The sequence below is a fragment of the Theobroma cacao genome, chromosome 2 (assembly GCF_053813885.1).
Source record: "Theobroma cacao isolate CCN51 chromosome 2, ASM5381388v1, whole genome shotgun sequence".
NCBI lineage: Eukaryota > Viridiplantae > Streptophyta > Magnoliopsida > Malvales > Malvaceae > Theobroma > Theobroma cacao.
This window is the reverse complement of record NC_142640.1, coordinates 17,901,581-17,973,669: the sequence shown is the minus strand read 5'-3', so window position 1 is coordinate 17,973,669 and position 72,089 is coordinate 17,901,581. Positions and strand designations below refer to the sequence as shown.

The following is a 72,089-nucleotide window of genomic DNA, read 5'->3' as shown; positions in this document are numbered from 1 at the left end:
GCAAGATAGCATAATGGACAGAAAGTTTCTCGCTGTAGCGAGATTCTCTCTCACTGCAGCAAAATTCAAGTGGCCAAAACAAAATGTTTCTCGTTGCAACAAGAAGCTCCAAAAATTTTCTCGCCGCAGCGAGAACTAGGTCAGGCAGACCCCTCAAACCCGAGAGTTTCTCACTGCAGCGAGAAACAAGGCACCAAAAAAAAGTTTCTATTCTCTCAAGAAAAAGGTCATCTTGCTGAAATGACAAAATCAACATGAAACACTTAAAAATTCCCAAGGTTCAGCATTCCAAATTTTCATATGCATTACAATCATAATCCATATTCATGAACTTTTATTTCATAAACATATATATACATATATACATAGAAAACACCAATACCACCATTGTCTCACCTAGCTCATGTGCATCCCCCCACATCGTGCACATAGCCAGGGTCATCGTGTGCATCCCCCCACATCGTGCTCAATTAGTGCCATCGTGCGCATCCCTCCACATCGTGCTCAATTAGTGTCATCGTGCGCATCCCCCCATATCGTGCTCATGGGCACTTTCATCATCCAACTCCCTCACCACTGTCATCACCAGCATGTGCATCCCCCCACATCGTGCACACGTACGATTATCATTATCACACAATATCAACCATCCATGCACAACATATATATATATATATATATATATATATATATATATATATATATATATATACTAATATACACCAACACAATGTAATAGTGCATGAATCCATAACAGCCACAAGTCACAACATAGAGACAATTTATCAAAGGCTTGTTCCCAAGGCACCCGTTTTTAAGAAAAGTTGGATAAAATCATTCAAAGGTTTTGTGCAAATACATTCACATTCCCAAAACAATTTTGAAATGCAAGTTCACTCACCGGTATTTTGTTGAACCTTTAGTTGACTCTAACTTCCCTAATGGTCCAAACGGGATGACGGGGCTTCGTTGGAACCTATCATCACGTTAACATCACAATTTAATCAATTCCAATACTCATAAATTCTAAAAGCTATCTCTTAACTAGCTTTCAATTGCCATTTAAATGGCTATCTATTTTCACTATCCTAATCACTCCAAAGTGAATGAACAACCTCAACAATAAAACAACTCACAATTCCAATTGTTAGCCATTATCAACCACTAAAGAAATTTAACCTTATCTTATACTCACCTTGGTAGCTTGAAATTGAAATTCTTTCCAATAATTTTCAAGCTATTGTAGAAGCTCCTTATTTCTCTCTTTAAAATCTTAGCTAGTGAGAGAAAGTATTAGTTTAAGACTTTGGAGGGTTTTTAAAGTGAGAGGGTGAAAAAGCACAAGGGTTCTATGCAAAAGTGCACAAAAGCTTGAAAATTAGAGCTATTTTGAGAGAGGTTATGGAGGTTTCATATCAAGCTTCCATGGAGGATGAAAGCAACGTGAGATGATAAGGAAAAAGAAGAAGAAGAAGCTGCTAGAGAAAGAAGAAGTTGCTGGAGAATGAAGAAGCTGCTGGAAGAAAAAGATATTTATAGCTCAAGCTTATCCACTCCACTTAAATTACCAAAATGTCCTCAACAAGTTAGCTTATTCTCCTCCAATCCTTTATGCAATCTTTTTACTCTTTTCACATTGAAACAAAGTCCATAATGGTTTAGAAATGCTCGGGTTCGCAAAAACTTAAAAATTTTAACCCGAGGTAAAAAATGACTATTTTGCCCCTACCTCGAGAATCATCATTATTTTTTATTTCTTTCGCCATTTTACCCGTATTTCATCATTCATTTATGCCTTAGGCCTACTTAGGCCTTAATATTGTTTAAAACTTACTTTTAGGGGTTTACTAAAAAAATGACGAAACTACCCCTAGCTCGTGTTGTTGCGTCTATGCCTAGTTACGAGCCTATAGAGGTCGAGGTCTCACAATTGAATCTCCGTAGCTTGAGTTATGCCCAAATTACCATAATGTGTTCATTGAAAATTTGCACTTTGTGTCTAGTGCATAGTTCATCACCATTTAACTTTATGTATTTGGAAACCTACAAACACAAGGACTAAATAAGTATTGGTTTAAAATAGGTCTTTCAACATGAAAATGATCTAGAATTACTTGAACTAAACAAAGTTAACATGCTTTAAACTAATAAAATAAAAACATAAAAACTGTCTAAAAACTACTTCAAACACAAGGACTTGGCTACATTAACATCTCAAAATGTGGCTAAATAACTCTATATAATATAGTTATCACACCCCAAACTTAAAATTTTGGTAGTCCTCGAGGAAAAACTAAAATAAAATTGAGATGGCATAATTGAAAACGTCAACCAAGAAGATTGTACTAATCCATTAATCACTTTTAATTTTCTCATAAATTGTCTTGTTTTCCCAACTCACAACAAAGCATCAATATTGTTTTAGTTTACATTTCATTTCAATGCAAGCTTATGTTTGGATGAATTTTTTGAGTGTGTGAAATCCTTTACAAAGAGTACCATGCACTTCGAATAAGATTATGCTCATACAGATTTCAAATTAGTTAGAATTTCATAAGTTTACTTTTCACCTATCTCTCCACTAATGTAGGCTAACACTTAATTATGGATCGTTAGGACTTTATTCAGCTTGTAATATAAGGCTAGGTAAGGGTGGGATATAGGATATAATGAAGCTCAAATCACCTTATAATTATTCTAGGACCTGTATAGCTTTACTTCTCTTCACCAAGTATACCTTTCTCTTTCCCTTCACTTTTCATTCATCAAACATTTATTTTTTTTTTAAATTTTTCTCAAATCAACACCCTAAACTTGTTTCTTTCAATGATAGTGGGATGAATGCGTTACATTGAATTTCGAATTTTTCTCCACTTCATCTTTTCCATTTTTTCATCAAATAATTCAACATATATTTCCTAAAACAATGTACATGCTTAGGAGTGAGGGTTGTAGAGTTGAAAAATTATTTACAAGCCAAGCTACTTATATGGATGACAAAGAAAAAAGAAACAATTTTTGGCTCAAAAGGGGTATATTAGGGATAAAATATAATTAGGTTAGCTTGAAAGGGTCAATCAATCCAAAGGTGGCCTAAGTCATTTCCTTAATTAATTGTAGCCGAGGATTTTGCCTCAAGACAGTCAAACAAATTCTAAAACTCCAAACATAGTCTAAAAATTTGTGTTCACATAATCATTCTCTAAATGTACACAATGACTAAATATAAGAGATACGATGCTCAACTGTGGAATTTTCACCTTTCCAGAATGCAATACATCAAAATTCAACATACTACTTCAACTATATGGATAGTTTACTAAAAGTGACAAGAATAACAAGACAACTAAGTTTCAACATTGGATAGGTAAATTAATTTCATGGTGCATTGGCTTTAACTTCAATTCTTCAAAACATGCTGAAAATCTAACTAAGATTGAAATTTAAAAGCAAAAATGCAAAAAAAAATGTTTAAAAACTTAAACTCTTCCCCAAACTCAAGATTAACATTGTCTTCAATGTTATATAAAAAAAAGAAGAAAAGTAAAGCATACTCCCCTAGATAGCGGAGAACTTCTAGCCTTCCCTTCTTCTTCATCATTATAGTAATATTTGTTAGGAGAGTGAGGCCAACGAACAAGAACAGATGAAAAACAAATTAATAGAGAAAATATAAATAATAACAAAAATAAATAACATTAAATTTAAGGAAAAAGATTAAGAGTTTTGAAACTTGGGTTACCTCCCAAAAAGCGCTTCTTTATAGTCACTAGCTTGACTAATTCACCCCTTTCTTCAGTTTTTTACCCACAAAGTAAGGTTTGAAGTTTTGCCCATTGATCATGCCTACTTTAGTATCCTGACTAAAAATATCCATTATATCACACGATAGGCATTAATCACTATGAAAGGACCGGACCATTTTGATTTCTATTTCCTTGGAAAAAGATTGAGGAGTGATTTACGAAGAAAAGGTAGTAGAATATGCTCCCCATGCCATTGCTCAATTGTAAGATGTGGAGGTGGTAGCTATGACTTCAAAGTTGACTCTTGTTTCATTAGAGGTAATGGAGTAAGTTTTCCTTCTTCCACATCAATTGCTTTCGCTCTATAGTGAGTTTTGTAAAGGAAGAATATTTGGTTGAATTGAGCATATTAGACACTCCTTCTTCTTTTTCCTCAACTTCATTAACTTGAGCTTGCACTTTAGCTTTTTCTACCACTATTTCCAACTGAAAAAAAGGTAGTGATAGTGGGTTTTCCTTTGTCTCAATCTCTTGAGTTTGTTTATTAGGCTTCTCAACCACTGTTTTTTTCTCAACAAGCTTCACTTGAGTTTTAGCTTGTTTGCTACTACTTGTTACCTCAGTTCCACTAGTAAGGGTGACTGTTAAATAAGATTCCTTAGCTTATCTCTTATGATTAGCTTTAGTTTCAGTAAGAAAGGTACCTTGAGGCATATTGTTGATAGAATTTGCAAGTTGACCTAATTGAGTCTGAAGGTTTCTCAATGAAGCTACTTAATTATGAATGAGATAATCAAGCCTTGCCATGAATTGAATGGACATTTATTCCACATATGGTTTTATCTCAATCATGGGAGCTCTCTTTTGAGGTGGAAATCCAATTAGCATATTAGGCTTTGGAGCTGATAAAGATCTCTGATTGTTGTTCTAAGAAAAGTTTGGATGATTCCACCATCCAGAATTACAAGTGTTGGCATACAAGTTGTTTTGTTGCCAATTGAGATTCCTCATAAATTGAACTAATTTCCAATAATGGTTACTTGAATGCCCTTTTCTACAAAACTCACATGTCACAAATGGTCACTAAATGGCCTGAACTTCCAGAGTTTCAAACTTTTTGGACAAAGCAGCCACTTGAGCAGTCGGAGCATTATTATGTGGATGTATCAAAAAAACAAAAAAGAAAAAGATTGGTTTAAGATAATTTGTTTAATTTAATATTAGTAAAGATAAATAGGAAACAAATCCCTGACAACGGTACCAAAAGCTTATTGTCGGTTTAATACACGTAAATGCATGTGGCCATACAAGTAATATAAAGGTAAGTCAAGTATTGTTTCCCATAGAAATTTCTACCTATTTTTCACTAAGTATCAAATTTAGAACAAAGTAGTGTTATCCAAGCACTCGATTTCAAATGATTAATTAAGCTAAAACTAATTAATTAACTAAATGATTAAAGAATAACAAAATATCACTAAGAGAAATATTTACTCAAAACTTTGGATTATGGTGTTTTTCAAAACTTTGGATTATGGTGTTTTTCAAAACTTTATCTAAATTAATCATTCTCCTTGACTTAGATTAATGGAATACATGGCTAACCTAGAATTCCACATTATGTACACGTCTCTGTCGAGATCATGAACACATATGTTTTCGAATTAATCCCATATGTCTATGCAAATTAATTAGAAAAAGTTCATTATGTTCGTTTTCTAATTTGGTTACCTAAGGTATTTAGGTATATGTCTATTACCTAACTTCGAAGTGAATGGAACAAAGGCTATCCAAAACAATGCTTTATTCTAAACTCCCTTTGTCAAGTTTCATTTAGCGACCTAATATATTTCAATTGGTGATCAAACAGTGAAAAACAATAAGTGCAGAATTGAATAAATAGTGCAATTTCCATTAATACCAAGAAAGGAAAAATCAAATATTTAAACTACATAACGAAATAACCCATTATTCTAGAAAACAAAATTAGTTCATCATTGTTTTTACAATAGACATGATTAAATCAAGAGAAAAGATCATTTCTACTGCAAAATAACAAGAAGGGAATGAAGAGTAAAAAGTATTAAAGCCTTTTTCTATTCTTAATCTTCAATTCTCTTTGATTTCTTCTTGTTTCTCTCGTTGGAGACCCTTTTCTTTTCTCTCAAAAACTACCATTCATTGCCTCACTAAGCCTCCTCTCTTAGTCCCTAGAAAAAACCTATTTATAGCCTCCAAAAAACCCTAAAAACTCATTTCCTGATTGGATACGAATTAGTAATCCATGTTAGAGTGGAGCGGTTTTGTTCCATGGCCGTCGTGGCACTCTTCCTTGGGGGTTGTACTGCCAGAATCTCAGGAAATTGTATGGATGATGCTTCTTCTCCTGGAAACTGCGACCTTGAGCTCTACAAGGCCATGGCATTACTCCTCCTTGTGCTACCTTGGTACAGATTACTGCAATGCATCATCTTGCAATGTGAGTTTCTCCTACCTTAAGGCTGATCTGGGTAAAATGGTAAACATGAAAGTTGTAGGTATACCTCTTTTCATTCCAATGGTTCAAGATTCACATTGATTGAGTCTTTGTATCTTTAGTTATGTCTAAATTACTACAACATGTTCAGTGAAAGTCTAAATTGTAACACCTCGTGACCTAAATCGGTGGTTAATACGACTTTAAGAACAAGATTAAGACCGATAGAGGTCACTTTAAGAGTTTAGAAGTGGTGAAAGAGGATGAAAAATTTGAGAATTTAATAATATTTTATTAGTAAAATATTATTAAAATAATATTGATATATTTCTATTGTGAGTGATGGACAAACTCACATAATTTAAGCATTGAACTTAAGTGGGGGAGTTATAACATAATTTTGATGATTTGATGAATAAAATATTATTTTATTGATTCTAGAATATTAGTTTAATGAGTGAAATTTTAGTGATATAAGTATTAATAATAATATATGTGAGTTTGGAAGGAATGGAGACATGGAGAATTAATTGAGATAATGAGGATATGTGGTATAATAAGATGTGCATGTGGATTCACTATTACATGCAAATTATTGCATGCAAAATGGAAAAAGTTAGTGGGGAATATGTAGGACCCCCACCATGTGAAGTAAAAAGAAGAATAAGAATAAATCCAATTGCATGTAATAAGATTGGTGCATTAGGTGGCCAAATGAGGAAAGAAAAATGTGGGATGCATGTGTCTTGAATTGTTTAATGAATGACCAAATAAAATATAAAGTAAAGGTTATGAATGAAATATGATTGGATGAATAAGGTGGTGCATGAAATAAAGAATGAAGAAAAAAAGAATGAGGTAGTGAAGGTGGCTGATGGAGAAGAAAAATGGAGATAGATATTAAAACAATACACTAAAAGGAAGATTAGTGCATGAAAAACTATTGGATAGTGAAGTGGTCCAATATGAAGCATGAATGAGTAAAAGGTGGGAAATAACTAAAACAAAAGAGAAAAGACAAGGAAAACTTTGAGAACATTGGCAAAACTACACCTTTGAGAGAAAAGAAAGAGAATCGGTTTTAAAAGCAAAAAAAAAAGGAAGAAAGAAGAAAACCCAGGAGAAGGTTCAATTTTGGAGAAGTTGGAGAAAAATTGAAAGGTTTTCTCTCGTACACCATTGTTGAAGCTTAAAGGAGAAATTGGTGGTTCGGCTTAGTGATTCCAAGGTAAGGAAGGTAAAAGCTATCATTTTGCCTGAATGCATGCCTTGTGAACTAGTTGTGATGTGGAATTATGCTTGTGGTAGCAAGGATCTTCAAGGATTCAAAAACGGGGTGCATGCATGTGGGTTAATCTTAGAAGTATGGTGATTTCAAGCAAGACAAATGATGGGTAAGTGTTTGTAACCTTGAGATCATAAGTGGAAAGGAAAAATAAAAATGTGTATTAATTATTTGTGCTTGTGGCAACAAGGGTGACCGAGGATGTGAGGAGTTAGTGAGTTGCATGTGGAATTCAAGGTAAAAATCAAAAGGTAAGTATGCAATGTGGGTATACTATGTTACATTGGAATTGGTTAGTTGAAAGTTTATAGACTTCATGTTAAATTATTGTGAATAATAAGGATGAAAAATGTGAAATTAGATTAAAGATTCATTGATTAAGGTGCTGCCTATATATGTGTACAATTAAGTATAAATACAAAAGTAGACATAATGAAAGAGGTCGATTATTGTGAAGGATTCTTGAAAATAAAGAGAACTAAGATTATGGTATATAGAGTAGCGAATATGAGCCGAATTGTAGTGACGTTCACAAAGTACATTAAGTTTAAATTGCTGCTATGAAGTGTATAAGTGAGGAAGGATTGCTGTGGTGGTGTATCAGAGGAGGTGACGGATGACTGGCAAGTAAAATTAGCGAGAGACGCACCCGAATCAATGGCTAAATAACATCCCGCTATTGTGAGGTGAGTAGAGGGTGTTTATTTCAAAAGTTCCATAAACTATATAATGACATACATAGAATAAACATTGCTAGTTTTTTTAAATGCAATTGTGGATAGCATGAGTTGTTAACTTCGGTAGGTGATTTTTAAATGGATTTACAATCTGATTATATTGTTATTATGGAAAGCATAAGTTGGTAGAATGCTAGGCTCTTGTGAATGCCATGTTTTTAGAAACATTTTATATATATATATATAAAAGCTATATATGTAAAGGGTTTTGGAAACTGGGAAACAAGCTCTTTACCACGATTTATGTCAAAACGTGCCTTATTTGTTTTTGTGATGTGCATTCATGAATAAACTTTATGTTCACCATGCTTTGATTTAATATTTAAACCTCATGCAAAGGTTTTACATTATGAAGTCTTACAAATGGATTTATCACGTCACCATGATTGGTATTTTGGAAATAGATTTAAAATAAGCTTTTGAGAACCCAACTTGGCTATAAAAGGTTTTGTCAAACTGAGAGATTTGAGAGTAGGCTGAATGTCACATCAGGATAGTATGACCCTTGCGAACAAGTGAGCTCTAGCTAGAGAACCTTTGGGTCATTGAAGGGCTGTTAGACGTGGCTAGGCCACAGTCTGTGATATATACGTGGCAAGGCCACCAGTTGATATACGTGGCTAGGCCACGAGTTGATATATGTGATTGCAACCACATGATTTCTCCGATGTTGGCCAAATCATCGAGACTGCCATGGTTGTGGGAATTCAGTGGAGGGGGGCCTCCTGGATGTTATTACTTGGAAATGAGTCCACGAATTGATTATTATGATTACCTACTCGAGAGTGATATCTCTTTAGGTTTTCAAACACGAATTCTTTCACATGGTGAGAAATACAGGTTTTTCGCAACTCCTTTATTTATACGATGATTTTGTGCTTAATACCTCGAGGATGAGGTCATTTATAAGCTTGTGTATAAGCATTGATATTGCTTGATTTTATGGGAGCGTGCATACTTATGTTAGTTTGATTTTAAGTAAAAGACATTAAATGATTTCGACAGTAGAAATTTTTTACTTGCACTGGTTTTAATATATTACTTGAAATGGTTATTTTGCATCACAATCCCTAGGTTTATATGAAAGGCACAAATGTTCCATTTGAGTTTAAGTTGTTTATATATTCATACATTTTTAATATTCTAATTTTCTATTCCTGGCTTGTTTCCCATCTACGCCTTGCTCACAGAGCTGATGATCACTGAGTCTGTGAGACTCACCCTCTTATTTTCCCCTTTTTACGGATAAGTGATTAGCTCAAGTGTATTGCCTTAGAACATTTTGACTCGTTGTGACATAGGTAATGGCATCTCTTAAACTTCTACTCCGAGTCGCTCCACTGCATAGAAGTCATGTTTATGTAGAATGGTTAGATTTATAAAAATATATAAATATGTTTAGTTTATTAGTAATGTATCACCGAACAACTTTAATGTCATGTAATGGATTCTAAGTGTGATGTTTGAATGTACCTTGAAGCTTGCTAGAATTGGACATTGTTACCTAATTACTGAATTTTAATTAAAGCTCCTATTCAGTTTAAATAAATGATTGTATTTTGTATAATTTGATAGAATTTTAATGGTCACTACAAGGGGAAACGTTATGAGGAAATCCTAGTCTTTTTAACTTACGTATTAAAATGTTTGATTTGGTTAACAAGAATCTCAACTAAGGCTTGTTTGGGATTTTGGTGGGTTCTCCCGCAAGTCCAGAACACAGGTAATGAACGAGAACAGGGTCGTTACATGCACTTAGTCTCCATTGCATAGTTCATCATTATTTAACTTTATGCATTTGAAAACCTACAAACACAAAGACTAAATCATTATCGGCTTAAAATAGGACTTTTAACATGAAAATGAACTAGAATTACTAAAATTAAACTAAGTTAAAATGCTTTAAACTATTCAACTAAAAACATAAAAATATCTAAAGACTACTTAAAACACAAGGACTTAGCTACATTAACATCTCAAAATGTGGATAAATAACTCTATAAAATAGAGTTATCACTTGGAAGACAAATAAAGAATCATATCTGGGACTCCTATTTTTGATTTTTCTAAAGGGATTGTGACCTTCGCGACACGACCCCATTTATACAACCTCGACATTCCATGACATGACCAAAAGAAACCTAGAACTTACACAACCTAAAGCTTTGATACCAACTTTGTCATATCCCATTTTTTGGGAGGGATTGTGATCGGTGCATGAATCTATGTGGGTATGGCCCACTAGGCCTGATCAAGCCTTATCAACATGCATGGGCTTGACATCCATAGCATTCATGCAAAATCCTACATTATAATATTATTCATGTATGTAAAAACATTGTCTCATCATTATGGAACTTCCCAATATAATTTGTGGAACATTGTACATCTATTCATCACATTATACCATCACACAATTATGGAACTTCTCAACACGATGTGTGATTTCTATTTCATTTCATGTCAATATTCACAATATACATATCATCTAAGGTCCAACACACATTTTGTGCCTATATCTCTTATGGTTCGTGCACCATGGTATTAACATTTGTCCACACCCATTTTCGAGGGTCAACACAATAGTCACAATAGCAAACAAATTTTAGTATATCAACATTTATTACATAACCAACTATCATTCAAGTATCAATGTTTAAAGGACTTAACTCCACACACTAAGAAGTGTAATGACTTGGGAAAGAAGGAAAGGAAGTCTTATCTCTATTGCTAGCTTTACCCTGGTTTTGAAATGAAAAAAATTGATTGATCTAAATGTGCTTTGAAAATGATTGAAAAATGTTTTGAACTTGAAGAAAGTCCATAAGAGTTTTAAAGTTTAACTTGAAAAGAAAAATGTTTTTAAGCAAACTTGAACTCAAAGTGCTAGCCTTAAAGTATTGACCTTTTGAATATTAAGAATCGATTATTAAATGAGTGGAAAGTAAAATTTATTACCTTATCACGGGAAGAATCGATTCTAAGAAATGAAGAAGTTAGTTTTTGGAAGATAGAAGCTATTGGGATGAGAAAGAACCAACACCTCAAAGAGCAAGAATCGATTCTAGGAAAACAGAATGTAGTAGGAGGAAGTCCAAGCATGAAAAAATCAATTCTCCATGAAGCAATAGTCAGTTTTGAGCAAGAATGAACCAAAGATCTCAAGTCTGAAGACAAAGAATCGATTTTTGAGGAAAAAGATATCGATTCTTAAGACACCAAACGATAAAAATTAAAAACTTAGTGAAGAAGAAAGAGATGGTACAATTGAATAAGATTGGAGCATCAAAGATCAAGCTTAAATTCAAATTTTGGCACCAGAACATAATGAAGAACCTACACCTTGAGACAACAGAATCGATTCTCTTAAAAATGTAAAGGTGTCACCTTTAAACCAAGTTGAGGAAGAACCAACATCTTAAAAAAGAAGAACCAATTATTTAGAAGCAGAAAGTTCTAGACTTTGAAGAATGTAATGAAGAATCGACAACTCATGAACAAAGAATCAATTCTTCATGTATGACAAAAATGAGCAAGCAGGCTAGAACATATGAAAATCATTTTGAAATCCATTCTAATAGGTAAATTTTTTAGGACCTATAAATATCCACTTTGAGGATGTTAAAAATGAGATTTTTATAAGACTAAAAAGAATTAGAGAGCAAGAAAAAGAGGAAGAACAAGCAAGAAAGCCTAGAGTATAAAAATCCTTTCGTTGAGCATAAAGGCTATTATTGCATCTTTCAACTAATATTCCTTGAGTGAAGACTTCCTTCATCACTCGTCATTCTTGAGAAATCTCTCATATTTTTGAGCCTAAATATCTTATTAGCCTTTATAGAGGTTTTAAGTTCATATTCCTTGAGAATCGATTATTGTATAGGTTATACCTCCTTGAAAAAATAGTGTTAAGGTTATACCTCTAAGCAAAAGGTAGAAAGCTTGTGCTTGATCCTAACAAGGTAGTGACTTTTGTTGAGGTTGTTCTTGATCCTTGAAATAGGATTTGGTTGTAAAGGTTAAGCCTAATCCTATATTGAAAAGGCAAGTCAATAGTGATTCGAACTCCTTATGCTATTAAGGGAGAAAACGTAGGCATCAACGACCATAACTTTATAAAAACTTAGCTGAGTACTCTTTACTTGCTACATTTACTTTTCATCTAGTCTATACTCTGCTCTTTCTACTCTTTTCTTTATGCTTCTGTTGTATTTAAAATTTTTAAAAAAGGAGATTTTTACGTCATAACCAATTCACCCCCATTCTTAGTTACTTTACTTTAAGTTTATTCATCTAACAATATGATGATAATTATATGTGTTAGCATCATGTACTTAAGATGCAATACTTGATTCGATATGGTCAAATGATGAGTTTGTTGGATTATATGTAGCAGAGGTAGACCCTATGATATAGAGTAGGGGTAGTTTGGTCATTTTCCTGACGAGCTCCTAAAAATGGGTTTTCTAATATTATTAAGGCCTAAGTAGGCCTAAGACATAAATGAATGATGAAAATAAGGATAAAATGATGAAGGAAATAGAAATAATGATGATTTCAAATGACGAAGGAAATAGAAATAATGATGATTTCAAAAGAGTAAAAAGATTGCATAAAGGATTGGAGGAAGACAAAGCCAACTTGTTAAGGGCATTTTCATAATTTAAGTGAAATTTGGATAAGCTTAGGCTATAAATATCTCATTTCTCCAATAGCTTCGTCATTTTTCCAGCAGCTTTTTGTTCTTCTTCCTCCCATCTCACGTTTCTTCATCTTCCATGGAAGCCTCCCTCAAAGCTTCCATAACTTTCTCTCTCTAGCTTCAATTTCCATGCTTTTGAGCACTTTTTCATAGAACCTTTTGTGCTCTTTCACTCTCTCACCTTAAAACCCTCAAAAGTCTTTCCTCAACACTTTCTCTCACTAGTTGGACATTGTAGAGAGAGAGAGATAGAGACTTTCCATAGTAGCTTGAAAACTCTTGAAAAGGAGTTCAACTATAAGTCCACAAAGGTTCCAATGAGGCCTCACATGTCCGTTTGAAGCAAAAATTGAAGTTAGAGTCAATTAAAGATTCAACAAATATCAATGAGTGAACTTGCATCAAAGTGTTTTTGGGAAATACATGTGTTAGGATGAAGCATTTAAATGATTTTACTTGGCTTTTCATTAAATTATGCATGGGAACAAGCCCTTGATAAAATGTTTTGATGTTGTGAAAATGTGAAATGTGTAAAAGGATGAATCCATGTGCTTCTATATTATGTTGGTATGTATATATATGAATATATGTTGTGCATTGATGAATAATGTTGTGTGATGATGCTGAAGTGTGCGCGTAGGGAGTGCACACATGATGATGTTGAAGTGTGCGAGTAGGGAGTGCACATGACGATGAATGAAGTGGGGTGGTGTACATGTTTATATATGTATATGTGATAGAAAGTTTATGATTATAATATGTGATTGAAATGATTAATGAGAAACTTGATTATTATCAATGTGTTCACTTTGATGTGCAATATGGTAGGAATGGATTTTATAGCATGTGAAAATCCCTTAATTGTCATCTGCCCTGAATCTCGCTGCAGCGAGAATGCATTCTAGCTATAGTGAGAAACTCTTGGGTGGTCCCAAAATTCTGGTGCAGTATTCCACTTTGACAATGATTTTGACCATCTCCTGGTCAGAACTGGGCAAAGTGATAAACATAAAAGTTGTAGCCCAAACCCTTAGCATTCTAATGGTTTAAAAATCATGTCAATTGGACTTTTTTAATGGGAGATATACTTGAAAAATCAAAATATATGCAAACCAAGAATGTTTCTCGCTGCAGCAAGAAACTTGCTGTCATGCTTGCTACCTTGCTTGATTTTGACATATTTTTCACCCATTTAACTTCATGGATTGATCATGGGTTTTTGAAACACTATGAGGTTATTAATCAAAGTTTGAAATGAGGGGTTTTTAGTAAAAAATTAAATCAATTGCATTGTTTTTGAAACAAGTGCATCATGATTTCCAAGATCTCCTTATCGATTGCTTGTTCCCTTCTTATGTTCACTCATTGAGTTTTATACTCAGGTTTTTAAACTTCATGTTTTCAGATTCGGAGGCAGTTGGAACCTAGATTGAGTTGTCCACATATGCTCGCCCTCTTGGTAGGTACTATGGCATCTCAGTAGCTGTACCTTCACCCACGGTCACTTTCCTTGACGGTCAAGAGTCTATTACCTGTGAACACATATATGTAATGTAATCTGCTAGGATCCGTGTTATAAGTCAAATATGTATATTTAATTACTGATGCCAAAATGAGTTGGCAAATGGGTGACATTATTTTGACATAATAAAATGGTGAGTATTGGGTCACTATAAAATGTTACTGAAATATTTTTAGTAGAAAATTACAATATGTGGTTTAGAAATGATGGTTGGGAATGATGATCGAGATTGCATAAAAAAAAAAGCTTGCTTGGGCTTAGTGGGCTATGCCCATTAGGCCCATGCGCCGGTCATGGCTCAGGATATGGGTTGTGACAGGTTTATTTATTATTTATCATGTCATGAATTCATATATTCACACATGTGTTGTCAAGCCATTCAACTTGAGAGATAACACAAAATAAACTCCATGAGTCACTAAAATAGTTCACTTTGATTCCTAAAAATTTCATGTTTTAATGACAAATTTACACTTGCATAGGTCCAAAATGATGTCTTTGATGTTTTTAAGACAAAACAAGCTCTAATTTTTTGCTTTAAAGATAATTCTAGACTATCACATCTCTTTTTGAAGTCCAAAAATGTATTTTCTTAAGCTATAGAGCAGTAAATATCGATACTTAATCAGTAGATATCGATACATTGCCAAAAGATGAACAATTATCGATACTCCCAAAGCAAGTGTTGATACCTTTCATCCAGTAGCTAAAAATAAAAATCTTTACATTAAAAGTATCGATACCTTCACACGATTAAAGCTTTCCTGTGATAGTTTTTTTCATTTTCTAATGTTTCAAATTCAAAAATCTCTCAACCACTCTTCTATCTTTTCTATATTTGTACCAAAACCCACTGATTCAGGAATAAATCTTGTGTTTTTATTCCACAAAACACAAGATTTAAACCTTTAAATCAACAATTTTTCTTGAAAATTTTTAAAAATTTCCCATAATTAAAACCTTTTGATTATTCATCCTACATGTGTTTTTAGCTCTCGATCTTTTAGACAATATTGTTCTCCTCATCAAACCCATAATTTCTACTGATTCAGTTTTCATCAAATCAAACTTTCCCCAGAATCAATCTATAGGCCCTCATGCCCTTAACGCCACATAGGTATTCATCATATTCAATCTTATCAATCATGGCTTAACAACCTTATGCATATCCTCAAATCAACCACAAAAACGTGGGCATTCATGCATAGATCATATCCATAAGCAATCATAGCCCTTCGACCTCACATAATTAATATCACCCAATCACTATGCCATTAACCCAAATACATATCGGGTCATATTCCTACTTGGCAGCTCATTTATCATAATTTGACACAGTCCTTAATCCATTATTCATATCGCACCATGTGTAGGCCTCTTACTCTAGGTCCTACATACAATGAGTTCCAACACAATGCCTACCTTGTGGCTCACCACAAATCACACAAACACAAATTTCCTATCTCAAATAACTAATTAGCCTAGGCATCCTTATCTAGGCACACAATCATATTTGTTCTCTAGCCTAGGCACATACCTTTAAGCACACACACACACACACATATATATACATATCAATTCTCCAGCCTAGGCATTCTCATCTAGGCATACACACAACATTTAAGTACCATGGTAGCACATACATTATGCTAGATGCATCACATGTATTTAATTAAATCCCACTCACCTCGACAATCAGAGGCGCTCGCATAATTGAGCTCCAATCCTCGGCTTCCAACACCATATAGCTCACCAATGTGTTAGGTGGCTTCAGCTTTCCCTTAAACACACCAAAACATCATAAAAATATTTATTTCCTAGCTTTCAAAAGTATCCCATCTTTTTAAAAATACCCAAATTCCATAAATGAGCTCAAATCCTTCAATGATAAGCTAAATCCTAACCTTATTGGCTGGGTTGCCCTATTCTTAGCTCTAAAGCCTCAGCAAACTCAAGGGAGAAAAATCTCACCAAAGCTGGACCAAATCGAATCTAAGTTATTAAACGATTAAATTGAAAATCAATTGGTAAAAACACTTAATCTTACCTTTAGTAATGTTTCCCAAGCTCAGATTTAGCTCAAATAAGCTCCAAATGTCATTTGGGGGCTTAGGGTTTTGTATGGGGTAGAGAGAGAAAAAGAAAAAATGGGTTTTCTCTTTAAAAGGTTAAATGCCCGAAACTTTTTTTTTATTTTTACCTTCATACAAGGATGCATCAAGACATTCTTAATGAATTCCCCCTAAATGTATCGATACATAAGGCCATGTATTGATACATGTTATTCAATTTGCCCTCGGCTTCCAATCTATAAATACATTTGGACAATGTATCGATAGATGTTCATCCTTACTCAAATTTATCGATACATCCTTGTATGTATTGATAGAAAATCCTCAGAATACCTTATATTATTCTTCTTGCCGGGAATGTATTGATACATTTTGCCCAGATTGCACCTTTTCTGCACTCCAACTTCTAACAATCCAAACTTTAACACCTCAAATCATCTATTGTTTAAGTATACTTCAAAATGACTATCTTAACTTATAATCCTTATTCATATACTCAAACACACAATTAAACCTCAATTTAAACTTCAAAATTCAAGATTTATCACCCATTCCTCAAAAATTTGGCTAAGTCTCAAAGTTTTGTGTTTTAAGAGCCACAGTTATCATTCTCACCTCAATTCATCAAGAATGCTCGATATCCAAGCATGTACTCATCACACAGATTCAAATCCTCGTTATGCTCTATGTCACATAGTATACAAATCAAAGCTTGGCATATTTTTCATTAAACATCATAATCATCTAAGTGCCAAACAATTCATTATACCATTCATGTAACAAACATATGCACAACATTATTTTGAGCCTTCACATGCTCATATATCATATTCATTGCTCTAAAGACATAAACATACCCTTAAACTCTTCAACATATGCACCAAAATTCAATTTAACTCATCAATTGGTTTAGCAATTTCATCATATTATAAGAATCCTTAATGTACACTAAAATTCAAAGTCTTTCTCTATAAGTCATAATAGCTCATATGCATGCTCCACAAGCATATACATCAAGTATTCAAGTTTACTCATCAAATCACTTGGCCAACATCACATTTAGGCCATATAAAAAATCAAGTGTGTTACAAAAATAAAAAGTTATTAATTAGTTAAAGCTATCGTTTAATTGGTTAACACAGAGAAGTAATGTGCAAGTTAGAGAAGACTTAATTGGTTAAAGCCTGCCTTTAATCGGTTAATGAAGCACTATTTGCACATTTGAATTTAAGCACAAAAGGATAAAATAACGGCCAAAAATAGTTAGTTTCTATCTCCAATGGCCAAAAGTGATTTTGAAAGTATTTAAAGCCTCTCTAGTAGTCAAAAATCATATAGAGAAGCTATATAAAGTGATTTTGAGCTTAGAAGATCAAAAACCTTCTCTTTACACTTATATTTCACTCCCATCCTTTGAAAAAGTGTTTGAGCTTAACTTTGTATATCTTAGATTAGCTAAGTGATTAATTGTACTTCATCTTTTCTCTATTTCTTATTTACTTAGAGTGTAAGAGACACTTTAAAGGGTAGATTAAGCTTGGGTCAGCTTGGTTGTTGTTATAGGTTCTAACTTAGCCTTAGAAAAGTTAGTTTTGGGTTTTGGTTGATCTTGGAAAAAACCATTATTAAAGGTTATGATTGAGCCTGTGAAAAGCCATTGTAAAAGTTTGGTGGAAGCTTGGAAATTCCATTGATTTTAGTGAATTGGTTTGAAAATCCTTGATTGAGAGATCAAGGTAGTGGATGTAGGTCAAGGGAACTAAACCACTATAAATCATTGTGTTTTGTCTACTTTCTTTCATATTCTTCTTACTCTTAACACTTAAATCATTACTTCAGTAAGCTTTAAACTTCTATTTTCAAATTCCTTTGATCAACTCTTTACATGGAAAGAATTTTCATGTTATTTGGAAAGTGTTATTCACCCCTCTCTAGCACATTCTTTGGGACCAACAATATTGTCACACTGGTAGCATATATAAGCATTGTAAATTTGGTTTAGTTTATTAGAGAATGAGTGATTGAAATATCTTAAAACTTGTAAAGGTATGTTTCATGATTGGTGAGTCAACTTCAAAGCAATTAGTTATGTTTGAGGATTTTGTAGAAGATGTGTTAAGAGCTTCAGAAAGATTAGAATTATATAACCGAAGACTTAAATGCATTAATCTAAGATGAATTGATTGAGAAAGTAGGAGATGTTGGCAACAATGGTGGGAAGACCCTGGAAAGCACTTAATGTATATGGAATAAATGCATTTGTGCCAAACTTATTGATGTGCATATGAGCATCATACGTGTGATGAAACTAATAAGACTACAGAATGTTGAAAGGTTTTGTAAATTTGATAACCATGTATGTAATGAGAATGAAGCAATTTATTAAAAATTAGATGAAGTCGTTTTCTAATCAATGGGAACTTATTTGGAAGTCCAAATGAATATGGAAATGCAGAATTGATTACAAAAGAATAAGTAATGCAGTTTTTCCTAAACAACTATCATAAAGGAGCCTAGTCCTTAGTGCAAGTTAAAAGAAGCTAAAGGAACTCTTAATAATTCTCTCTTTCATTATCTATGTCGACTACTAAGATTTGTGCAGTAATTTTGAAAATTTCTACACCACATATTGAATAGGGCACTTAAGGGAACCATGTACCTCTTGAACTCCCATGCCTTGAACAATACTTTTATCTTGCTTTTCAAACAGCTTGCTCATTGATGTATATGATTTTCTTTTTTTCTTTTTTTACAATTTATAACAAATGTTATTTGTAGATAATGTCGAATATTAATTGGTAGAATTATTGTCTTTGTAACAACTTTGTACAATTTGTAACGAATTTTATCTGTAGATATGTCAAATATTAAGTAACAGAATTATCGTCCTTTTTTTTCGGACATCTTACTCATTGATGAATGCAAAACAATTTTGTACATATTATAATAATTTTTGTACATTTATTGACAAATTGTTATGAGAATGAAGCAATTTATAATTATTCTGCAATTAAACGATAAATAATACAATTATTTATCTTTCACTATTCCTCTCAAGAAAACTTTTTACCATCACTCCTTAAAAGATTTAATTAACTTGCAATAGAGTATGGGGTTAAATCTAGTTTAAAAAGAATCTTAGTTGCATTTAAATGCTTTCTAGGATTCTAATGGAAGAAGCAATCCTGATGATAGAATCTTTACTCTGCATTTTTAATGTACCATGGTGGATCTCTAACTTCTTGGTGGTCTAAGAAGTAAAAGAAAAATGAGAAATGCTTCGCTTGTAAGAATATAAGGCAATTGTTGCTATTGAGTCCTTGTTAAAGGAGTTTAAGGTTGCAATTTCTGCTCCTCCAACAATTTACTGTGACAATCTTAGTGCCACATAAACTTGTAAGAATCCTGTCATGCAAAAATTTTGTTTTTCATACAATAATGAAGCAATTGATATTGACTTTTTTTTTTTTTTTATTGGAGAGAAAGTGAGTAAAGATCAGCCACTTATTTAGCATGTTCCTACAATCTATCAACGGACAGATTCTTTTACTAAACCATTGTCTAAAGTTCGATTTTGTTTTATAAAAAACTATTATGAAAGATTAAAGTGCAGAATATCTAGAATTCTATCTCAACTTTAAATTCAGATTTTGTCCTAATTCATACCCCATTTCTAGTTCTTTATATTTAAAATATGTATACTTATTAGATATTCAATTGTAATACAAATCCTTAGAATACTATGCAATACAATGAAATAATGCCTTTTCATACAACGAAATAAAGTTACATAAATCAGTATCATTCCTGTGTTGCTTAGGTAAAATTATTCAAAATCAAGATTAAATTAATTAACTGTCAGGACTTTCCACCTCCACGGCTTCATCCACCGGGCCTCCACTCCGCAGCCACTGCCATCGTTGTTAACGATAGAAAAATTCATATTATATTATTTATATATATATATATATATATATATATATATATGGTAATATTAAAATATTGGTGTTGCTTCTCTTCCAATCACCATCCATCGACTCCAATGAACACTGGATCCTATACCACAATCATGATCTTGGCGTAAAAAGCATCACTTTCTAACCTGGTTTTGGAGTTTTTTGGAGGAATTTTCTAACTCTAAACACTCGATTTCACACAATTATGAACTTACTAACTCTTTTGCGACAGATACATCATGCCTCGTCCATGATGCTGATGTCCCACCCTTCAACGGTGTTTTCACCACTTATGTCATCTTATTTTGAAAAAATATATAGAACAAATAGAAAAATATAAAATTTAAGAAAAATTTTAAATTATTAATAAATTATTTTTTTAATGCATTCAATCAAATTTTTATATATACTTGATTTTAATCAAATAAGTCATTATAATTAATAATCGATTAATTTTAATTATTTAAAATATTATTTATTTTTGACATATTATAATAGGTGATAACATGACATCTTCATAAATCTTAATAACATATCACATAAAAATTTTCACAATCCAAATCAATTTTAGGTAAACATAAAGATGACAAGAAATATTTTAATTACTGATCATTGGTTATGACACAAAATAAAAATATAAAGATTTTGATTATATGTAATAAAAATAAAAAAAATTAAATTGTTTTAAATAATTCAAAATATTTGCAGACATTATGTCCAAAAATAAGTGTTAAATTTCATAACATCCAGCAATTTGAAGCGTTTCCTACGGCTTACATAAGTTACAACGGTACTGTAACTATTTCCTTTTCTAACCTTTTCTGTTTGTTTTGCTTCAAGTGTGGATAAAGGTAGAGGAGTTAGCGCTTTATTCCTTTCTGTCCTCCGAAATTGACAGAAAGAACAATCAGCATAGACATTATAAGACATCGAATCACCGTAAAGAAAACCAGTGAGCAAAACAGAGAGACCATCTCTCTCTCTTCCAACTCCTGTAAGAACAATGTACGGTAAAGCCGCAATCTGTTTAACATTCGTGATTCTGTTCCTCGTTTCATGTTCAATCTACGTTGGGACCGTTGATCTCAGATCATACTTCTTCCCCTTACTACAGTCACCCCCTGTTCTACGCTCACTTTGTGCTACCGGCCGCCCCCTCCGCGTTTACATGTACGATCTCCCTCGGAAATTCCACGTCGGCATGCTGGATCGCCGGAGCTCCGAGGAAGCGGCTCCTGTGACCATGGAGAATTTGCCGCCGTGGCCCTCGAATTCGGGGATAAAGAGGCAGCACAGCGTGGAGTATTGGCTGATGGCATCGCTCCTTTACGACGGCCAAGATGAAGATGGGAGGGAGGCCGTTAGGGTTTCGGATCCCGAAAAGGCTGACGCTTTTTTTGTGCCATTTTTTTCTTCGTTGAGTTTTAATACACACGGGCATAATATGACGGATCCTGAGACGGAGATCGATCGCCAATTACAGGTTCTTACATGCTAATTGGTCGCTTTAAGCTGTTTATCTTTTTTTTTTTAACCGTGGTTGAATGCGTAGTTTGCGGTTGCCTTGTTTTATTAGCAGTGTTTCACTGGAATTGAACTTGGTAGCTTTGTTTTTAAATAGTAACGTGATTAATGGTTTACTTAGTTTGAGGAAAGGAAAGAAACTAGATTGGAAAGTTGGGATTTAGTTGTTTCGATCCTAAAAGTAAATAAAATAAGCTCAATTGGTTACTTTCTTTGTTTTCTAATTCCAATTTGAAACACTTCCTTCACTGATATTGAATACCAGGAAAATAGGAGACTTTGGCTCTCTGGCAGATGAGATTAGATGTGGGTAGCATTGGAAGTTATGAAAGAGCGCATGCTAAGAATTTTAGGTACATTTACCACTTGATTACTAAGTAGAGGAAAAGAAATGCTGCTTGCTAGTGCTTTTGACATGTTGAAGAATTAGCCAATGATTCAGGGAACTAGCATTGTGGAATGACAAAAGGTTTGATTTCGTGGAATTGATTTGTGAAATGTTGCTTTTAAACATTTATACACATTGTTTCCTCAAAAAAACATGTATACGATTGGAAAGGTTTAAATGTCTAAAATTATGCTTTGCAAAAAAAAACATGTATACACATAATAACTTGAGTTAATCTTTGGATCATGATGCATCCAATCCTTAGTCAATCATTCCATTATTGATGGTAGTGATTACTAGAGAAAGGAGGCCCTATGCATGCTTCTTGGTATTTTTTTGAAGAGTGTAGAGTAAATGTTTGTTGCAATTCTCTCAATCTTTTTTCTAAGGAACATTTATATGCTGTCTTTTGCTATCTGCAAGCAAGCAGTGAACAACAATTTTGGACCTCGCAGAGGTTGATGGAAATATTATCAGGCTTCACTCCTTAAGATTCTGTTATACTACTAAAATACAAATTTGTGCAAACATTTTGAAAAGACTATTTATTCCCTTCTGCTGCTGATGAGTTTCTCTAGTTCGTAGTTCATACTTTGTGTTTTACTTGTACTGTTGACTGCTAGTATTATCTAGTATTTCAGTTTTCTAATCTGAATTGCATCTCCTCTAGGTTGAGTTACTCGAATTCTTGCAGCAATCCAAGTACTATCAAAGGTCTGGAGGCAGAGACCATGTAATTCCCATGACACATCCAAATGCTTTCAGATTTCTTCGCGAGCAATTGAATGCATCTATTCTTATTGTCGTAGATTTTGGCCGCTATCCTAAAACCATGTCAAGTCTTAGCAAAGATGTGGTTGCCCCTTATGTACACGTTGTGGATTCCTTCACAGATGATGACCCTCTAGACCCATATGAGTCTCGAACTACACTTCTTTTCTTCCGGGGGAATACTGTCAGGAAAGATGTATGATAGTTTTTAAGACTCAAATATTCTATTCATACAACTTCTGTTCGATCTGGGTAATATTACTCAACTCAAGGCCATTTTCTCTTGCAGGAAGGGAAAATTCGAGTCAAACTGGCAAAGATATTGGCTGGTAGTGATGATGTTCATTATGAAAAGAGTGTAGCAACTCCAAAAAACATTAAAATGGTATGCTGCTTGTGTAGGCCCTAGGAACTATGCTATTTTCTAGACATTCAAATCACAAAGTGGTGATCCTTGTTTCCTGCATCCTTCTGGCTGCTGAAAAAGGACCTGCTTGTCAGTACATGTTGTGGAGGCTTTCAACAGTCATGAGTACCAATCTTTAGTGGCACCATTACGGTGCCTTTTGTACTTTCTCTTTGAATGTTTTGACATTGTGTGATACTTATGGTGCTTAGCTTCAGACAATAATTTTGTGATGGAAATTTTTTTCACTCTATTATGGTTAATAACTCTCCCAAAAATATTTAAAATCTAAAACAAAATAATCTCCTTTTCAATCTGTAGAGACAGTTTGGAGTCAGCTTGCATTCTCTAATAAATTTTTATGCTATGACTATGCCAACTATCTTATTTCTTTCATCTTCTTGTGTATTAGTCTACAGAAGGGATGCGTTCATCGAAGTTCTGTCTGCATCCTGCTGGGGACACACCTTCATCTTGCCGACTATTTGATGCTATTGTGAGCCATTGTGTTCCTGTGATTGTCAGTGACAAAATTGAGCTTCCCTATGAGGATGAAATTGACTACACTGAATTCTCAATTTTCTTCTCTATGAAAGAGGCGTTAGAACCAGGTTATTTGGTCAATCATCTGCGTCAATTTCCAAAAAATAGATGGGTTCAAATGTGGAAGTTGCTTAAGAATATTTCCCGTCACTATGAGTTCCAGTACCCTCCAAAGAAGGAAGATGCTGTCAATATGTTATGGAGACAGGTAAAGCACAAGCTTCCAGGTGTCCAACTGGCTGTACATAGAAGTAGAAGGTTGAAAGTTCCAGATTGGTGGCGGCGGAAGAGATGACTTAGAATCTTGCTTTTGTGACACTGTGCATCACAATCTTCCTTCATTTATGGTGACACCCCATGGCTGGGAAGAAGTAAAGGTACTCAGAAGTCACAATCAAACACCGTGGGCCAGCTTCACTGAGCTCATGAGTTACAGTTGTGGCTTCAATTTTTTTTCCCCTGCTATTTTCCAGCATTCTGAGTGAGCGAGGAAGTGAATATTAAGATTTATTCCCAGTTATTTTTGTCTGGTAACAGGTAATAATGTTTTTCCATCAGTTTATAGTGCAGAAGTGATATAGATAATGTAATGACATAGGATTTACACATGTAGAAACATTTGAGAGGTTGTTATGAATAGGTTCTAATCTTGCATTCAAATCTTGTGTAAGGTTATTCAATGAAAGTGATCAAGCTAATTCATTTACCAGAGAAAACTGACTTTAAGCTTTTCATTTTAATTGGTCTTGTACTGTAGAAGGAAGCTTCGTTTTGGCAAATATGCGGAAATAATTTTGTCATTGTTTTCTAATCTCTTGGTAGCTATGAGACTTGAGACTTAAGAAAGCCTGCCTGGATGCAATTTCAGTAACGAGGGAAGGTGAAATATTGCGGTCACGTTGAAATTCTGGAAGCCATTTTCCAACTGCTCCAATTAAGATGTATGTTCAGCGATCGAAACTGAAGATCTAAGTTGGAATATGTCATGTCTCAATCTTAGCTTTTATATTCAAAATTACTAAATTGTTGTTTTCCACTGACCCTGTCCGGTTTATTGATTGATTGGATCTCATCCGTGGAAAGACTTTGGGCATGTTGCCAACCAACGCAGCCCTGTCTAAACCGAAGGAGGCTTTGGTTTTCTTGGAGCTGGTCAAGAGACCATGAACTACTCATCCCTGGCTTGAGAGATTTTTGTCATTATTTTTCCTTTCCTTACCAGCCGCCCTTTGTATTTTTCTTGGTGAAGCTTGGCTTGCCAGCTGCTGGGAAGTAAATTTCAAGCACCCAACCACCGAGGACAATAAGAAAGCCTTTAGACGGGCCAATTTCTCAGCAGTAATATGCTTTTCATACACCCTCTCATACTCACTTTGAACGCCAAAAGGTTCAAAGGGGAAAAGGAAAAGTATAAAATCTTGTCTTGAAAGTGAAATCACTACCTAAAACAATGTTGGACTGCTATAGAAAAATCAGCGACAGAAGTTCTAAAACTCAAAGCCGAGTTTCTAGATAATGGGGCCTAATTTCATCTCTTCCCTTTGAACACTAATATACGAGTCAAATAAATTGTGTACAAGGAATAACTCTATCAATCCAGCTAATCTTCAACTAAACTGACAATGAGAGCTTTAATTGGTAGTTAATTTAGAGAGCTCAAGGAGTAAGCGAAGCACCCGATATTTATAAAGTATTCTATCTCGAATTCTATTATTTATTAAAATATTTAAATTTTATAAATAATTAATTAAATTTTGCTCAAACTCGTACTCAAATTATTCTAGACACAATCTAGTAAATACTCAAATTCATTAAATATTTAATTAAAATAGATTTAAAATTAATTTTTATATATATTATTAATAAAAATTAAATTAACGTTTAAAATTGTATTTAAAACAATGAATGAATTTTATAAATATTATATAAATTTAAGTAATTTATAAACTAAAAATAATATAGATAAAACTAAAATTTTATATTAAAAACTATTAATTATTATCAAGTTCAGATAGTGAGTATTTTAAAACTACTACTTGAATCTTACTCAAATTTATGACAAGTAATGGTTTTACTATAGCTTTTCAAAAAAAAAAAGAGTAATAGTTTTACTATCAAAACTCTATTCATATTCGATTAAGATGTTTTAATTTTATTTAATCAGATTAGATAATATTAGATACATAATTATAAAGCACTTATTGTCATCTCTAATAATTATTCCTCTTGTACGGTTTATGGTGAACTTTTATTATCACAGTTTTCTTTTTTTTTAAATCCATTAGCTAACTTTTTTTTATTTAGTTTATATTTTTATTATTTATTATTTATTAAAAGTAATTAATGTAAATAAAAATAAACAATAAAAATATGAAGCAAACAAAATGTAAGTTAACCCAAAATTTTTTTCTTTTTATTAAAGATTATTTAACAGTCATTTTGGAGTCATAGGGTCATTTAAAAGACAAACCACAAGCAAATTATGCTTGTTTGTTGGAAAACAGAATCGTCATTTTACATAAAAATAACTAATTAAGCAGCACTCAGTGATAAAGTTTATTAAATAAGACTTCATTGCATTGATATTATTATTATTTATTTTGTACCTTTTATAAAAATGAATAAAGAGCAAAATAAATAAAAAAAATTAAAAGAGCAAAAATATATGACACCTAACATATTCCCTCTTATATGTAAATGCATAGACGGTAGCTTACGTGCCAAGCTCTGTCGTACCTGAGCGTAAACATGACCCTTGAAAAAGTTCATTTAACCTTATGCTTTCCAACAAGAAAATTAAGGATTTCATTTAAAGTCGAGTAATAAAAGTAGTACGGTGCCAATACAGTTAAGTGATAAATTTGACCATTATTCTTCAATGTATGATGAAAACTGCACCACATGGCTCTCGTCAAGGCGTATGGTTGAAATTGACACAAAATTTTGAAGGTATCGATAGGCAGAAAGAAGGGGGGCATGCTTCTAGAAAAGAAAAGCACTAGTTGATCAACAAAGATTCCCTCAAAGGCCAACATCTAAAGTAGTTGGATTAGTTGTACCAAAATATCTGTAGGAGGACTTGACGTGCTTGGAGTTTCTGAAGTACAACCCATCACATGAGAATGTATAGACTAATATAATAATGGTAGGGTAGCACCTGATTTGCTTATAAAAGGATAAGAGTAAAGAGGGAGAATATCTAACAAAATCTAAGAGAGAGCGAGTGTCGGAAGAGATACACAGGGCTGGCAAGTAGATCTCAAGCGAGGTGAGTATATCCTTCTCTCTCTGTTTTCTGTTTTTCCTTGTTCCGTTACGAAAATGGGTATAAATTCCATTATCAAGTTTTTTGTTCAAATTTTCTAAATTGAGTTACATCAGCTGAAGGAAACATCAGTGTACTTACTTATTAGTTGCTTGCTTGTGCCATAATTTTGTCAAATTTACCTTAATTTGTGAGACTTTGCTTACTGATGGCAAATCACTCGTAACTTCACTCCAGTTTAGCTTTCAACCCGAAAGAAGGGATGACAACTTAATGGTACGTTTGGTTGGCGGAATAGATAGGAATGGAATAGAATAGTTATTATGTGGGAATAGAATGAGGTGGGAATAGAATAAAATAGTTATTACTTAGTTTGGTATGACAAAGGGAATAGGACAGGAATAATTATTATGACTTTTTGTAGTATTTGGTTCGTAACAATAATTTTGGAATAAGAAAGAAATAGAAAATAAAAAGACAAAAACACCCTTTATTATTTATATGATTTTTTATTTTTATTAGATTTTTTAAATATTAATAATCTAGAATTTAATTAAAATATTAATAATTAATAATTTAAATATTAATATTTATTTAATTTAAATATTATTATGATTAATTTTTATTTTATTTTATTTTTAAAATATTAATAATTGATAATTTATTTAAAATATTAATAATTGATAATTTCAATATTAATATTTATTTATAATTTAATTATTTATATTGTAAAACATTAATATTTTATTTAATTTAAATATTATGATGATCAATTATTTTATTTTATTTTATTTTTGAAAATTAATAATTGATTATTTAGTTAAAATATTAATAATAGATAATTTAAATATTAATATTTTATTTAATTTAAATATTATTATGACTAATTTTTTATTTTATTTTTTAAATATTAATAATTGGTAATTTATTTAAAATATTAATAATTGATGATTTAATTATTAATATTGTTTATCTAATTTAAATGATATTATGTTTATTTATTTTTAATTTATTTTGTTTTTAAATAGGAATAATTTATAATTTATTTTATTAATAATTGATAATTTAAATATTAATATTTTATTTATATTTTAATATTAATATTTTATTAAAAGTTGGAATCAAGTGAGAGAAAGAGGAGAAAGAGAGAAAAATAATATTTTTTACAAATGAAGTTGTAATTTTTTAAACTTGTAAGGGGTATTTTTGTCTTTATTAATTTTTGAATTTGTTCCTTAACCATAGAATAGCTAATACCATGGGGGAGGGTGGTATTAGCTATTCCTTGGTTTTGAAGGATTTTGAAGAATAGCCATTCCATAAGAATGGCTATTCCTTGGACCATTTTTCAACCAAACAAAAGAACCAAAATTCTTTGAGAATAAAAGGGGAATGGCTTAGCCATTCCCCAAACCAAACATGCTATAAAACTCCATTCTGATCTAAATATGGAAGAAAAACACAACTATGCACTTAATTTCTTTCTTCTTTCTGGGTCACCTAGCAAAGCTTTAGACTACGTCTGGATTGCAAAACTCTTCTCCTTTCTCTTTCAAAATGACCTGTCTTATCCAAAACCTTTTTTCTTTCTTTTATCATTTGTTTGTGACTTCAACTCCAACTCATCAAATTGAAAATTTACACCCATTAAGTAGCTCAACATAAAATTTCAAGCATATTGATCAATTATTATTAAAAATTTTACCTAATATTTGAAAAAATGTCTCAACTATTTAAAAAAAATTTTATTTTTTTATTGTGTTTAATTAATTCTATCTATTTTTATTTTGAAGTACATAAGTGATTATAACTAACAATTGATTCATTATCATTCGTTAAAATATAATTTATATCTTATACTCACGTAACGTTGATGTGAAAGATGAAAAATATCATGTGATTTTATAATCATAACAAATCAAAATGACACTTTATCATCTATTATGATATATCAATATGTCACATCAATATCATATGACATATAATGATAAATAATTTTTTGACTAACAATAGTTAGTTAACTATTAATTATAAAAGTTTATTTAATTTAAAATAAAAATATAAAAATATAATCAAATGTAACAAAAAATAATAATTTATTTGAATTTTTCTGAATAATTGAGAGATATTTTTAAGTACCATACCTAAAAAAAAAAAATTTTAGGAGGGGAAGGGGAGATTAGCTAATTTAGAAATTTTATAACCCCAAACTAAGTTTTAATCTTATTTCCTTATCAAAGGTGTTGTAAGGCACGTAGGCACTCCTCAAATCTTGCTTTCTTTGTTTGTTTGTTTGATTCCTATACGTGCAAAAGAAACGTAATTAAATGGGAATCTAAAATCACTACTCTCAAGTTTCACATCATCTTTATTGTTTGAAGTGAGTTTAAGTGGCCATTGGCAAACCCTTTTCCTTGTTTTACCTTTTCTTTTATCTAACTTATTTCCAATTTGGCCAATCGTTTTTAATGGTACATCTTAGCACTGGAAAAAACGTTGAAAATGGTAGATGTATCATCTGTTCCACTGATTCCATTCTTGGATAAATGGCTATCTCATTTGTCCAATGAGAGCGAGGGAACACCCTCCTACAGCAAAAATACTGTTAAAACTAATTTCATGTCCTTGTTAAATGGTAACAGTGTTATTTTCAGTAATCATTATTCTTTCTTTTTTTTTTTCTTCAAAGAAAGATATAATAAGAATTTTTAATTGATTAGTACAACGTTTTAGTGACGGTTAGAGCCACCTAATTATGTTGAAACTTCTTTAGCCCAAAAATAAATTGCATGTAACATCACAAAACATATATACAGTATAGACTTGTGGCCTCTACTTGGGTATCCTTTATTGTTTTTTCTTAATTAATATAGCTGATCTGCTTGTTTTGTGGTTGCATAGTCTTTTTCCTTGTCCTGATCTTAGTCACTTTCTTGGCCAAAAGTCCAAGCATACACGAGTAGAGGGTTGAAATGGGTCCTTTGAAAGGTTGACCAAGGGAGACGAATTTAAAAAAAAAAAACACAAAAAACAGAAAGAAGAAAGAAGTTACGCGTTGTACTTGGAAGTATTGTGTCCTACGACTCCTGTAATTTTTATCTGACTCGTCTATTGAAAGTGGTAAGTGGAGATGGCAGAACTAGGGACCGAATCCACATGAAGGTGCTTTTCCTTGAGGCCATAGGGCATAGCTGATTGTCTAGCCAATCAGTGCTTTTCCTTAGACACATACAGTGTCACATCCCATCTTGTGAAGAGATCGTGACCAGCGCAAAAACTTTGACGAGTATATACGTTAGGCCCAAGCAAGGCTCCTTGCTTTCTTCCATACTCTATATGGTTCATTAACCATCATCATAATACATAAGGCAACCAATATACCATTACATGCATATATCCATAAGCGATAATACACGATCATGAAACTTCTCAACATAAATAGTATATTCACATCCATTCATTATTAACATAAGAGTCAAAACTCATATATCATATCATATCCTATATTTATTTATCTACACCTTCAAGTGTCCATATATGTCCTCAAACCACTTTTGTGCATATAAACATAACATTCATAAAGTTAATGCCAACCATTGGCTATATCATCATAAACATGTTCAAATATCCAAAAACATAAAGTAAAGATCAACTCGTCAAGGAAACATGACTCGAACTTGTAGGAATCATGTGGCTGTTAGACACCTACCAAAAAAAGAAGGTTGTGAGCTCATCTTTCCAACAAGGGTGCAGACTAATCACTGATTTGCAAAACAAAAATAGGAAAACTAACGTGTGATTCACAAAAACTTTGTGAGCAGATACAAGGAAGAGGACAAGCCAAGGGAAAATGTCTTCGTAACCATGCATTTATAATCTCATGACATTCATAAAATTTCTCAATCTCTATAGTACTCATGAAACATAGCATTTAAATACATTTCCAAAAACATTTAATTCAAAACAAGTTTGCATAAATCGTTGGAAACCATTTGCCTTTGAAAATCCCTTAAAAACACTTGAAAACCCAATTCTGTGAAGAATCTATCGATACATTTGGGAATGTATCGATAGATTTCACTCAAAATGCCTCATTTTGTATTCCATAGAAAATCTATTGATACATCAACCTCATGTACCGATAGATCAGTCTGAAATCCCAGCTTTTTGGGTAAAATCCTTGTTAGAAATGTTAGCTCAATAAATAAGTAACAAGAATGTTCAAGAGGGGGTAAATTGGATTTCAAAATTTTTGGTGACCTTTGAACCAAAATAGCTAAAAATTGACCCTTAAGATGTTTGAAATCAATGCTTTTTCAATATCCCTTTTAAGAATGATATACCTATTTAGAGTCAACTATAAAGATTCAATAGTCGATTCTAGGGAAGTGTTTTCAAAGAAAATGAAGGTTTGATTTTGTTAATGACTTGAAAAATATGGCAATTTAGAACAAGCCCTTTTTCAACTTAAGATGCACAACTAGAGGTAATATGAAAATCCTTTTTGAGAATGCAAAATGTTTTTCAAATGAGTAAATCAAAAAGCTATTTTCTAAAGAAATTGAACAAACTAAAGATGTAAAATCGTAGACAAAAACACAAACAATTTCTAAAGGTTTGGTTTTCTCAATTGCCTTTGTCATTTCCCTTAGCAAGTTAAGGAGTTTTAAATCCACTGTGGAAAATGCCTTTTAACGAGATCAAGCAAAACCCTCATAACTTGTTTTTTAACGAAATCAAGTAGAACCCTCACAATGGCTTTTTCGAGACTTAACCATAACCCTCACAATTGCCTTTTCACAAGAGCAAGCATAACCCACAGTGGCCTTTTCACTGGAGCAAGCACAACCCACACTAACTTTTAAAGGGTGAGTTAAAACTTTTACAAGAATGTCTACAATGATGAATAGTGACAGTGTCTCTAAAAGGTCAATTTTGCTTGGTGGGTACAAAAAAGGAAGAATGTGTAAAGAGTATATACAAAGATTGGAGTGAAAACACAAAAGAATTATCAGCTTGAGTATGAATGCATGTTTTTACTTGGTTTTTCTTTCTTTTCTCTTCAAGATTTTGATTTTCAAAGGTTTGGCCTTTCATCATCATTCCATAAAACTTTCCTATTACAATATAAACATTTCATAACTTTGAGTGGTGTCTACCCTATTCAAGTGAATAATGCTTTTAACCCCCATTGTCTCGGGTTCCTAGCACACTTTGTGAGTGCCCTTCCGCTTTACCTACATCTTTGATTGGTGCTCATCCCAACTTAAGTGGATAGTGATCAATCCCCAATATCGTTTGGATTCCTTAAGTATGGGATCGTTCTCATCCATACCTTGCACCATAATCATATAATCCTTCTCATTAACCATTATCATACTTAGCTCATAGTATATATGGAAGTCTCATCACATACATCTCTTGGAATACATTTCATATTATATCTCATAATTCATAATCTTATTATGGAATGCATATATCCTTCAAACATTTCAACATCATATACATACATGTCATAATCATTCATTATCTCATAGGTGAGAACTCATACATCATCCAAACATTCCATGCGATATTGTGTCAAGCATATACATCATTCCAATCATCTCATTTTGATAGAAAGCATTTGCAAGGGCTTGTCCCCCTTATTGAAAGCTAATACATAATAGGATATTTACATACATAGTAGATTCACAAACTAGTTGAAAACATTGATAATCAAATCCCTTGTAAAGCCATTCTTAAAATAATATTTCCTCATGCATAATAAAATTCATGCTTACTTTATATATCAAAATACTTGATAACATGTATCCACTCACTTATTCGAAGACTCAATTTCTAACAACGATTAGGACTCCAGTTTGGTGAATCCCTCGAAGCTTCCAACTGATTCTAAATATTCAACAATCATTATAATCAATAATTAGACTAATAATCTTGTAATAATCATTCTAAGCCTTTTCGAAAGTAATTAGATTCATCTAAAACTAATTTTCTAGTTTAAACCCATTGCTACTTAGCATAATAAATACTTATAAACCCATAAATCCTCCATCCTTACCTTAAGTGAGCTTTTATGCTAAAGAAAATCACAAAACCTGTGAGCATTAGGATTCAACAAAAAATCTAGGCATAAAAATAATATTTTTAATGTTGAAATTTCATAAATTAAGGTTTGAAAGTTGAAAGATGTCATCTTTGTTCATAAAACTCAAAACTAAGTTTCCAATTTTCCAAAATGATGATTTGGGTGAAAAATAGGTGTAAGAAAGCTCAAAGTTGATGAAAAACTGAAAAGAGGTGGCCTTGAATGAAAAACCCTCAAAAAATCTGACTTATTTATAGTTTAGAACATGTAAAATACAATTTGACCCTTTTTATTTTTTTTGAAAATGACATAATCTATCAATACATTTGGCAATGTATCAATAAATTTGATTATGGGAAAAATTTATCAATACATTTGGCTATGAATCAATAGATGTTCATCGAAATGCTTTTAAAAAACTTTTTGGACAAAATCTACTGATACATTTGGGCTGTGTTTCAATAAATTCGCCTCTAGATGAAATCTATCATTACATTTGGACCATGTATCAATAGTTTTGCTCCTATAGCCAAAAATAAGTTTGAAAACTAGTTAATTTGGACTCCAATTCACACCATACTTTGTAAATCATCTTTATACATCAAACATGAACTTTTCTAAAGTTAAAAACTCAATTTAAATGTTCAAAACATGAAACCTACATGCTCACCTAAGGATTCCTTAATTTATCCTTTTACTTAAGGTGAGATTTCATATTCTTCCCTTCTTAAGAAAATTTATCCTTGAATTTAAATAACGTACTAACCTCTGTCAAATATGTACGGGTACTTCACTTGCATGTCGATTTTAGCTTCCTAAGTCATCTTCTCGCTCAAGTCATTGTGCCATTGCACCTTAACCAATGCTACCTCTTTAGAGTGTAATTTATTCACTTGCTTATCTAAAATAGCTATCAATACTTCCTCGTAGCTCAAATTATCTCCCATTTGTAGGGGCTCATGTTGAATCACATGAGATGGGTTGAGGTTATATTTTGTAGTATTAAAATGTGAAACACAAGATGAATGCTAGTAAGATCCAACAGAAGTGCTAATCGATAAGCTACTGCACCAACCCTGTCAAGAATCTCGAAAGGTCTTATTAGAAACGTTAGCTCGATAAATAAGTGACAAGTATGTCCGAAAGGGGGTGAATTGGACGTTAAAATTTTTGAAGAACTAGAAAAAAAGTGTTATTATCGACTATGATGAGGTAATAGTCAACTATCCCCGTGATTCTTTTGAAGGACGTTTCTTGAAGTTATTTGAACAAGCTATTTAAACAAAGTGTAAAGGAAGGTTTTTAAATAACTTGATTAAGATGTCAAACTAGAACAAGTATTACACTATTTTGAAAGATTATAATCACTTTTAGAAGGTTTAAAACATTTTTCAAGTCTAAAACAATAAAAAGCAAACAAGGATAGTTTTGAAAAATTGTTTCAACAAGTAATGCACAAGCTAAGTAAGTAAAAGAGATTTAAACAAAGACGCATGCAATTTATAGAGGTTCAACTTTTTCAAATGCCCACATCCTCTCCCTTAGCAAGCTAAGGAGTTTTAAATCCACTATGAAAAATCTTTTTTAACGAGATCAAGCAAAACCCTCACAATGGGTTTTTTGAGCTTAACCAAAACCCTTACAATCGCTTTTTATCGAGCTCTAGTGCCACCCATAATTGCCTTTCACGGGAGCAAGCACAACCAACAATTGCCTTTTTACGAGAGCAAGCATAACTGACACTAACTTTTCAATGTTAAGTTAAAACCTTTACAAGAGTGAATAGTAAAGATGTGTCTAAGAGGTAGATCTTGCTTTATGAGTATAAAGTAGGAAAAGTATGGTGGGTATAAAGATGTATACAAAGAAAAAGAATGAAAGCACAAAGAATTTGGAGTTCAAAAATAGCTATCTCTCTTGAAGCTTTCCCATTAATATATTTCTCTTAAGTCATGGTACATCTTGATGGTGCCTGAATGTACCACATATGCTACCACGTGGGCCTTTTTTAAGATCTCTCATCTCAAATCATCCATGTCTGACACATACACTCTAGATCCATATCTGAGTAAACCATCAATGCTTCTAGTGAACAAATGTCCTTTCCTCTTTTAAGGATCCTCTAAATCCTTCATCACAAAATCATCTTTGTCTTGGGCTTCTTTAATGCCATCAACCAACATCGATCTCACTCTAAAATGGGCTAACAATGCCTCGATATCATCAACCTTAAATTGTATGCCCATTTTGCCCAAGTCGTGCATACATTGCACCAATGATCTTCTCTCAATAGAGATGTGGGCTCGGCTCCCCATAAATTTCTGGCTCAAATCATCCACCACCACTTTGGCTTTGCCAAGATGATACAATCTCGTACAATTATAATCCTTAAGCAATTTCATCCATTTACGTTGCCTAAAGTTAAGATCTATCTGCTCAAAGATATACTTAAGATGCTTGTGGTCCGTGTAGATCTCACAAGTCTCACCATACAAATAATGTCTTCAAATCTTCAAGGCAATACTATGGTAGCCATCTCTAAATCATGTGTTAGGTAATTCTACTCATGTCTCTTGAGCTATGTAGATGCATACACTATAATATTACCACGTTGCATCAATACACATCCAAGTCCTACTTGTGATGCATCACAATATACAGTATAACCCTAAGTTTTGAAGTTTGGGGCTAAAAGGAAGAGAAAAAAAGGTTCTATAATGGGGGATCCAAAATGACATCGCAACCTCGTTTTCTTGGTGTTGTGACACCAAGTTTACAAGCTACGACTATTTTGCCATGGCAGGGCGCTGTAACTTGGACTTCATGGCACCATGATGCCTAACTCTCTGGTTTTATATGGGGGCTTCCACTTTCGGTGTCACAGTCTCGATTTTGTGGCACTACTGCACCATGTTTGTTGTTTGTTTTTTTTTTTACCTACAAAAGAACCTACAGAACATTAATTTGAATAAATAAATAAATAAATAAATAACTTCAAATAAAAAGTGCATAAGTTTAGAAAACTTGGGTTGCTTTCCAAGAAACAATTAATATATAGTTATCAGCTTGATTTCTTCAAGTTCATTTAGCCTCGACTAAGGTGATTGATGATTTTTGGTGATCGATTTTGCGTCCCCGATAGTGCTTGAGACGTTTCCCATTCACCTTGAACGTCATTTTGAAGCTTTCTTTGAATTCTTCCATTGCTCTATGAGGGAATACTTTCGTGACAATGAAAAGCCTCGACCACCTAGACTTGAGCTTACTTGGAATTAGTTTCAACTAAGAATTATAAAGTACGACATGCTGGCAAGGTTCAAAGTGACACTCAATGATCTTCTTGTCATGCCATCTCTTGGTCTTTTCTTTGTAAATCTTGGCATTCTCATAAGCTTGAAGTCGGAACTCCTCCATCTCATTAAGTTGCAATAGACACTTTTCTCCAGCTGCTTGGAAATCAAAATTCAGTTTCTTGATGGCCAAGTATGCATTGTGCTCTAGTTTAATTGGAAGATGGCATGCTTTTTCAAAAACCAATTTGTAAAGAGACATCCCAATTGGAGATTTGTTGGTAGTCCTATATGCCTATAAAGCATCATCTAACCTCTTGGACCAATCTTGTTTGGATGGGCACATAATCTTCTCCAAAATTCTCTTGATTTCTCTATTGGACATTTCAACTTGGCCACTTTTCTGTGGATGATAGGCTATCACAATCTTATGTGTGACTCCATATTTAGCAAGCAGTGCCTTAAAGTACTTGTTGCAAAAGTGAGAACCTTCATCACTAATAATAGCACTTGGAGTGCCAAAATGATTAAAGATATTCTTTTTCAGGAAATTCAACACCACCTTTGAGTCATTAATTGGCAATGTTGCATCTTTAACCGGTTTAGATACATAATGAGCAACAACCAAAATATAAAGATAATTGTATAAAGGTATAAAAGGACTCATAAAGTCAATTTTACATGCATAAAAAATCTCCACCTCAAGGATGTTGTTGAGAGGCATCTCATATCTCTGTGGGATGTTACAAACTTTCTAACATCTATCACATTTTGCAACAAAATAGTGAACATTTTAAAAAAGAGTACGCCAATAAAAACCTGATTGAAACAATTTTGCTGCAATTAAGTTAAGTCTTGGCATTTTTAGGTGCTTCAAGTTTGAGCTTTAACCAATTAGCCCATTTGCTTAATCGATTAATGAGCTTCTGTGTTTTGCTTCCAACACCCTCTTAATAAGTTAAGTCTTGTGCTAACCGATTAAGGCTTTCTGTCTTGCTTTTGTATAACACCTAGCTTTGCCTTAATTGATTAAAGCTCCATGTTAATCAGTTAACATTATTCTGTCTTCAATGGTTTTTTTTTCTTTACTTCTTTTATTGATTAACTTGTCTTAAAAATAAGCAATCTTCTTGACTTGCTTCCAAACAACAAATATATTAAGGGTTTTAAACTTTTTTCTGCACACTTAAATAAAGTAATTAGACATCAATGAATGGGAATGTTTTGTTATCATAAAAAACACATGGAGTCAACAATCTCTCCCTTTTTCGATGATGACAAAACACTCCTAAATTAAAAGTGTAATGTCTGTTTAATCTATACATCTATGTGCAGTTGAGGGATAGCTCCCCTTTAATATATTCTCCCCCTTTATATGTGCATTAAAAAATGATAAAGAATTTAATTCTTTTTCTGCAATTTTAGTGTATATCTATATACAAATATTTCAGCATCAAACATTAACCACAAATTTGCAAGACCATAGATATAGACATAGAAGAACAACGATCAAATGGAGATATAAACATAGACAGTCCATCACCTAAACATTGATATAAACATAGTCAAATCAACAATTTTTCACAATAGCACATAAAGGTAAACAGCAGAAATATAACAACAGATCAACCATAAACATCCTACTATTTCTTCTCCTACTTTCTCCCCCTTTTTGTCATCTTTAAAAAATATATTCAAAATTCCCCCTTAATGAGTGCGTAAAAAATACAGCAACAGCAATAACCATAATTCAGTTTCAAGAAACTCATAAGCTATTTTAAACACTCAATTTCAGTATACACAAGAAAATATATGACCATAGCAGCTAAACATTTAACCACAACCATAATCTTAGTTTCTTCTCCCTTTTTTTGTCAATATCAAAAGAAGGGTAAAAAGTATAACATGGTTAATTCAAATGTGATGCAAAAAGAGAAGAGATAAATGAGATAATCACTTTAAAGCAAACTCTTACTCCCCCTTAGACACATAAGTTTCTAATTGTTATGAGAGAAATCATGAGCCTAAAAAATGAGTATTTAAGTAGATATTCAACATTTTCATCTAATACTCATGTATTCATGGAACTAAATGAGTATGAGCATTTAAATAGATGTTCAACATATACATCAAATGCTCATATTTTCAAGAAATATTTGCAAAGTAGTTCCTAGGCATGTCTAAGGTATCATTAGTCTTCAAGCATCATTCTCAATTATCATCAAGTATTATCAACAATTATTCATCATCAAGCATTCATTATTTATTCTCAATATTAATCAACCAAGTAGTATCAATCAAGCATTTCTCGAAAATCCCCTAATTCATATAAAAAAGCAACTAAAAAAAATATTATTAAGCATTCTTAATTACCATCTTTAGAAAGCATTCCAAGAAATATTCTCCAGATCATGTATGACGCCATCAATTCAAGGAGAATTTTCACATCAAGAAAATATCATTATTAATGAAGCATTACCAAAGCCTTTTGCATTTATTGCAATCATGTAAATGAATATTATCATTAAGTAAGCGCAAGCATGATTATAAGAAATAAAATGTCTATCTTCATTAATCATGATTTCAATTTGCTTCACGAAAATCAAGCATGAGTATAAATTATATAGACATATACCAATAAAAAATATGCAAGCATCAAGCTTCAATGTGGTACATGCTATTTCTTAATAATCCTCATAATTCATGAGTGTGGAATATTGAAGATCAAGCACTTAACTCATGAATATGTGACAAGTGAACATCCAAGCATCAATAAATATTAATTACCAAGATTCAAAAAAATGAGTATTCATTTTAAGCACATTGGACATTCACTGCTCGCTTAAGTCATAGCTCATATTTCATTTGACATTCCAAATTACTTATAGTAACCTATAAGCTAGTGTGGATGCACACAAAATCTTTAGATCACGTAAACATTAAGGCTCAATGAAGACATAGTTAACATTTAAATGCATATTCAAAATAAATTTCAACTATGTCAATACACAATATAAATATATGTCATGATCAAACTTGACTTGAGTTATGAAATTAAGCACTATAAGCAATTCTATCACTTAAGTCAAGTTATATACTTCAATCATTAAGGTCAAGCAAGATTAAAAGTCATGTAAGCATTGGACTTAACCAAAACAATAGATGAACCAAAAAAATATTTTCATTAAGTTCAATGATTTCATCCTAGTCAATTTTATGAGCCTAGGCAATGATTTAATCTTGAAACAATCATTTAAGTACAAACATGAAACATATTTCAAGAATTATTCATAGACTAAGCATTTGAACATTTCAATTTTCAAGATATGATTTTTCAATGTAAGCACGTGAGAAATAATAAAATCAAGAACTTATGAACAAGTTCTCATGTTTCAAATTTTGTTAATTAAGTACAAAAGAATTAATAACATCAATATGAGTGTCAGTTTTGCTCCTAAATCTAGTGCTTTAATTGGTTAAAGCAAGCTTTAATCAATTAAAGTGCTAGTAACTTGAAAGGTTGTGCTTTAGTTTTGGAGAGCAAAACTATTTTAATCGGTTAAAAGGATTTTTAACAGATTAAAACCTTAGTGGTTTGGGTTTATATTTTGCACACAGAATCATACTAACTGGTTAAATGAGGTTTTAATTGATCAAAACAAACTCAATCTTATTTCTATACCTTTTTTAACTGATCAAAACATAATCTTCACCACAAAAGATATAGCCAAATTTCACATAATGTATATCAAAAACATATTCAATTCAACTCGATCAAAATTCATTCTCATCAAGCACTCCTAACTCTCTTCTAATTTTGCAAAGTTGGTCTTCCCTCAAAGGTTTTATGAAACTATTAGCTAATTGATGTAAGGTATACACAAACTCAATTTTAACATCTCCCTTAAGCACATGATTTTTAATAAAATAATATCTAATTTCAATGTGCTTAGTTCTAGAGTGTTGAATAGGATTTTTAAAGATGTTAATGGCACTAGTGTTGTCATAAAGATAGAAACATTATCCATGGACATACCAAAATCATTCAATTGTTGCTTAATCCATAATATTTATGCACAACAACTACCTCGTGAAATATATTCAACTTCAATAGTTGAAAAAGTAATTGAGTTTTGTTTCTTGCAAGACCAAGACACAAGCATGTTTCTAAGAAATTGACAAGTAGCACTGGTGCTTTTCTAATTAGTTTTACTATCAGCAAAGTCAACATCAAAATAGTTAAGAAGATCAAAAGATGATCATTTTGGATACCATAGGCATAAGCCTTGTCTATCCAAGAAGTATATAAAGAACCTCTTCACAGTAGTTAAATGTGATTCCTTCAGACATGATTGAAATCTTGCACAAAGGCATACACTGAACAATATATCAGGTCTACTTGCTGCTAAATGAAGGAGTGAACCAATCATACCTCTATAGAGCTTTTGGTCCACATCTTTTCCTTTCTCATTTTTTTCAAACTTAGTGGAAGGATTAATGGATGTTCCAATTGACTTTAAATTCATCACATCAAACTTCATTAGCATTTCTTTTGTGTATTTTCTTAGTTGATGAAGATTCCATCTTTGCATTACTTGATTTGTAGACCAAGGAAGAATTTTAATTCTTCTATCGTGCTCATTACAAACTCTGTTGGTCCCAATTATATGTGTTAGAGGGGAGGTGAATAGCACAAATAGGCTCTTGACAAGATAAGGAACTAATTTTCAGAACAAAGAAAATAAAAATAGAGTAGATAATGCGCAGAAATTTAGAGTGGTTCGGTCCAAGACCTACATCCACTACCTTGATTATCCAACCAAGGATTTTCCAAACAATTCCACTAGGAACTGGTGAAATTCACAAGCTTTCACCAAGCTTTACAATGGCTTTTACCAGGCTCAACCAAAACCTTTCACAATAGTTTTTCATAGGTTAAACTAAAACCCAACACCTAACTTTTCTTGTTCGACTAACCCATTTCTTGTTCGACTAAGTTGGTTCTGTCTTGAAGTCCATATTTTGGCAGTAGCTTCTTAGTCAGCTAACCCTTATCTTTGTCGACTAAGTTGGTTCTGTTTTTCAATATTCTTCAGTCCGCCATTTCTCCAATTTAAATTTTAGTCAACTAACATTCTTCATTATTTAACTAAAGACTTTTCTCTTAGTTGATCAATCATTTTTCTTCATTTTCATGATTCTTGATATGTACATTTGAAAGGTTGATTTATTATTTCCATATGACTTTTTGTCCTGCACACTTAGATAGAAATGTTAAACACAAATGAAATGGGAATATTTTATTGTTAAGCCAGTCTCTAAAATATGTTTATTATGCCATTCTTACATAAGAATGCCTGTTTGCTTTCTTGGGTACCTTGGAAATCGTTAAAGGACGATGTTGTACCAATGGTACAATTAAGTTGAATTAAGCCTTGAACTAGTCCAAATAGAGATTTTCAGATGAAATTGAGAATTTTAAAACCCCAAAATGAATTAAAATGGTGATTCGGAGTTCGAAGACCGATTTGGAGTCAAATTGGAATTTTCATGACCTAGGGGCAAAATGGTCATTTTGCTACCCGAGGTTAAGATTTGAGTGTTGGATGAAATTTTTGACTAAGATTAATCATTTGGAGTATAATTTGAGTTTGAGAAGTGAAAAATTTTAATTTCGGCATTTTTTCGAGCATAAGAGCAAAATAGTCATTTTGCCACCCCAAGGGCAAAATTGTAATTTTACACCACCCAACACTTGTCTAGCATATGGATTTTACCCAATATTATCATGGATAACTGAGAAAATTTAAGTGGTGGAGAGAGATTGCTTAATGGGTAAGTATGACACATGGACCAATGGAATGGTGACATGTGTCATTTTCATCCATTTATTATTTGGCTTAAAAATCAACACTAAATCAGCCCATTTCTCTTCATATGGCCGGCCAAAGCAAGAACAAAGGAAGAAAATAAAGAGCAAGAACCCTAGGGTGAAAATCCAAGAAAAAATTGGTAGATTTCAAGTAATCAAGCAATCAAAGGTAAAATTTCTTGATTTTGACTTGTGATTTACCTTTCCCATACATTCTTTTGCATTTTCCATGGTTGAATCACATGATTTCATGATGGGTATCTTGCTGGCTGAACACTTAGAGAGAGGTTTTGATGCTTGATTTGGTTAGATTTCAATGTATTTTAGTGTTTTTAGTTGATTGGTGATGTGTAGCATGAAAATCAAGCAAGAAAAATTCATGTTCTTCCGTCACCCATCATTGGCCAAATTCTCCATGTGGAATATTGAGGATGATTTTGCCATATTTTAAGCTATTTAATTTGTGTTTGATCATTTGGAGTATTGGAAGAAAAATGGAGTTAAAGGGAGTTGAATTGGACATATTGGCCAATTAATCGAGTGATAGATCGAATTAGGCCAATACCGTTTTATTTAGGTACACAATTGACTTTGTGCAGAACACCGTGTTTAGACGATAATCCGAACAATTACATCCCATTTCATGCATTAGTATAAAGCCTGAATTAGTTTTATAACAATTTAGCAAAAAAGTAGTAAATGACTTATTATGTATTATATCTAGGTGGTAACCATTATGACAAAAGTAAAGAGATAGTACTTGAGGATCAAGAATCGGAGTACTAGAAACTCGATTCCCATTACAGTGAGTAACATTACTATCGTCTTAATTATCTAAAGTGGTTTTTATTCGATTTTGTGATTTTATAGAAAATGAGTTTAAATGGTAAATCTTTATGTCTTATAAACAAAATGTGTTCAAATGAAATGATTTTATAAAATTGTCTCGAAATTGAAATATGGTTTTGAAAATGGAGTAATTGGAGACTAATTGGTGTGTTATAAATCATCGTTTGAATTGAATGGCTTATGATAATATTGGCATGAATGGTTGAATTGGTATTTGTGTTGAAAATGTAACAACTGTTGTTTGCCTTGATAGGCTGGATAATGATAAAATTACCATGTCATGCTGTTGAATTTTATTGAATTCGTGGGTTATTGATTGGTCGCTGCAGTGGACGAGTTCCGTGGACCAACCTATTAGAAAGGACACGGTAACCCTATTATATTCATACCTCAATATGAGAGGCGCGGATGGATAACTTCTGAGGTTAACACTTTAGAGTTCACTTCACGCCAAACCACCACGTGAGGGTGAACTCAGCCAACGCCAACGGCTATGTTTTCAAAATAAAAACATGATTTATGCGTACATAACTTTTTAATAGCCTTGGCGAACTCGGTTATGATAGCCTTCGGCCAAGGTATCCCTGATAATTGAGTATGAGAATGATTTTGGTATGAGCCAAAGTTTTAAGAAATTCATAAGCCATGTTGATTATTCGATTTATATGAATTGATTTTATTTGGTTGAAACGAGTTGAAAGGTGATGAATTACAGTATGTTAAACTATTTTATCTGTCTCCATTTACTCAACTTTAGATATTTTAGATGGCATTTGTTTACTCACTGGGATTATATAATCTCACCACCCTCTTTTCCACCCATTTCAGGCTCAGGATAGTTGGTAGATAGCTCACTTTGTTGAGAGCTACAGTTGGACTTGCATCCTCAAAAACTGTAGGTTTACCGCTTTTGATACTTTTGGTCGTTCGTGGGCCCATGTGTCACTGTAAATTAAATATTATACTTTGGTTATTTGTATTACAGTATTATAAATTTATTTAGCTTTTACGTTACAAAAATTATTTACCGATAACTCTATAAATATTGTTTTATAAGAAAATAGAATATTTTATTGAATATTTTTATTATATTCAAATAGTTATAATTTTACTTTAAATGAATGTTTTAGATATCTAAACTTATTTTTTATTATGAAATATGTGTTTTCCACTTGCATACTACATTTTTAGCTGGTTTCGAGACTTTTGAGAAAAAATTACCAAAATGCCCTTATGAGTGAAAAATTATTTTTCTATTGTTTTGATTTGGAAATAGTTTATAATCTCTTAAAACATGATACTTAACAACTGTTGCTCACAAGGGAGGTGAGAAAATTGGATATTAAAGCCTTGCGGGATTTCGGTTGTCATTTTAGGTAATGAATGTCTATCAGAATATCTCGACGGTTGTCACGGGCTCGAGGAGAGTATCGGGTCATGACAATTACATTGGTATCAGAGCTTTTAGTTTTAAAGATTAGAGATTTTGAGTTTAAAATTGTTTTAAAGTTGTTTTAAAAACTACAGTGTCAGTGTGGCCCAAGTTAAGTTAAGTTAAGTTAGGTTTGATAGAATAGAATACGTGCATCTGCACATAAAATTTAGAGTTGTTTAGACTCATTTTGTTTCTTCTTATAGATCTTATGGGAGCATAAGTCATAGACAGGGAGCTATATGAACTCATGTTTCCAGTAATCCACTTCCTTGTTAATGTCATGCAAAGGTCATAAGTAGGGTCGTTGTCCGGGTTTAAGATGTCACTCACAACACGAGCCAGTTTAGAGAGATCTTAAAACGAATGCTCTTAATGAAAGATTAATGAAATGATATATCCCTCCGATTAAGGATGAAAAATTTTGGAGTTGGACTAATAGGCCATGATAATTTATTTATTTGGTGGAGTTATAATTGAACTCATGGTTGTCAATTGGAAAAAGATTTGGGGACTATGGATTGTATTGGGGTTAATATAAAGGAGCACATGTGATAATGGTAATAAGGGGTGCACTTTGATTAGAATGAATAGTGATGGTTGTAATTCACTTGGAGTGTATAAATTAAGCATTGAGGTAAGAGTAAACCCATACTTATGTGCATAAAGATAAGAACACTATGTTAATTGAGCTTGTTTTGCCCATATAAAAATGGTGTTGGGATTTTGAAATATTTTATATGTGAATATGTGTTGAATAGGTACAGCAGCTTAGAGGAAACTGGTGTTGATTTCAATTAAGCGATTGTGAGATTGATTGGACCTATTATAGTTCATGGATATAAGCACGTGAGTTAACTCAAGAGTGAGTATCAATGATTACTATAATTGATGTGTGGCCATGAAGTAAGAAGTTAGTAAACAAATCTGCTCTAAGGATGAGCTTGAACTTTGCTATGCATAGCAAGGGGAGCCAAGGGATTAAAGGACTAGATGTGTAATTGGCAGCTTGAGGTTAAATGACTTGAAAATGTCGAATCTAGTCTAAGTGTCATATGAAGTTCTATAATTGAGATTGATATACGAATTACTTCAAAGATCAATTTAAAAGTGTATTCGGTTCAAAGTGTGGCCTATGATACGAATGATCAGTCTTGAAGGTGATCTCCCCAAAGTAAGGAATTTAGAAAATGTTGATGTTTGAATATACTCTAAGAGAGAGAACTTCTGCATCCTAAGTTTAGGACAACTTTGATCTTATGATCTCAAAGGCAAGGTGTAATAACTAAGTAAATTATTCACTTAATAAATGTGATTGGTTATTAATGAATAAAGTCAAGATCTTAACATTTAGTGGTATACAATTTGATAATTATGTATTTAAGAGTTATTTGGAGACAATTCCTTCATCAAATTTGCACTAAATGCTATGGTAAAGGTATATCAATGTTAATATGGAAATGTATCCAGGAATGATTTTAACATACCACAAAAGGGGAATTAAACATGTTGAAATTAATGTTCTAATAGTGTGCATATGATCGAAAGCTAGTTTGTAAGTTGTAGTTTTCATGATCATGAAATATATAAAGATTATCAATATATGGACATACACTTGGAGTTGTAATTTACAAGTTTGGAGTATTTAAGATATGATTAAATGGAATTAGCATTAGTTAAGGTACGTAAATTTTTTAATTAATTTCTATGGAGTATGTATGATAGTAGAATGGAGGAACATAGTGCCATGATACTATATGGTGAAGTTACTATACAATATGGAAAGAGTATTCTAAAGTGGGATTTATTGATTGTTGACAAGTGTTATAAGATTAGATGAATTTGAAAATATCGACTTTACCTATTATATGTGATAAGCACAAGAGGATATAAATGGTTATGAAAATTATGACGTAAGCTTGGAGGGAAACCAAATGATTAAGAATGATTAGTGTAGTAACCTTAAATATAGATGAATAACATTGATTAAGGAAACTCCAACAGCCAAAGTGTCACGGTGCTAAGAACACTTCATGTCTAGGACGCATGAATAAAATGAGACAGATGTGAAGTTGAACTTACGAGTTGAGCTAAAGTCATTGAACTTGATTCTAAGTTTTGTTAACTAGAGTTTTAAGATTTTGGAAGGTATCGATATGAATGAGTTAAAGCTGAAATGGTTAGAGGCGTTCCCTTCGGGGGGGGCGAGCAAAAGGTTTAGGGTTCAAAACTTGGTGAGAAGGTCCTGCAGGGTCTGTCGTGCAGCCCTTAGGCTCGGGGTTCTAAGTAAGTCAAGTGATGGGGATCTAGACATAACAATACCTTAGAGTGGGCCCCGAAGGGGATGCGACACAAACGGCTAAGTCACAAGTTAAGTGATCACCTATTGTAAGACATAAGTTTAAGATAGATATCCCCAAGGAAATACTCAAGAGAAGTTCTGCCATGGATCTCGTGAAAGCAAGCACTAAATTATGTGATTATAAAAAGGAAGTTGTAAACTGATAGTGATATTTGTATTGACATTGAAAAATACTTGAGGAGAATCTAGTTTCAAGTCTTGTAATTTCAAGTACAATTTGTAAATTGGTTAAGGAAGAATGATGTTATATTCGTATGAAATAGTGGAACAAAGGATGATAGAAGTTAACCTTGATAATGAAGTCAGATAATGAAACTTTCTTAATATATTATGGAAATTGGAATTCAAAAATGCTAGAGGCATACATGATTTAAATGAGTCTGAGTTTTAAGTGACAAATCAATATTGGAATGCAAGAAGGATACAAGGTAATGTAAAGGCATGAAGGATAATCGAGGAAAAAGGATGACTCTTAAGAATTGTGGTATTGCATAAGATGCAATGATCAAGTTAAGATAAATCTTTGAGGCATCAACGGAATTATAAAGTATACACGCATAATAGATTATAATTCAATGGAGATGACATTGTGATGCAATGATATATAGTACAAGAAGACTTAAGCATATAATTGGAAATGATAAGAAGAGAGTATAAGTATGTAAATGATGTGGAACTGTGCACATGCATGATGAGAATTTGTATGAATTATGAAGATTATTCTATTGAATCTTGGTTATGGATGGGAATGAACAAAGAGAAATTAGTCTGAAGGCATTTGAAAACAGAGACCCGTATACATAATGAGGAATATGGACATTTGAATGTGCATGTATACGTATGTGTGGAGTTAGTGATGTACCCAACTAAAATGAAGAATGGTTTTAGTGGTTCGAGATTTGAACTCAATCTATTTGATGAGTTCTATAGATAATGTAATGATCAAGAATCTTATTAGAAGTCGATTTATGGTGACTTAAGGAATTTTGGGAAAATAGTTAAGGGAATGTAATCTATAGTGCGAGTAAGCCATATGAGATGGATTAATAGGATTACGAAGATTGAAATTTCCTAAATGCAAGGTAAACATGAAGTATGTGGAAATAATTAAAGCCATTAATCTTCCCTAACGCTGAGGATACGTACAGGAATGAGTATGGCATGTTAATGATGCCATAAACTACACAATAGTGTATGAGGATAGGATGAATGAATGAAAGTCGAGAAGTTTGATATGGAATGAAGTAATAAGATAGAGATTGGTATACCAAAATAAGTATAAAATGCGATCAAAATTGGTATGATTGAGATAGAGTTATGGTTCAAGTTTAATGATAGTAATAGAAACATGTTTGGTGTCTCGATATAAGAGATCATAACTGTGAAAGTTACTATTGATCTGATTTTAAAGAATAATAACAGACATAAGTGAAGTACTTAAGTTGAATTGGAGGTAAATAAGGTGAACAAATCGAAATTCCCTATAAAGGGGAGGACATAAGAAGTCGAGCATTATATGAGAAAACAATACCCTCACCTTTTCTCTAAGTTCAGAAAATAAAATTTTGAGGTCAAGATTTTATTTTAAGGGGGGTAGTGCTATTAAGCTCGGCTCTACAATATGTTTATTTTTCCATTCTTACATAAGAATGCATGTTTTCTTACTTGGGTACCTTGAAAATCGTTAAAGGACGGTATTGTACCAAATGGTACAATTAAGTTGAATTAAGCCTCAAACTAGTCCAAATAAAGATTTTAAGATGAAATTGAGAATTTTAAAACCCTAGAATGACTTAAAATGGTGATTCGGAGTTCGAGAAGCGATTTAGAGTCAAATTAGAATTTTCATGACCTAGGGGCAAAATAGTCATTTTGCTACCCAAGGTTAAGATGTGAGTGTTGGATAAAATTTTTGACTAAGATTGATCATTTGGAGTATAATTTCAGTTTAAGAAGTGAAAATTTTTAATTTTGGCATTTTTTTGAGAATAAAGGCAAAATAGTCATTTTGCCACCCTAGGGGTAAAATTGTAATTTTACACTACCGAACACTTGTCCAGCATATGGATTTTACCCAATATTATCATGGATAATTAAGGAAATTTAAGTGGTGGAGAGAGATTACTTAATGAGTAAGTATGACAGATGGATCAATGGAATGGTGACATGTGTCAAATTTTCATCCATTTATTATTTGGCTTAAAAATCAGCACAAAATCAGCTCATTTCTCTTCATATGGCCGGTCAAAGCAAGAACAAAAGAAAAAAAGAAAGAACAAGAACCCTAGGGTGAAAATCCAAGAGAAAATTGGTGGATTTCAAGTAATCAAGCAATCAAAGGTAAAATTTCTTGATTTTGACTTGTGATCTACCTTTCCCATACATTCTTTTGCATTTTCCATGGTTGAATCACATGATTTCATGATGGGTATCTTGCTGGCTGAACACTTCGAGAGAGGTTTTGATGCTTGATTTGGTTAGATTTCAATGTATTTTAGTGTTTTTAGTTGATTGGTGATGTGTAGCATGAAAATCAAGCAAGAAAAATTCATGTTCTTCCATCACCCATCATTGGCCAAATTCTCCATGTGGAATATTATGGATGATTTTGCCATATTTTAAGTTATTTAATTTGTGTTTGATGATTTGGAGTATTGGAAGAAAAATGGAGTTAATGGGAGTTGAATTGGACATATTGGCCAATTAATCGAGTGATAGATAAAATTAGGCCAATATCGTTTTGTTTGGGTAAACAATTGAATTTGTGTAGAACACCGTGTTTAGACGATAATCCGAACAATTACATCCCATTTCATGCATTAGTATAAAGCCTGAATTGGTTTTATAACAATTTAGCACAAATGTAGTAAATGGCTTATTGTGCATTACGTCTAGGTGATGAGCATTCTGACAAAAGTAAAGAGATGGTACCCGAGGATCAAGAATCGGAGTACTCAGAACTCGATTCCCATTACAGTGAGTAACCTTACTATCATCTTAATTATCTAAAGTGGTTTTTATCCGATTTTGTGATTTTAAGGAAATTAAATTTAAATGGTAAATCTTTATGTTTTATAAACAAATGTGTTTAAATGAAATGATTTTATAAAATTGTCTTGAAATTGAAATATGGTTTTGAAAATGGAGTAATTGGAGACTAATTGCTATGTTATAAATCATGGTTTGAATTGAATGGCTTATGATAATATTGGCATGAATGGTTGAATTGGTATTTGTGTTGAAAATGTATAAACTGTTGTTTGCCTTGATAGGCTGGTTAATGATAAAATTGCCATGTCATGCTATTGAATTTTATTGAATTGGTGGTTATTGATTAGTCACTGCAGTGGACGGGTTCCATGGACCAGCCTATTAGAGGGAGCACGGTAACACTATTATATTCATACCTCAATATGAGAGGCGCAGATGGATAACTCCTGAGGTTAACACTTTATAGTTCACTTCACGCCAAACCACCACGTGAGGGTGAACTCAGCCAACGCCAAGGAACAGCTTTGTTTTCAAAATAAAAACATGATTTATGCGTACATAACTTTTTAATAGCCTTGGCGGACGCGGTTGGGATAGCCTTCGGCCAAGGTATCCCTGATAACTGAGTATGAGAATGATTTTGGCACAAGTCAAAGTTTTAAGAATTTCATAAGCCATGTTGATTAGTCGATTTATATGAGTTGATTTTATTTGGTTGAAACGAGTTAAAAGGTGATGAATTACAGTATGTTTAACTATTTTATCTATCTCCATTTACTCAACTTTAGATATTTCAGATGGTATTTGTTTACTCACTGGGATTATATAATCTCATCACCCTCCTTTTTACCCATTTCAAGCTTAGGATAGTCGATAGATAGCTCACTTTGTTGAGGGCTACAGTAGGACTTGCATCCTCAAAAACTATAGGTTTACTGCTTTTGATACTTTTGGTAGTTCATGGGCCCACGTGTCACTGTAAATTAAATTTTATACTTTGGTTATCTGTATTACAGTATGTATGAATTGTTTTAGCTTTTACGCTATAAAAATTATTTACCGATAACTCTATAAATATTGTTTTAGAAGAAAATAGAATATTTTATTAAATATTTTTATTATATTCAAATAGTTATAATTTTACTTTAAATGAATGTCTTAGATATCTAAACTTATTTTTTATTATGAAATATGTGTTTTCCACTTGTATACTACATTTTTAGCTGGTTTCGAGACATTCGAGAAAAAATGACCAAAATGCCCCTATGAGCGAAAAATTATTTTTCTATTGTTTTGATTTGGAAATAGTTTATAATCTCTCAAAACATGATACTTAATAACTGTTGCTCATAGGGGAGGTGCGAAATCTGATATTAAAGCCTTGCGGGGTTTTGGTTGGTATTTTGGGTAACGAATGTCTATCGGAACATCGCGACGGTTGTCACGGGCTCGAGGAGAGTACCGAGTCGTGACATTTATTATCATCAAAAACTAATGGAGCCAACAATCTCCCCTTTTTTTATGATGACTAAACATTCCTTGATTAACAACACAATATCCTTTAATTTCTTTTTAATTTCTACAAAAGATGATGATTGCTCCCCCTAAGTGTGTTCATATTTTACTTATTTATTCCAGCAAAATTTATTCACATTGTGTAGATACATCCAGAGTATATATGTGCAAAAATATTGGGTGATTTACAGCAAATGGATGTTGACAGATTTTCATCAAAATTTTACAGTGTCTGTCAACAGCTATCAAATTTTGTCTATGTCATTCATCATTCAACTGATATACTATGCACAGCATCCATATCCATCCATAATCATAATTTATAATAAAAGATCAGTACATAAATCCTAACATCAGTGCAGTAACAGACTTTTATCAATCAACAGTTAAAATGTCATAAACAGCAGGATATCAGCAAGTATTCAATTATCAGCAGTTAAAATGTCATAAACAGCAGGATATCAGCAAGTATTCAATTATCAGCAGCAAAATACCATGAACATATAAGCAAAGTACCATAAACATATCAGCATCCATTTTTCCCATAAAAATATAAACAGCAAGATCAAAGTTCAGTGTTAAATTGCCATCATGGCACAAATAGTAAAAAAACATAAAATATTCCTAAATTACCCCTGGTTCATTTTTGCTTCCTTTCTTTCCTAAGTTCCTACCTCTAATTCATTTCTGCTTTCTTTCTTTCCTAAACTCTTAGTCCCTCCACCCTAACATTTTTTTTTATTTTCTTGGTTCCTTTTCCCCCCTAAGGTTCTACTGGTCTTCTCCCCCTTTTTGTCATCACCAATTTCTAAGCATAAGTAGTAACCACAAACTCTTTACCATTCAAAAACACATTTAATCCATTTTCAGTGTAATCGTCAAAATCATCATCTTCTTCTCCTAATGCTATATTAGCATAAAATTCTTTCACCAAGCTAGTACTGTAGGATCTGTTATTAAAACTGTTGTACTCTTTCAATTTTAGTTCATCAAAATAATCCGATAGGTTAGTTTGAATTTGTGCATTTTCACTAAAATTCTCCCAATCAATGTATTTCCCCCAGGTAATAGGAGCATTCTCAATTTTGTTAAACCTTTCTTCATGCATTTTATTTTTGAATTTAGAAGAAGAGGTAGTACATTTCTTGAGCGTAGTGTCCTTATTCTTCTTTTTCTTAAATTTTTGCTTCTTTTTATTCTGTTTTCCAGATTTCTTAGACGTTGAAGCAGACCTAATTTTTTGTTTCTTCTTTAGCATTTCTATTTTTGACTCTTCTATTAGTGGCCTTTTTCCTTTCTTCTTTTCAATGATTTCCCTACTCTGAGAGGTCTTTGCCATTTCCTTTCTTCTTCTTCAATCTCTTTCCTATAAATGAAACTTTGTTTGTACCTATGTCTATTACTCCACACCTATTTGAATCAAAACATACTTTAAATCCTTTGTCACATAATTGACTAATACTCAATAAATTATGCTTCAAAGCTTTAAGTAATAACACATGACTGATTTGAGTTTGGGAGTTTTTACCAACCGTTCCTATACCATGGATTCTACCTTTTGAATCATCACCAAAGGATACGGTACCTCATTTTCTTTTTTCCATCTTAGCAAATAGCATTTCATCTCTTGTCATATGTCTTGAGCCACCACTGTCCATATACCAAGGTTGCTTCTTCCTGAGTTGAGCTCTTGAACATGTCTCCTTTAAGTGTAGCTCAACCTACAAAATAGATTTTTAATTTTTCTTAATAGGTACCCATACCTTAATGGGTCCTTGAAGGTTAGTAGCAATGTAAGATCCTTTTGGAACCCAAATCATTTTTGTTTTCTATGTGTTTCTTCTTCTATAGCAATTGTAAGATAAATGACCAAGTTTATCACAAACATAGCATTAAGGGGAAAAGTCATTTGCATTTCTTCTGAAATTTATGCTTTTTTTATGATTCTTTACTTAAATTCTTAAAAGCAACATTTTCATCTATTGCCTTTTGCAAAGCTTCAATTCTATTGTCCAGCTCTAATTTTAAGACTTCAAAATCTATTTTTGAATGTTCTAACTCAACTTGCAGAAAATTTCTTTGCTCAAAAATAGAATTAAACTCTTCTTTTATCTTTTCCAAATCATTTTCAAGAGATGCAGTCTTTTTCTTTAAAGTCTTGTATTTTGAATAAAGTTTTTCAAATTCATCATAAAGGCACTCATACTCATCATGTAAATCATCAATAGAAATATCACAGAGGGATGAGGATACCTCAGATTCATCTTCTCTAGCCATTAGACATAAATTTGCTCATTCTTTAGCTTTTTCTTCTTCAACATTTGAGCTTGAAGTATCATTGTCTAACCATGTTGCAGCCACCATTGACTTCTTCGATTTTTTTTTTTTTTTTGGCTTTTCTTCCTTTTGCATCTTTGTTTCTCCCTATAACTCTTCTAATTTTTGCCAAATTTCCTTGGCACTTTTGCACATGGACACTTTGTCATATTCTCTATAATCAAGTGCACAAATAAGAGTGTGCATGGCCTTAGAGTTGATTTGTGCTCTCCTCATTTCATCTTTAATCCATTTATTTCTATCCTTAGGAGTTTTCTTACCATTGACTGAACTTTTAATCATTAGAATGAAAAGACCATCGGTAATGATATCCCACATCTCATAGTCATAAGCCCTAACATAAATTGACGTTCTAATACTCCAATATGGATAATTAGAGCCATCAAACAGAGGTGGTCTGTTTGTGGATTATCCCTCAGCAACTACTGATTTTTGTAGAGCCATTTGGATCTTCCCAAAGGTGTTAGACCTTAATAATAGGGAACTAGCTCTAATACCACTTGTTGGTCCCAATTATATGTGCTAGATAGGGGTGAATAGCACAAATCGACTCTTGACAAGATAAGGAACTAATTTTCAGAACAAAGAAAATAAAAACAGAGTAAAAAATGCGCAGGAATTTAAAGTGGTTTGGTCCAAGTCCTACATCCACTACTTTGATTATCCAACCAAAGATTTTTCAAACAATTCCACTAAGAACCGGTGAAATTCATAAGCTTTCACCAAGCTTTACAATGGCTTTTACCAGGCTCAGCCAAAACTTTTCACAATAATTTTTCACAGGCTAAACTAAAACCCAACACCTAACTTTTCGAGGCTAAGTTAGAACCTTAACACATTCAAGCAAATCTAGCTTGAAACAACCACTTAGAGTGACTCCCTCACTCTAAGAATATAAGAAGAGAAGTAAAAGAAAGTACCTATGATCACAAGGTTGATCTAAATGGTACAAGGTTGAGTGCCAAGTACAAATACAAAAGATTGGCGTTTAAGTGCAGCAAGGTGCAGAGGAGATTTTTTAGTTTTTCAATTGTATATGACTCAAATATCTTCCAAAACTTCCAAAGAACTACTTTTTAACTGTTATAATACCTTTTTATACTTGGAGAAACATCTCTGATGGGAGTTTGACAGTTTTCTAGCTGTTTGAGACAGTTGGGAGTTGGTTCTAGCCATTACTCTGTCTTTTAGTGCAGATTTCAAACTTGCATGCAAAATGCTCTTGGTCGACAAACGATATCTTAGTCAACTAAGTTGTCTCTATTTATCGCTCTTTGTATCTAACAGTTCTGGTAGTGTGCACTTAGTCGACTAACCCATTTCTTGGTCAATTAAGTTGGTTCTGTCTTGAAATCCATATTTTGGCAGTAGCTTCTTAGTCGACTAACCCTTATCTTGGTCGACTAAGTTGGTTCTGTTTCTCAATATTCTTCAGCCCACCATTTCTCCAATTTAAATTTTTATCAACCAACATTCTTCATTATTTAACTAAAGACTTTCCTCTTAGTTGATCAATCATTTTTCTTCATTTTCATGATTCTTGATATATACATTTAAAAGGTTGATTTATTATTTCCATATGACTTTTTGTCCTACACACTTAGATAAAAATGTTAGACACAAATGAAATGAGAATGTTTTATTATCATCAAAAACTAATGGAGCCAATAAACTCACCTTACATTTCCTTTGCATAATTCTCATAGAGTTTTTCATTTGTAACTCCAAACATTGTATCATCAACATAAATCTAAACAACATGTAAATCATTTTTATTTTGCTTAATGAAAAGTATAGAATCTACACTCCCCTTAGAAAATCCTTTTTTTATCAAAAATTTAGAAAGCCTTTCATACCAAGCTCTAGGAGCTTGTTTCAATTCATAGAATGCTTTATGCAATTAATAAACATGATTAATCTTTTCAAAATCCTCAAAACCAAGAGGTTGCTCAACATATACTTCTTCCAGAATAAAACTATTTGGAAATGCACTTTCTTACAATGTTTAACTAGAGTAGGTAATGCATCATCTTTTTGAGCAAAAAAGTATACCTAATTATATCTAGAATAATCATCAACAATAACAAAGTCATATGACTTGCCTCCTAGTGACATCAATAGATCCAAACAAGTCCATGTGTAATAGTTTAAGTGGTCTAGAAGTTGAAATTACTTTCTTTGATTTTAAAAGCACTTCTTACTTGTTTTCCAAATTGACATACATCACAAACTTTGTCATTTTCAAAAGAGATCTTTAGAAGTCCAATGACTAAATCCTTTCGTAAAAGTTTTGAAACGGTATGCATGTTAGCATATCCTAACCTTCTATGCCACAACCAACTGTCACAAACATCATTGGCCATAAGACAAGATTCATTGTGAAATTCAACTTCATCAAGATAAATCACATACATGTTCTCAACTTTTAAGCCAACAAATGCAACTATTTTAGCGTCAATATCAATTACTTGACATTCATGGGAATCAACGCAAACTCTAAATCCTTTGTCACAAAGTTGACTAATGCTTAACAATTAATACTTTAGACCTTTAACAAATAAAACATGCTTGATTTGAGTTTGAAAAGTGTTACTAATGGTTCTAATTTCTTGGATGATACCTTTGGAGTCATCACCAAAAGAGACAATACAACTTTTCTTTCTATCAAGCTTGACAAATAAATTTTCATTTTTGATCATATGCCTTGAGTAGCCACTATCCAAGTAACAAGTCCTTTGGTTGAGCTTTCAAACATTGCTCTTTTTACTCTTGCCCAACCTAGAAAATAATTTTTTATTTTTTTTCGAATATACCCATACCTTGATGGATCCTTGGGGGTTAGTAAGCACATAAAAACCTTTAGGCACCCAAACCATCTTGGTTTTAGGGAGATTATTACCCTTACAATAACAATCAAAAGAGAAATGGCCTCTCTTGACACAAGTATAACAATGGAACAAAGATACATCTTTTTTCCTCACAAAAATAGCATTTCCTTTCGGTTTCTCTTCTTTATTCAATTTCAGTTTTGAACTCTCTTCAATTGAAGCTTTGAAAGCAACATTCTCATCCAATGTCTTTCGCAAGGCTTCATTTTTGCTTTCTAGTTCCAACTTTAAAGATTCGAAATCTATTTTGGAATGCTCAAGTTCAACTTGAAAAATGTTTCTTTGATCAAAAACAGAATGGAAAACATGCTTGATTTCCTCTAATTCATTAACTAAAGATAAATCTTTCTTTTTCAAAACCTTATACTTTAAAGCTAATTTTTCCAATTCAACATATAAGCAACCATACTCATCTTGAAATTCATCATATGAAATATCACATAAATGAGATGTTACCTCGAATTCATCATCTTTGGCCATTAAGCAAAAATTTGCTCTATTTTTAATCTTGTATTTTTTATCCTTCAAGCTAGAGGAGTCACTATCCGACCAAGTTACTGCCACCATTGCCTTTTTTTACTTCTTGGTCTTCTTTGAGGATTCCTCTTTGAGTAGTGAACATTCGAATTTAAAGTGACCAAGTTTTTTGCACTCAAAGCATACCACTTTATCCTTCTTTTTGAACTAAGTTTTTCATGAAGAATCTTGATCTTTTTTTTATTTTTTTACTCCAAATCCTTTGTCTTTTTGTCCCATTAGCTTCTTGAATATTCTAGCAATCATGGCTAAATCTTCATTATAGCTGTCAAAATGGGTCTGGCCCATTGGGTCGACCCATTTTTTATCAAATATAGGGTGGTGGGCTTAAAATTTTAGACCCATATTTGAACTAGGCCTAAGTGGGCCAGCCCACCAAATCAGTGGGTTGAGGTGGGCTGGGAGGACCAGCCTTGTGGGCCAAAAAATAAATAATTTTAATTAATTTAATAATTTTATATATTTAATTATATAAGATTAATAATTTAATTACCAATAATATTATTTATTTTATATATTTTAATGCATTTAATCTTTACTTATCAAATTAATAATTTTAATTTATAAATTAAATCATAAAATAATTTTATTATAAAATTATAAAAATAATTTTTTTGAAAAAAATAAAAAATGGGCTAACCCAACCTAGCTCATGGGCTAGCAAAGGGGTGGTTGGGTTGAGGTTTTGATGGCCCATATAAAATGGGCTGGCTCGGCCCGATCCATATTTTCTTAGCCTACAAAGGCTTGGGTTGGGCTAGGCCGGGCCAGCCCATATTGACAACTGTACTCTTCATCATTATCACTTGTAAGATTTTCTAACTCTTCTTCAAGTGAACTCAACTTTAATACAAGATTTTTTTTTTCTCTTTAGCCTCTTTCTTTTCTTCTTCATTTTTTTCCTTTATTTCAAGCTTATGTGTGAGATGTGAACCACATATCTCATCAAGAGTGATTGCATTGATGTTTTTTGCTGCTCAGATGGCAGTCACTTTTGGTTTCTAGCACTTTGGTAAGCTTCTACAAAGTCTTTTTACTAGCTCATGTTCAGATATGACTTTTCTTAGTTGATAGAGCTTATTGCCTATGTTGGTGAATCGGTTATACATTGAAGTTATGTCCTCATCGGGTTCCATTTTGAACATTTTATAATTGTGGATAAGAAGGGTGATTTTGGACTCCTTAATTTGAGAAGTCCTCTCATGGATGATCTTAAGCATTTCTCAAATTTCCTTAGCTGTGGTATGTCTAAAAATTTTGTTAAATTCAATAGAGGTTAAGGCATAATAAAGAGTGTTGATGGCTTTGGAATTCAGTTGGACTTTTTTCATTTCAGCCTCAGTCCACTATTCCCTAGATTTGGGCATTTTCTCACACATGATCAAATTTGTGCAAATGGGAGTGTAAGGACCATTTATGATAACATCTCACATCCACTAGTCTACAGCTTTAATGTAAATTGATATTCTAGTGCTCTGATATTGCTAGTTTGATCCACTAAATAGAGGAAGCTTATTTGTAGATTGTCACTCAGCCACATTTGTGTTTTGTGTAGCCATTGGATCTCCTTTAAGGATGTTAAGCCTTAAATCAAAGGGTTAGACTCTAATATCACATATTAGTTCCAAAAAAAGTACTAGAAGGGGGTGAATAACACTTAAAATTATTTTTGAAGGTAGCTCTTGAAATATAAAATTTGTTTGGAAGATTTCAGATGAATGGTTTGAAAACTTGTTAAAGTTAGCAAACACTAAGTAAAAAGAGGTTAAAAGAAGTGGACAAAACACAATATTTATAGTGGTTCAATCCACTTTATCTATATCTACTACCTTGATATTTCCAATCAAGGATTTTCAACCCAACTTCACTAGAACTAGTGGAATTCATAGCTTCCACCAAACTTTTACAAGGGGGGCTTCTAATCCAAGCTTCAACCCTTTTACAACAAGTTCTAAGCTTACCTTAGCTTATATTACCCCTAAAATGAGGTACAAATGATCACCTAACTTATCTAAGTTGTATAAGCTTCAACTCAAATAGTTTCATAAAGATAAGAATGGAATACAAGTGTAAAAGAGAAAGTTTTTACTTTGATAAGCTCTTTCAAACTTTTTGAAACTTTTCTCATTGATTTTTTACTATTGGAAAGGTTTTAAATATTTGAAAAATCAATTCTGACTGTTGGAGATAGAATTTGGTCGTTAAAAACAATTTCTAGTCATTATTTTGTCTTTTAGTTCTTAAATTTAAAAGTGTTAACAGTGTTTCATTAATCGGTTAAAGGTGAGCTTTAATCGATTAAGCTTTCTCTAACTTGTACATTGTTTCTCTATGTTAACCAGTTAACAGTAGCTTTAATTGATTAATAACTTTACATTTTCAAGCACCTTTAAACACTGTGTTTCATCAATCATTCTTCAACTGATTAGAGCTCTTACTAGTTGATTAAGGCCTCTATTTTTTCATCTTTAATTAATTAAAATGGACTTCAACCAATTAAGAATTTTTTAACTTTGAATCGCTTGCTTTGGTGCCTTTGGATGGTCAACATCACTTTGAATTTTGAGTTTTGACACTTCTAGGTGCTTCAAGTTTGAGCTTTACCCAATTAGCTCCTTTGCTTAACCGATTAACGAGCTTCTATGTTTCGTTTCTAGCACTCTCTTAATCAGTTAAGTCCTGTGCTAACTTATTAAGGCTTTTCTATCTTGCTTTTTTATAGCGCCCAGCTATGCCTTAACTGATTAAGACTCCATGTTAATCAATTAACATTGTTTTATCTTCATTTGGTTCTTTTTTTATTTGCTTATTTAACTGATTAACTTGTCTTATAATTAAGCAGTCTTCTTGACTTCCAAACAACAAATATATTAAGGGTTTTAAACTTTATCCTTTACACTTAAATAAAGTAATTAGACATCAATGAATGAAAATGTTTTGTTATCATCAAAAACACATGGAGTCAACAATTGTTTTCCCAATTACTCTTATTTCTCCACCAATTTTCCATTTTACTATGAATTGAAGAGATTTGGAAAGTGCATTGCATTTGTCATTAAATTGAAATAGTAATGAACAAAGGATTAACGAACATACGTTGAAATCATTGGAAAAAAGAAACTAGTCAATGATGAATGAACAAAGAACAAAATGGCCTTAACCTCTTGGTGATGAAGAAAAATGAAAGCATTCAAAGGAAAACAAGTTCAACGAAATGTAGAAATTTCAAGAATAAACATTATTTGATTGAAGAATACAGGAGAAAAAATGAATAATGGAATTTAAGGACCTTTGAAAGCCATAAATTTGGATGCATGACATCATCTAAGTAGTTAAGCATTTGCATACCATAATAGTAATTTTCATTATTAAAAATCATTTTAAAGTAAGTAACATCATTCCAAATGACGAATTTATTCCTTTTAAAGTTACACAGTCTCATTCCATATGAGGAGTTTATTCATTTCAAAGTTAAGTAGCCTCGTTCCAAACAAGGAGTTTATTCCTTTTAAAGTTATGTTGCCTCATTCTAGATGATGAGTTTATTTATTTCAAAGTTACATAGTCTCATTCTAAATGAAGAATTTATTCATTTTAAGATTATATAGTTTTATTCCAAATAAGGAGCTTATTCCTTTTTAAAGTTATATAGCCTCATTCAAAATGAGGAGTTTATTCATTTTAAAGTTATATAGCCTCATTCTAGATAAGGAGTTCATTCCTTTTTTTTTTTAAAGCTACATAACCTTATTCCATATTAGGAGCATCTTCTTTGGAAAATTATCTTTTCAGCCAAAATGGTGTCTTTGTCTTTGCACAATTCCTAGTTCTCAAGAAATGTGCAAAGAAGGGCAATTATTCTTTGGGGTGTCTATTGAATTTTTAAAATAATAAATATATGAAAATTAGAAAAAAAATGAGATAAACCTGAAAAAAGGTAAGAATAGGTGTGCATCAATCTTAATCCTAAATGAACTTAAAATGTAAAAGAGATTAGGTCAGATTGAATCAAAACTCAAGAAACTAATTTAAGAAGAAATAGAACACATTAGGTATAAATATACCCAAGCAATAGTGCCAAAAACACATGAAAAAAAGAAAGAAAACCAAAAGATCGACAGAGGAAAGAAAATAGTTTTTGGAGTTCTTGGGTTCTTGGGTTTTCAATTTTTTTTAGATCTAGGAAAATCGATTTAGTTTTTAAATAAACTATTCCAATTAAAAGGGACGACGACATTAAGAGGAGTTCTTTAGTAAAATTTGGTATGATTCCGTCACCGACGAATGGTGGTCGACAACGACAAAAGGTGCTTGGCATGGCAGCATAGAGATTTTTTATTGGTTGGGTTCTATGAAAATAGGGAACTTTTTTTTCTTTTAAAGAGAGAAGCTCTCACTTAGAGAGAGCAAAAGTCAAAAATAAGGAAAAGAAGGAAAGGGAAGCTTTTCTATCATGAGCAAAACAATGTCGTTTTGCATCAACTAAAGAAGACCTTTGTGGGCCAGATTTAATTAATCTAACGTGCACTTGGTATTTGGGCTTGTGTGAACTCATTTAGGTAACCTTGACCCATTAACCTGTTTTTTTTTTTTTTTCACTTTTGTGGTTTTTCAATCCAACTAGGTGAGTTTCCTTTTTATTTCTTTTTATATTGAAATTAGTTTAATTGATATTTCAACATTTTGATTAAAGTGTTTTCTTAGTTTAATAACCATTGAACTAATTTTTTTATGATTTTATTTTTTTATCATTTAAAAATTAAGAATATTACATAAATTTATAGAAATTATCCAATGATGAAATCTTAAGAATGCTAAGAGAGGTGGCTTCTTGGGAATTTTTAGATGAGAAAATCTTCCAAAATTTTGCCATAAGACTTTGGAGGTTTTGGAAAATTTTTAATACCAAGGATTTACATAAATATTTGAATAAAATAAAAAAGATAAAAATATAAAATTAAATAAATAAATTCTCCAATAATTGAATCCCAAGGATGCCAAAAGAGGTGTTCTTGAGAATTTCTAGGTGAAAAAATTTTCCAAAATTATGCCATAAGAGTTTGGAGATTTTGGAAAACTTTCAATACCAAGAATCTTTATTTACTTGTTTAAAAAAATTAACAAAAGAAAATAGAAATAATAAAAATAGAAAATGGGCAAAGGAAATAAAAATTGAATATTGAACTAGATTTTATTTACTAAGGCTTAAAATGCCATAATTAATTAGATACCAAAATGAGCGTTGTGAGGGTGTTGATACCTTCCTCACACATAAATGAACTTTCAAAACTAATATGCTATGTAGACTAGAACCTATTCTTTTTAATGAACCTAAATTAAGCTTAGAATCTCTTTACAAATAATTGATTTACATAGGTGATCAATCATACCTAAACAAAAAAGATTGATAGCAACTTCTTAAGTTGAACTATTGAGTTTCAGGACTCACACATTATAACAACATAACTTTCTCTTCAATTCTTTTTCTTCTAATATTTCCTACCCTTTGCCCATCTTTAATCTTATAATGCACATTTATTAACTTAGGTGCGAGGACACTTTTGATCTAAATTTCATTATAACCAAAATCAAAAGAAAATAATAAACTTTTATCTATTTTCCCATAAATTTATTGCATAAATCATAGGCCTACTACCAAGAGAACTTAGTCTAACACAAAATAACAGTTCGTCATTCATTTGGGCTAAATGCTGGGCTAAACGTTTGGACATTTTTTCAATTAAAGGCCAAAAATTTCAATTATAACAATTAAGGGCCAAACATATTCGATTTTTTACAATTAAGGGATAAATTGACAAGTGGATGGAGCGTGTATCACACGCGATAGAAAATCACGCGAGCTGATAACATGGTAGTTAACAATTTAATTGTTACACAACATATTGAAAAATGTAGCTATTACATATCATATTAAAAATTTTGTTGTTACACGCCATGTTAAAAAATGCAATTGTTACATACCATGTTAAAAAATTTGGCTATTACACGTCATAATAAAAAGGTTGTTACACGCCACGCCATGTTGAAAAATGTTAATGTCCACATCATGTGCGTGTCCTACATGAGCCAAACGCCTCTCACCTTAACCCTTAATTGTAAGAAACCAAAGACGTTTGGTCTTTAATTGTTACAATTGAAACATTTGGCCTAAATTGACAAAAATCCAAAAGTTTTGACCACAAATTAAGCATTTAGTCTTTCAGATATATAATAGAGAATGGCACCTAATTGTCACTGGATTTCTAAGCTATGCAAGATATGAAACAGGGCTCTTTCATTGAAAATTTAAAATCTTCAGACAGCATCTCTAACTTGGTAGCATATGCGAGTTAAGCTTTAAAGAGAAGTGGGTTGGTTGTTGGTTTGGTACTCGTTTCTTGTACCGAAAGGAATTAATGATCTAGTTTGGGCAGTAAAGACTGTGGACCAGAAAGGACGGCTGAGATGTGGGGTTTGAGAGGATTCGGAGAGTGAATCCAGGATCGTTGGATCCCGAGGGGGTGTTGCAATTTGCATACCACCTGCGACAATGTCAATTGCCGAAGTGTTTTTATTTTCCGAGTGTGCATGCTTGTGTTGTTACTTCCTGTGATTGTGATTTTGTTTTAATTATGAGAAAAAATAGTTGTGGTTTTGTCTAGCACACTTGAGAAGGGTTTTTCCTTTCTTGTTTTTCAATAATTGGTTTCGAAAGAATGGATTGTTATTATTACATGTTTTTCATTTATATTTTGTCAACAATAATTTTGATAGTGATATGGGATTAGGTGGAGAAGATTTGAAAGGTGGTTAGACCTCAAAAATGTTCCGATGCACAACAAATTAATGTTTGAGCCTCAAGCCCCTTACATATTGGGACTATATATAGACACCAAAAAGATGTCTCATTGTTTTTTTTTCTTTTTTGGTGGTCTTAACTCTTATTATAAATTTTTTGAATTAACTAATTCAAGCTTTGCAGAATTCAGTGAAGCCAATTGCAAGAGAACATTTGAACCATGGCAGATTGGTTTAAGAAGACCATACTTTCTAGCAATGCCCTTCAAGAGGTATTTCATGCGACAATGTATTGTCTAAGCTTTTTCGTTTTTGTTTCTTCCTTTTCGTCCTGCTTGCTCTCATTTTGAGTTTTTGGGCACTCTCTCAATCTCAACAAAAATAAATTTTGTTTTTTCTTTTTCCCCGGGCCAAGTGACTTTTTGAGTCGAGTTAGAGGAGAAAAGACCAATGCTCTTCTTATTGTATTTGCAGTATGTCTTAGAGACAAGTGCTTATCCTAAAGAGCACCAGCAATTGATGGAAATAAGAGAGGCCACCATCGACAAGTATAAGGAGTGGTAAGTCCATCCTTCTTTTAGTGGTATATCCAGGTTGATTACAAGCTCTCTCTCTCTCTCCTTTCTTTTTCCTTTTTATTTTTGGTGTAATGACAGAAACATGTGTTATGTTAAGAATATAGAGTAATAGTTAGTGGTCTGATATATAAATAATATAATTGTACTAATTTAATTCAATATAAAGTTGTTGTTTAAGTGATTTTTCCCAATTACATTTAACTGCAGGCTTTCCTATATAATTTGTGTCTACTCCTATATGGTATTAGAGACGTATAAAAAGAAGAGTAAAAGGTTAATTAATGTTTTACAGTTCAAAGCAAAGACTGTTTCGAAAGAAGCTTTTCAAGAACGAATGAAGAGTTTTTCACTAGGGAACAATTACAAAAAGGGTTAAAAAGAACATGTGTAATTCAGTATTAACCCACTTTTAAACTCAGAAATCTAGAACACAACTTCAAGAAACGTGATTTACTTGATTTGCTGCAGGAGCATGATGAATGTGGCTGCTGATGAAGGGCAGTTCCTCTCTGTGCTTCTAAAGATCATAAATGGCAAGAAAACCATGGGAATTGGAGTTTTCACAGGCTATTCCCTTCTTACTACTGCCCTTGCGTTGCCTGAGGATGGCAAGGTAAGCTTGGACAACTATTATGCTTCTAAATCGCCCTGTTTCTTCCTCTTTCTTTTCTTTTCTCACTGCATTTACTCCTTGCGACTAGCATTTTTGTAGCAGCTGATTTCTAAGTTCAAACAACATTATCTATCATCCTTCTGGCAGATAGTAGCTATTGATCCGGATAAAGAAGCTTATGAGGTTGGACTACCGTTCATTAAGAAAGCTGGAATTGAGCACAAGATTAACTACATCCCATCAGATGCCTTTCCACTTCTAAACGATCTTATTTACTGCGTCAGCGCTGTCTTGACATACGCAATTAATGACCAAAGTTCCAGAAAGCATACTAGTAGTTGTAGCTTTCATTGCTTGCACGTTGGTACCTTGAAATGTTTAGTTCTTGCTTATTCATCCTTCATTAAATGCAACGTTAACCGTCCAAGTCTTTTCAAACTAAGCAAGATATATGAGTCATTTTTCATCTTTTGCATCATATTCAAGCGTCAAGGCCAGTAAAAAGTGGGCTCCTTTTCTGTCATTTCCTTTCCATTGCTTCGCATGTTCTTCCTGGACAGTATTTGTGGAAGTTTCTTCCGTGACTTTGTTCCCCATGGGTCTGCGACCGCATCTTTTCTCTTGTATATATACTCATCATTCCTGATCTATCTTTCCTTGCATGCTCATACATTTAGCATATCATTCTCATTTCACGTGTAGAGAAATTCTCGATGAAATGACTGTTATACCTCGAGTTTTTTACCATTATAACATCCTATAGCTTCAGTAATCCTCATGTTCTGATTTCCACAAAATGTAGGGTGAAGAAGATACCTTTGATTTCATATATGTGGACGCTTCCGAGAACGATTGCCTGAAATTTCATGAGCTAGCACTGAAATTGGTCAAGATCGGAGGAATTATAGCTGATGACAACACCCTATTTTTGGGTTCGGTTGCAAAATCAGACAAGGAAATCATGGAGGAGCCTATTAGGAAACTCAGAAACTTCGTGATCGAATTCAATAGGTTCATAACAGCTGATCCTCGTGTTGAATCATCTCTTCTTTCCATTGGTGATGGTCTTACTCTCTGCAGGCGTCTCTACTAGCAAAACTCGGTCAATGTGGGCTATTCCACTCTGGTGCAACATACAGTTTGAAACAATAATAATGTTGCACATAGAACGTTGAGTTTGACATGGTAGCATGCCCTGCCAAATCTATGGATTGTTGGGTTTTCTGTTGCATTGTGGATATATTTGATTGGAGCAACTTTGGTTTAAAAAGTTATTGGTGATTAACATTTTACTTGATAAAAGAGTTTGGGGTTTCCTGAGTGCTTATAGATATGTGTTAATGTTTTTGAGTTGTATCTAGAGAAGTTATGTAAAATTATGAGAAAAATTGATAATTATGATTTTGAAAATTTGTTTGTGAAAAGTTATGGAAATGTTTCACAAAAATTATTTATGTGTTCTTTGTGTGTGATTTTTCATTTGGACCGATTTGATTTAGGAATTTGTCAAAATATTGATATTTTCCAATTAAATGGAAGGGTGATTAGAGAGAAACAAAACGAATATTATCAGTTCAATATTCGTTTTTAAGATGAAAAAAATTCAATCAAAAGTCATGAATTGAAGACACGTGTTCCAATATCCTCTGCAGCTACGTCTAGTAGAACAAAAAAGGGTAAGAGGATTATTAGTTGTTTGAATCTGATGCTCCGTCAAGTTCTGGAATTGATTCCAAAGAATTTTCCGCCATGTCCGTCAACTTAATTCATATTCGATTCCCCCGTCCTCAGGCAGCCTTTTTAGCTGTTCAATTAATGCTTATCCTTATGGACTTACTCACCAATTTTGGAGATGCAACGTTAAATTTGATTGTTCCAATCCTGGGTAAACAAAAGGTATTGACATAGTGAAAGTAGCGAGAAAAAATAAAATTTTTTTCGCTTGAAAAAACTTGTGAGGAACAAATATTCAATCAACTAAAATATTCCAGACAACAAATATAGTTATGAATGTATAAAATAAAATCACAAGAAAACACACAATTTTTAACGTACAACACTCCTAAATGTGAGAGTTAAAAATTACAAGACCTAATCTAGAAAAGTAATCCTTAGTAAAAGATAAATAAGTACAACAAAGAGTCATCTAGCATTTCTAACACTCACAACAGTCCTTACAATGAATAAAGTAGAAATCACCAAGTAACAATGTATAAAATCCAAAATAAAAGCTATCACAACCCAACAAATAGAGAAGAGAAAAATGCAATATGACTGTACAAATTGAAGCTCACAATGTCAAGAACAACAAACTGAAATTTAATCAAAATTGGACCACAAATCGCCTTCCAATCAATAACACAAAGCAAGTCAAAAAGTTTCTCCCTGTTCTTCTTTATCGGCACTTTTTCCTCTCTTTTTAAAAAACAAATCCCTAATCATAAAAGGCAAAAGCACCTTTTTTTCTTTTTTCCGTTAATTTGGTTGTGGGCTCCACTTGAAGAGGACCCACAACAAACTTCCCCTCCGATTCAAGTGGAGGCAACTGCCAAACTGACAATCAAACGACAAGCTTTGAACTTCCCCTTCAGCAAATTCTTCATCAACATGTCTGAACCATTATCATCTATGTGAATCTTTTTAAGCCTCAACAACTTAGAGTCCAGAACATCACGTATCGAGTGATATCGCACATCAATATGTTTAAATCTACCATAGAACATAGGATTCTTGCTAAGATGGATAGCACTCTGACTATCACAAAACAAAACATATCTTTGTTATGTAAAACCAAGTTCATGCACAAAGTTCTTCATCCAAAGCAACTATTTACAAGCTTTTGTAACAGCAATAAACTCAGCCTCAGTAGACAAAGCAACACATTTTTGCAATCTAGATTGCCAAGCTATAACTCCCCCTACAAAGGTAATCAAATAACCAAAAGTAGACTTTCTAGAGTCAACATCCCTAACCATGTCCGAATCTGTGTAACCACAAAGAATAGGTTTTCCAATGCCAAAACAGATCTTCAAACTAGAAGTGCCCCAAAGATATCTCAAAATCCACTTCATAGCTTTCGAGTGCTCTCTACCAAGATTTGAAAGAAAACGACTAACCGCACCAACTGCATGAGTTATATCAAGCCTTGTGCAAACTATACATACATCAAACTTCCTACTATAGATGCATAAGGAACATGTTGCATGTCTTCTTTCTCTTCATCATTAGAAGGAGACTATCTAGTGTTAAACCTAAAGTGAGTCGCAAAAGGTGTGCTTACTACTTTAGCTTTATCCATGTAAAACTGTTGAAGTACTTTCTCAATATACTTCTCCTAAGACAACCGTAGCTTCTTGGTCTCTCCATCATGGATGATCCGCATGCCAAGGATCTATCTTGCTGGTGTTAAGACTTTCATTGCAAAAGACTTACCAAGCTCTTTTTTCAACCTATCAATTTTAGAAGAATTATAACCAATAATCAAAATGTCATCAACATAAAGAAACAAAATGATGGAGTCATTGTCAAAAATTTGTGCAGAAACACACAATGATCAGAATTAGTTTTCTTGAATCCTTATTGGATCATAACAAACTCAAACTTCTTGTACCACTGCCTCGGTGCTTGTTTCAAGCTATACAAACTTCTTCAACATGCAAACATAGTTTTCTTTGCCATTCATCACAAAAACCTCTAGTTTCTCCATGTAGATCTCCTCATCCAAATCACCATGAAGGAAAGTAGTTTTCACATCCATCTATTCAACCTTTAAATCAAGACTAACAGCCAAACCAAGAACAACTCAAATGGAAGACATTTTAACAATTGGCAAAAAGATCTCCTTAAAATCAATTCCTTTTTTTTTTTTTTTTGTCTAAAACCTTTTACAACTAATTTGGTTTTGTATCGTGGACTAGAAGAATTCTCTCCATTCTTCAACTTGTACACCCATCAATTTTACAAAGCCTTTTTATTCTTAGGCAACCTGACCAACTCAAAAGTACGATTGTTAAGCAAAGATTTCATCTTATCTTTCATAGCTGCAATCCATTATGCCTTTTGCTCACTTTCCATTGCCTCTTCATAGCACTTAAGTTCTCCCCCGTCAATTAGGAGAATATATTCATCAGGTGAGTGGCAAGTAAAAGGAATTCGCGATCTAGTAGACCTTCTAAGTTGAACAACAAGTTCATCAATAACCTAATAAGCATGAGCATATACTTCATCAGTAACATCATCATGATAATTCTCAATTTGATCATTAGGAGTATAATTCTCCACATCAACTTGATCACCAAACTCAGCTACATCAGGTGTATGTGTCTCAAGAACCAGGTCAAGATCAATCAAGCCATTAGTACTTTACTTCTCTACCTTATCAATACCTTTAATAGTCTAGTCTTTCATGAAAATAACATCACGACTTCTGACAAGCTTTTTTTCAACTGGATCATACAACTTATAGCTAAATTTATCATGGCCATAGCCGATGAAGATACATTGCTTTATCTTGACATTTAACTTGGATCTCTCATCTTTAAGCACATGGACAAATGTTTTATAGCCAAACACACACAAGTGATCATAAGAAACACCCTTACCATACCACACTCTATCAGGAACATTAGCCTACAAAGCAACAAAAAGAGATAAATTAATAACATGTGCAGCAATATATAAAGCCTTACCCCAAAAAGATCTAGGCAACTTCACTTCCAAAAGCAAGCATCTAACTATCTCCATCAATATCCTGTCCATCCTCTCTGCCTTGCCATTTAGTTAAGGAGTCTTAAGGGGTGTCCTCTGGTGTCTAATACCTTGTTGTTTGTAGCATTCATGAAATGGTTCTTGGTATTCACCACCATTATCAGTATGAATGCATTTCTATTTCTTTCTAGTTTCTCTTTCAACAAATGTCTGAAATTGCTTAAAGACACACGAGTACTTTGTCCTTAGACTTCAAGACATAAACCCAAAGTTTCCTTGAATGGTCATCAATGAAAGTCACAAAGTAAAGTGCACCACCAAATGTTTTTGTCTTCATTGGACCACAGAGTTCTAAATGAATCATTTTAAGCAACTCTGATTTTCTAGAATGAGGGTGACTCTTAAAAAAAACTCAGTTTTATTTCCCAGCCAAGCAGTGAGCACATTTTTTTAATCTTACACCTTTCAATCCTGAAAGTATATTTTTCTTGGCTAATCAATTAAGTCCCTTCTCAATAATGTGGCTAAGCCTCTTGTACCATAACTTTGAAGAGTTGTCACTGTCAATTGCATTAACAACATTAGTAAAGACTGATAGCTTGGTCCAATATAAACTGGAACACTTCTTTCCATGTCCCATAATCAAAGAACCCATAGTGAGTTTTCACTTTCCACCATTAAAGGTATTAAAATAACCTCATCATCAAGAACATTAATAGAAATCAAATGCAAACGGACGTTTAATGCATGTTTAACATTGTTTAAAAAGAGTTTGTCCTAATACTAGTTTCCACACAAATAGTTCCAATGCTAGTCACCCTTTACACACCATTATTACCCATTCTTCAAAACCCCATAATCATCCGAAGTATAAGATGTGAAGAAATCCTCTTTGATGTCACATAGGAATAAGCGCCACTATCAACTACCTAGCTTGTCTCATCACAAACAGCATTAATCAAATTTTCATTGAGAATAGTCACAAGATCTTCTATAGGAGTGTTGGCAACACAATCATCATTGTTATTGTTCTTTTCTTGCTTGCCCTTGTTACTTTTGTTCTCCTTTTTTAATTGATAACAAAATCTCTTGATATGTCTTTTTTTACCACAATGATGACATTCGAGATTTTTTGTATTTAGACTTTGATTGACTCTTATTCTTGCTTTTACCTCTATTGTTTTGTCCCTAATCTTTTTCTTTTCTTCTCCCCTTGTTTTCAATAACAAAGACCTTAGACTATGAAGTTGATGCCTCTTGAGTTCTTCATCTCACATCTTAATTCAAGATAACAGTTTTTACATAATCAATGGTAACAACACCACTAGGAGCAGAGCTAGTCAAGGTCACACAAAGATTTTCCTAAGAATCAAGCAGAGAATTAAGCAACCAAAGTCTTAAAATTTCATCTTCAAATTTGACATCCATAATAGACAGCTAGTCAAAACACTCTTGAAATTCACTCAAATGATCAAAGATAGAACTACCTTCCTTGTACCTCAAATTCATAGCCTGTTTCAACAAAAACAATTTATTGTTGCCAATATTAGAGGCATACAAGGTCTCAAGCTTTCCCATAAAGTTCTAGCATATGAATCATTAGCAATATGATTCAAAACATTATCATTTACCTATTGTCGAATAAAACCACAAACCATCTCATGTTCAAAACTCTATTATTCATTAAATTTAGTCTCGAGTTTTTGAGTAGCAAATATTGATAAATGTAGCTTTTTCACAAATAATAGATCTTTCATCTTTCCTTTCCGCTTGTGTTAATTTATGCCAATCAAAGTGATCATTCTACTATAGTTAAGCTCCATTTTTCAATTAAGC

The 72,089-nt window shown here is 32.7% G+C and overlaps 2 protein-coding genes across 6 annotated transcripts; both read left to right on the top strand.

Moving 5' to 3' along the window:
- The first annotated feature begins 21,337 nt into the window (after window positions 1-21,337).
- LOC18609024 (Exostosin family protein) lies at window positions 21,338-25,466 on the top strand. 5 transcript variants are annotated; one of them, XR_016024812.1, is made up of 6 exons: window positions 21,338-21,979; window positions 23,079-23,375; window positions 23,469-23,564; window positions 23,998-24,505; window positions 24,951-25,069; window positions 25,212-25,463. XR_016024812.1 is itself a non-coding variant. In XM_018116520.2 (5 exons), exons 2-5 carry the CDS (start codon window positions 21,665-21,667, stop codon window positions 24,421-24,423), a joined length of 1,134 nt encoding a protein of 377 aa, XP_017972009.1. In that variant the 5' UTR covers window positions 21,340-21,501; window positions 21,611-21,664; the 3' UTR covers window positions 24,424-24,844. The 5 variants fall into 5 exon arrangements, 2 of the variants coding, with proteins under 2 accessions (XP_007044051.2, XP_017972009.1); XR_016024811.1 differs by having other exon boundaries at window positions 24,886-25,466; XR_016024810.1 differs by having other exon boundaries at window positions 24,951-25,465.
- Window positions 25,467-27,199: 1,733 nt separating this feature from the next.
- Window positions 27,200-66,964, top strand: LOC18609023 (flavonoid 3',5'-methyltransferase-like). Its single transcript, XM_018114769.2, has 6 exons — window positions 27,200-27,396; window positions 64,540-64,627; window positions 64,830-64,915; window positions 65,402-65,546; window positions 65,694-65,906; window positions 66,349-66,964. Exons 2-6 carry the CDS (start codon window positions 64,577-64,579, stop codon window positions 66,637-66,639), a joined length of 786 nt encoding a protein of 261 aa, XP_017970258.1. The 5' UTR covers window positions 27,200-27,396; window positions 64,540-64,576; the 3' UTR covers window positions 66,640-66,964.
- The last annotated feature ends 5,125 nt before the right edge of the window (window positions 66,965-72,089 follow it).

Coding starts and splice junctions, on each gene's coding strand:
- LOC18609023 (XM_018114769.2), top strand. CDS start 64,577: ATGGCAGATTGGTTTAAGAAGACCATACTTTCTAGCAATGCCCTTCAA. Junction 64,628..64,829: donor CTAGCAATGCCCTTCAAGAG/GTATTTCATGCG, acceptor TTGTATTTGCAG/TATGTCTTAGAGACAAGTGC. Junction 65,547..65,693: donor CGTTGCCTGAGGATGGCAAG/GTAAGCTTGGAC, acceptor TCCTTCTGGCAG/ATAGTAGCTATTGATCCGGA.
- LOC18609024 (XM_007043989.3), top strand. CDS start 21,500: ATGTACGGTAAAGCCGCAATCTGTTTAACATTCGTGATTCTGTTCCTC. Junction 23,376..23,468: donor GGAATACTGTCAGGAAAGAT/GTATGATAGTTT, acceptor TTTCTCTTGCAG/GAAGGGAAAATTCGAGTCAA. Junction 23,565..23,997: donor CTCCAAAAAACATTAAAATG/GTATGCTGCTTG, acceptor CTTGTGTATTAG/TCTACAGAAGGGATGCGTTC.